The sequence below is a fragment of the Pinus tabuliformis genome, chromosome X, assembly GCF_031772625.1.
Source record: "Pinus tabuliformis cultivar Carrire ecotype Pingquan chromosome X, CPIR1, whole genome shotgun sequence".
Taxonomy (NCBI): Eukaryota; Viridiplantae; Streptophyta; class Pinopsida; order Pinales; family Pinaceae; genus Pinus; species Pinus tabuliformis.
Window position 1 is genome coordinate 404,199,087 of NC_142308.1, and position 72,089 is coordinate 404,271,175.

The 72,089-nt window shown below is 37.9% G+C and overlaps 1 pseudogene; it reads right to left on the reverse strand.

Annotated features, from left to right (window-relative positions):
- Positions 1 to 9,030: 9,030 nt before the first annotated feature.
- LOC149140223 (ubinuclein-1-like) lies at positions 9,031 to 11,535 on the reverse strand (annotated as a pseudogene).
- Positions 11,536 to 72,089: the final 60,554 nt, after the last annotated feature.

A 72,089-nucleotide genomic window follows, 5' to 3' on the forward strand; every position in this document is an offset into this window, starting at 1 on the left:
AGCACACTGGCTTCGAGAAAGTACACTAGGGCCAATCCAGATCCAAACCTTGCCCCAGTAGTGGATAATCCCAACTTGATTTCGAGAAGACTCAAAATACAAGAAAGTTTAATCAGTCCAACACCTTCAATAAAAGAAGATTCCTGCCCTGACGAGTGGTTGTTTTTAGAAGACCTTCCCTTTGATCTGTCGTTTGACCTTTCCCTATTTAGAACTAGGTCTGAAAATGCACTTGAAAACATAGTTCTAGATCTAGAGTTTATTGTAGATCTCGAAGTCCAAAAGGCAAACCAGTCAATTGATGAGTATATTCTAAATTCCCCTCAATCATCCCTTATTACTACTAAGATCCCCAAGCTTTCTGAACCAGTGTCCACTACCCTTAGTTCACCATTATTCCCTTCAACCTCTGAAGTTCATTCCCTACCTTCATTTATACCTTCACTTCCCTATCAACCTATCATTCCTCATCAATCACCTATTACTCCCAGTTCTCCATCAACTATTGCATCATCTCCTAGTACCCCAATCCTTGCTTTAAATCCACCTCCCCCACCTCAAGTTATGGTTGCCTGGTATGCACCCCTTGTTTTACCTCAGAATCTTGGTGCCATGCCTGCTGATTATCAAACCAAAATACCTTTCTTTGATTCCACTCAAACCATTACAACTCAGCAACATGTAGATAAAATGAATGATTTCTTTGACCTCCATGAAGTAGATATTGAAGATGTGACGACGAGATTGTTTGTACAAAGCTTTGGAGGTGAAGTTCGAAAATGGTTCAGAGATTTACCCGCAGCTTCTATCACCACTTTACCAAACATCCATAGGTGGTTCCTAGATCAAAGGGAGGTGAAGAAGAATCCACTTCAAATTTTGTCCGAGTATGAGAACATCAAAATAAATGTTGGTGAGAGTGTGCAAGACTATTGTGTGAGGTTTAATGCAGTATACAATGCTATTCCTGCCAACATTAAACCACCGGAGGGATTGGATTTGCTCAAGTTTCCAGATGGTTTCGATGCTTATATGGCATATCAATTGCGGGAACGTTATCCTACCAAACTAGAAACATGCAAAAGAATGTTGTGTGTAGAAGCAAACTTGTTGGCCAACAAAGCAAGAATGAGATCTGAGAAAAGAGTGACCATGAAAGAAGAAGAATCTACTTCAGATGTAAAGATGGATACATTGGTTCGAACAGTGTAGAGGATGGTTGACCAGTTATCCATCACAGATAAACCTGAACCACCAATTCGGAATCCAAATTTTAGAGGACAGCAGCATCCCCAATTTCGAATCAAGCAGAGAGAACAAAAAGCACTAGAGCAACCAGCACAACAACAGCATATCAAAACCCCCTTATAGTAGAATTATGTTTAAGGAATAAAAGAAGAAGATGAGGAAGATCTAGTAATTGAAACAAATCACTTTTTCACTGCTGATGGTATGCCTATATTTCTAACCGAAGATGAAGAATATGCAGAAGTTCCAGACATTCAAAGGGATGAGGATTACATCTTAGCAAATGATGTGGTTTTGGAGGCTGAATATGATGATTATCAACATGGTTATATGAATGCTTTGACTGCACAACAGAGGTAGTACTCTTTAAGGAGCAGAGATGTACCGGTCAATCCCATTCAGAAAAGAAAGGATGTGCAATCAAAGAATGATTCCTCAAACACTCAAAAGAAAGGGAAAGAGCTTGCTGATCCGAATCCCAACAAGGTACCATCAACAAGTATCATTGCAAATGAGAAGAACAATCAGCAAAAAGATAGTGCAACAAAAGAGCAAGTAGATAAGAAGGACATTGGTGTCAAAGAGGTAAAAAAAATTTCATCCCTTAATTTAGAAACTGAAATTGCTAAATTAAAAGTGTCCATTCATTTGACTGAGCTTGTTAAGAATAGCAATTATAAACACCATGTATCTAGAATATTGCAAATAGATCCTTTGTCAGACATGGTGAATGTCGAGGATGATCATCCTGAACTCATTTTTGGTCCAGCCATAGAAGGTCAGCCTGAAGATAGCGAAGTCCCTCCCTTTTATCTGAGTCTTAGACTACATGAGTATATTCTCCATAATGCTATGTTAGATTTTGGAGCTTCCCACAATTTGATTCCCAAAGCCACTATGGAAAAGTTGGGCTTGGATATCACTTAGAAATATCATGATTTGTACTCCTTTGACTCTGGTAGAGTTTGTTGCATTGGTCTCATCAAAGATTTGGTGGTTTCTTTAGATCAAATCCCAGCCAAAAATGTCTTGATGGATGTGGTAGTTGCTGATATACTGCCTCGATTTGGTATGCTCTTATCTAGATTGTGGGGTGCTAAACTCAAAGGAACTTTACAACTTGACTTATCTTATGCTACCATCCATGTTTTCGGTCAATTGAGGAAGTTGTATCGGGAAAAGAAAATGAAGTATATGATCACTAGTAAAGAGAAGCCTGTGAATCATACAATAAATGTTGTACATATTGATTTAGAGTCCTTTGTTTTGTACTCTGATAGTGGATTGAATGATGTAGATATTCAACTTGTAGAAGTAGATGATGTACCAGAAATTTCCAAGAATTTTAGAGCAGTTCTTAATCAAGAAAAAGAAAAAATAGCAATTTATTCTGAGCAGCCTACACAATAGCAAAAGGTCAGTGAAGAGAAGAAAAATGAAGTAATCAGCAAAGGTAATTTTGAGAAAGAAACAAAATTCCAACATCTAAAAGATGAAGCCAACCTTTGGAGCATGGACTTCGATGGCGCTGTGGGTAAGGACGGTGCTAGTATTGGAATTTGGATTCGAAGCCCTAATTTCTAGCCTGCCAAAGTCCCAAGTAATGTTAGAGTATGTTCCAACAAGTTAGCTTTTGATTGCTCTAATAATGAAGTGGAGTGTGAGGCTTTGATTACACGTCTTAAAATTTTGAAGAAATTGGATGTGAAAAGGATTTCTATTTATGGTGATTTAGAGCTAGTGATTAAACAAATAAAAGGAGAATATCAAGCAAAACATCCACGGATGAGAGCCTACAAAAATGCAGTTTTGGATATTTTGAGGATGTTTCCAGAATATACCTTGATAGTAGTACCCTGGACTCAAAACATCATTGCAGATTCACTGATGTTTCTGGAATATACCTTGATAGCAATACCCTGGACTCAAAACATCATTGCAGATTCACTCGCCACTATAGCCAGCAATTTGAAGATTCCAATGAATTCTAGCAAAAAATTTGAAATTCATGTCAAACATAGGCCTGTTGTTCCTGATAATTTGAGGTATTGGCAAGTTTTTTGGGATGACAATGAAATTAATGCCTTTTTGCAGAATGAAGGAAAGTTTAAGAATGCTTCCATTGATGATGTTTGTGATTCCAATGAACAAGATATTGAGGTAAATCAGATGGAGGTTTTACAGCTGAAGGATAATATTATTCCTAGAGGTCTCATACCTTTAGAGGAGCTTTTTGATCAGGATGATGTGGCAAGAAAACCAACCTTGGTTCCTACGGACAAAGGAGTTGAAGATGTAAATCTTGGAACAACTGACCAGCCCAAGCTTGTAAAGTTATCAAAAACATTGTCTCTTGAAGTGAAAGCTAAGTATGTTAGATTAGTTTCTAAATTTTCTGATGTTTTTGTGTGGGATTATTCAGATTTGAAAGTGTATGACAAGGATATCATTCAGCATACTATTCCTATCAAGCCAGATCAAAAACCTTTTAGACAAAAGTTGAGAAGAATCAATCCAAAGCTGCTGCCATCCATTGAGAAAGAGGTAAATAGATTGTTTAAAGTTGGCATCATTATTCCAATTAGATTTTCTGATTGGATTTCAAATTTGGTCCTGGTACGAAAGAAGACCGGAGAAATAAGGTTGTGCATAGATTTCCAGAACCTCAACAAAGTGTCCTTAAAGGATAATTACCCTCTTCCTAAGATGGACCATATTCTGCAAAGAGTAGTTGGAGCATCACGGATGTCACTACTAGATGGCTACTCAGGCTATAATCAGATCTTGGTGCATGAAAGAGACCAAGACAAAACTGCCTTCACAACACCATGGGGAACTTTTCAGTATGCCAAAATGCCATTTGGGTTGAAGAATGCTGGAGCCACTTTTCAGCGGGCGATGGACATAGCTTTTGCTAATGAGAAGGATGTTTTCTTGGTAGTTTATTTAGATGATCTGATGGTATTTTTTGGTTCTGATGATGAGTATTTACACCGCTTAAGGATTGTCTTTTAGAAATGTAGGAAGATCGTGATTTCTCTAAACCCAAAAAAGAGTCTTTTTGCCATGCACGAGGGTAAACTCCTTGGTCATATAATTTCTAAAGATGGTATTCGCATTGATCCTTCAAGGGTGGAGGAAATCTAGCATATAGACTTTCCGTGCAACAAAAAGGAGATTCAGAATTTCAATGGTAAGATGAATTTCTTACGTAGATTTATACCAAATTTGGCTGAGAATTTACGTGAAATAACTAATATGTTGAAAAAGGACAACAATGTGAAATGGACCGAGGATGCCATGAATCATTAAACTTGGTAAAGTTTTCTTTGACCACAGCCCCAGTCTTGATTATACTCATGATTTTATTATATTTTCATTTTCGTCCGAGCACACCATGGCTGCATTGTTGATGCAAAAGAGGGATCAGGTGGAGCAACCCATTGATTTTTTCAGTAGGACTATTCAAGATGCTGCCTTGCGTTACAATATCATTGAAAAACATGCGCTAGATCTTATAAAAGCATTGAAGGATTTCAGAGTATACATTCTGCATTCACATACTATAGCATATGTTCCTAATGCAATTGTCAAGGATGTTCTCATGAAAACTGATCCGGAGGGGAGAAGAGGTAAGTGGATAGCAGCAATGTTGGAGTATGATCTTGAGATTAAACCTACCAAACTGATCAAAGGACAAGGCTTGGAAAAAATAATGGCTGAATCAAATTTTCATGCTCTAGACATAAATCTCATTGCAGCAATGTCAAATGACAAAGATGGTGGCTCACTCATTCAAGTATCAGAATGTTTCTCAAATCACCTTGGTATTCTGATATAGTTTATGTTCTTTAGCATCTTTCGCCACCTCTTGGAATGTCAAGAAGTAAAGGTAGATCACTAAAACTAAAGTCTGCAAAATTTTGCATTTTAAATAGTGCTCTCTATTGGAAAGATCCGGGAGGAATTCTTCTTAATTGTTTGGTTGAAGATGAAGCTCAGCAGGTAATGAATGATTTTCATAGAGGTGATTGTGGCATCATTTGTTTTGGAAAACAACAGCTAACAAAGTGTTGAGAGCAGGATATTATTGGCCAACTTTGTTTTCAGATTTATATAAGACAGTTATGGGCTACCATGAATGCCAAGTTTTTCAAGGAAAAAGGAAGTTGCTTCCTCTTCCTTTGAAGCTAGTTGAAATAAATGCACCTTTCCAGTAGTGGGGACTTGATTTCATAGGAGAAATCCATCCCACATCATCAACACAACACAGATGGATTTTGACAGCTACCGATTACTTCACCAAGTGGATTGAGGCCATTTCGACAAGGCAAGCCATGGACATGGTAATTATCCAATTTTTAGAATCTAATATCTTGTCTCATTTTGGTTGCCCTCACAAGATTATAATAGATAATGCAGCAACATTTAATTCCAAGAATATGGTTGAGTTTTGCAACAAGTACAATATTACATTGGGTCATTCCATGGCATACTACCCGTAGGGCAATGGATTGGCTGAGTCATCAAATAAATCCTTGGTGAACATTATCAAGAAAATTTTGGAGGCAAACAAGAAGAATTGGCATCGAAATCTTGTTAATGCCTTTCAGACCGACAGAGTGAGCAACAAGAAATCAATAGGTATGTCACCTTTTGAGTTGGTTTATGGTACTGATACAGTATTTCCTACATCACTTGTAGTCCCGGTCATGATATTATTACAGGAAGCTGGCAGCGAAGAGGATGATATTCAACACATAATTAATCAAATGATTCACCTTCAGCAAACAAGGGAAGAGGTTTCCCAAAACACTTTCTGGTTGCAAGAAAAGATAAAGAAAATTTATGATCACAAAACCAAAGCAGAAAAGTTTCAGTTGGAAGATGTAGTGCTGCGGTGGGATGCACAAAATGAGGAAAAGGGAAAGCATGGTGAGTTTGACAATTTATGGAAAGGACCATATAAAATCTCAGCTTATCGAGGATAGAATGCATTTTTGTTAAAGGAAATGGATGGTCAGGAATGTTTAGGAGGGCCAATGAATGGTAGGCTCCTGAAACACTACTACTTTTGAGGTTGTTCCCTGAAATGACTTCACCTTCATTGTATATACCATTTTGCTTTTCCTTGCAAGGTTTCAAGTACACTGTCATCTGAGCTTGCGGCCCGAAGTGAAGGCTATAAAGTTTGAATGATTTGTGTCAAGTTTAGTTGATTTGGTTTATAGTCAAGTTTAGAGTTGGTTGTCACTCAATTTTTAGTGTGTATTGAGTCATTTTTCACTTTTTTTTGTTTGTTTAACTATATTGCCCAATGGATGAGGCACTTGGTCTACAGTGTTCTTGACACCTCCAAGGAGCTGCCATCCCCAATAAGGCCAATGTTAGTGTAAGTAACTACATACTTCCTTCAGGGATCAAATTTTCTCTTTGCATTTTCATTTTAGGGGTCTCATACTGAAAATTCTTACATCATTTCATTAGGTCATGTCAAGCTGATCCACCTGTTAGTGCTCGAATCTGCCTCAGGCTGAAAAATGAAAAACTTGAGGCAAAAATAAAACCAAGCTCAGCCTCGTAGCTAGCCCTACGAGGATAGGAGAGGGCTCTCTCCGGGTCTATCTCAATAAAATGATCAATAGAGTCCGAGATGACTTAAAATGGGAAATGGTTTTAGGCTAGTAAATGAATTTGAATGAGGGATACTTGATTTAATGACTCAGTTACTGGGCTACATGGGACAAGGACAACATGAGCAGAGATTTAACCAAAGGCACAGGATATTTCATAAGGCGAGATAAGCATGAGGTTTTAGCAATCAAATTTAATTTAAATGGGGTGAAAAGACTGTTTAAGAAAGCTGAAAAGGGCATTAATGTATGAATCCTTTCCAGGCAGAAGAAAACACATAAAGACTAAACACTTCCTCAAGGCAAAGCAATGACTAAATTCTACCTTTCTCACTTAAAAGTATTCAGCTGGAAACGATCATGAATGAAATGCAAAACATCACAGGATACATATGAAACAGAGAGAAAAACACACGCCAAAACTCATACCACAAGAATCTTATAAATCAGAGCTGCACCATTTAATTATTTCTCTGTCAATCTGTACAGCCAAACGCTGAGTTATTCCTCCACCGTTTCCCAGAACTCAGAACCCTTTACACATAAATTTTCATACAATAAATAAACTCAATCTATGTGAAAACAAATCGATACAAATGGGGAGCTGTTTAGTCATTAACTGACAGGAGCCAATCATCTTTTCTGAAGATAAGCAGCGTTACATTTTCACTCAAAAGACCAATGGAGAGGTGGAAGCTGTAACTGTCAATCCTTGAAACATAACTGAAGTCGAAAATAGGTAGTCGAATCCTATTCTTTTGCTAAATTTTGAACCTGGAATCGTGTAGTTTGCTGATTTTAGGCCTAAAAATTCTCTTTCTTGAATGCCACTTGGCACATTCCTGCACAACCGCCCTCAAATTTCTGGAGATGCGTTTGCCACTTTACAGAAGGGGAAAGGTCTCCAATATTTTAATGCAAAAATCTGGGTCAAATCCGCCACATATGTTCTTTAGAACGAATGCCAAAGTATGCAATGACTGCCACCTAAGACATAACGCCACTTTCATTCAATTTTGGATCATGAATACGCAGATGGATCATTTCACATTCATCATTCGGAAATTACATCAATGTCATTTGCTAGTATGATGACATATTGCATGTTAAGCCCCATCTCTCATAACTTCGGTGCTTTTCATCGGCAGTTGCAATTTCGTTCAGGGAGCTAGTCAAATCGCCACCATTGTTAGGGACGGTCTTTTGCTTTACCGTTTGCAGCCAATTCTTGAAATCTAGCTCTGCCTGTGATTTTGCTGATGCCATTGCCCCGATGATCATTTGCAGTTTCATCTGAAGACTCCAGGAGATCACTAGCACCATTTTGAAAACCAGTACTGGGCGATGTTGGAAGACCGACGCCATGAACGACGGGATACAGCCATGTCTGCAAATAGCAAGATCGCTCCAGTTCCCATTTTTACTGGACTATCTCCTCAATCTTAAATTATAATGTCTGAGACGAGACGGGGCAACCACTCAAATAAATGTCATGGCGAGTTTGAGAAGTTATTGTATGCGATTCAGCAAAGAGAAGGGGTATCATGCTCCTTCGCCATATATGCCCAAAACAGAGCAGTTGTCATACAATCATATACAATAGCTGTGAACGATATATAGAGAAAACCCAGACATTCTAAATTTCGATCGGTCCAAATTGACTAGTTAATTTTTTGAGATCGCAATCGTGGGGGATCAAGAGTGAGTTCAACAGACATAATAGGCGAGGATACCCACTCCTTGTGAGAAAATTAGAAGCATACCCAGTTGTTATTCGACCAAAGCAGCTCCCAACACTAACGATTCCCACATAAAGGCCCACCTTTTCGTTTCTTGCAGCACTTCCGATCTGAGAAAAGTTATTATGATAGCACCCGCGCTACCTCCACCGTGAACCAAAACACTACGAAGAGTATATAAATTGCGCACACTTCTATCTGCATCTGGAGAGAGATATTTGCCATTGTCTTTGTCTATGTCAAGTGAAGTAGAAATTCATATCGATCATCTATCTTGACCATTGTGTCTTGTATGAAATCATATTCAACGCTTCAACTGAAGTTGTAGTATGGGAGGAAAACCAAGGAAAAGAACACCTTTTCTTGCCTTCTGAAGTCCATACTACTCGGCATGATATTTGTTATCACCATCAAGTTTTTTCAACTTCAAGATACTTATCAAATGAAGCATAGACCTCTCGGTAGCCTTCTTGGTCCGGCTTTTTCGTTTCCTTCTCTTCAAAGGAACACGCTTTCATATGCCCTGTATATGTATTTTCTATACCTAAATCTGTTTTTGGTTTACTTTTTTTTTTCTTTTTCGATGGGATTCCTACACATTTATTCCATTCAATTTCCCAATCTGAACCCTTATTCTCACCTTTTTCAAAATACTTCTGTTTTCGGTCAATAATAGATGAAGACTTTGGATTTGCGATCCTGTATTGCAGTGCATTACCTCTATTTAAAGATTTATTATGAGCTTGCTCCACCATAGTTTTCTTGTCACGAGGAGTTGAATCTTCACAGCTGGGATTAGAAACAGTTCCAGTATTCACATCTCCAATCCATCCGTCGGTACTCAATTTTACTGGAGCCTTCTTTCATTTAGTCGTCTGTCCACCACCATTAGTAATCTTATTCAATTTCTTTTTTTGCTCCTTTGCTCTATAGACTGCATGTTTTATGCCATTGTTGTCCAACCAACCTTCTGGCCAAAGTTCAGCAAGCTCTATGTATAGTTTCTTTATTTGTGGGCCTTTGTGTTCATCCATTCCCTCAACATACTGATCATAGAGATCACAAAGTCGGTCTTCAGTTGCATAATCCCACTTGTATCATCCATTCAATTTTCCTTTTTCTACAGAGGTTGACACTGCTTGTAAATCATCCAATGAACCTTCTTGCCTGCTTTCCTGAGCTTGCAAAGAAGATACTTGCATTTGGACCCTTTCAGTCACCTCCTTTTTTATGTGTTCAAGCCTACCTTCTTTTTCCTGCTTGGCCAAGATTCCTGATGCAATCATTTCCTTCAAGTTTCTCTTCAATGTTTTAAGCCACATTACATGGCCTAAAATGCCCATAAGATGATTAATTACATCATTCGAGATTTTTCCTTGTTTTTCCGCCAACCTAGCTACTTTGCAAAGCTTTTGCTTAACATCACGAGGTATACGCTTTTTCACCACTTGGCATAATTGATCTGATTCTCGAATGTCAGCAGAAGGTGGACACAATTCAACAACTCCCTTTTCCAAATCTTGGAAGGCTTTGTCCAGAATAGTGCATTTAGGCCTTGCAGGACTAGCTTCCTTATGAAGCAGTAGTGAAGGTTTGATTTTGGAGGTCGATATCTGGTATACAACAGGATTCACATCCACTGAATCGTCACCTTCTTCAACTTTCTCAAAGGCTCTACTTTTATTGGAGGTTGACATATCATTTGCACACTTCATCAATTGTCTTGTATGGCATTCAGTTCCAAGAGTTGCATGTTTATCTGAGTGATATTGCATATCACCATCTGAAGGTTCAACTATGATTGCCTTCTTGACAGTGGTTTCTTTAGAGCCTGCAATCGAAATATTTGGAATTGTCCCATCCTTATTAAACACCTCAATGCCTACGACCGTTTGCTCTATTTTACAATGAACTTCTTTGCATCTCTCAGCTTTTAATGAACTGGGCCCAATGTGAACATTTCCTGGTTTTGATTCTTGCTTTTCAATGTTTTTTCATCTGAATATTCACCAACAGAAAGACAAGTGATATCCTGACCAGAGCTTGTGGCATTCATACCCACCAAAGGTCCACTTCTTGCAACTGCCTTTATTCGAAGAGCACCCATCTTTGACAATTTGCTTGGAATTTCTTTATCATTTGGCATCTTCTTGGTATCTTTCCTCCTCCTTTTCTTTGGAGCAAGCATGGGAGAGGCAGCAGGCTCATTCGAGTGTTCTAATTTCCCTCTGTTGATGAAAAAATCCTGTGTGCTTTGTCTTTCCCCCATCAACTGAGAAGTACTCATCCAGTTCTGTATCATCTATAAATGAGTCTTCAGTATCATACTGGTCGTCTTCTGGAATTTTATCTAGCTCTTCTTCATCACTACTTCCAGTTCCCTTGTACAAACATTCGATCCTCTCAATAACTGCACTAAATTGATGTGAAGGGGCTGAAACCAGATCCGTCTGCCCACCAAAATCCCAGTTGTGCCCTCTGGAGCAATCCGAGCCTCCAAAGTAGGGTGAGCTTCGACAGGTGGTTCAACAGGACGAGACTGAACGGCCTTCTGAGAATCTTTAATCAATTTCTTCCATGAAACAAATGTGGTCTCATCCGTCTTCAGTTCTATATGGAACCGCTGTCTAACCAGTGGAACCGAAAAGCCGACTACCCCAGGAGATGATGACGAGGTTTCTTCCACCATTGTTTCTCTGTACTGCCAGAACATATTATTATTATTATTATTCATTAAATCAATCCCCGTTATGGTCTCACCATATAACCAAGCTCCACCAGCTTCCGGATTTCTTTCCGCCGAAGAAGAAGATCAAAACTTTCCCGAAGAATATCAAAACTTTCCTCACTCATAGAATTATTACGACTGTCTTATACTCATTATATTATATCCTTCCTCAATTGGAAGATTACTAAAACAAAATCGGGGATTTAAAATGTATTTCGAATTTAAAAAGCGGAGAAGTTATTGGTGCGACCGGAGCAATTTTGAATTTGAAATTTATAAGCAGTGGCACAATTTCTATGGTGTTCCAGCTTTGTGCGCCACACTGGTCTGGTGCGTCGCGCGCTTGTAAATTTCCACTGGCAATTTTAGCTCAGTGCGCCGCGTGCATCCTATGCGTCGTGCGCTCCTTGTATGCGCCGCGTGCATCCTATGCGCCGCGTTCTCCTTGTATGCACCGCACACACTGTCAACACACTGTCGGCCTCTCCAACACTGAAATTCACTCTTCAACCTCCAAATTCGGCTTTCTCCTTTGGATTTTTGTGAATTTTTGACATGCAGATAGGTTGTCAAAAACAATGGATTTGCTTTACAATTTAATATAGCTCTGCTCTTTTGCAGCTCGACATTTGGCATGAATTTAATGTTGTTTTTGTTTTTTTTTTTTTCTTTTTATTTGATTTTCTTGGCTTGGGCAATGATACTTTGGCTAATTTTTTGCAGGGTAATTGGCACAAGATTTCGACTAGACTTTAGCAAAACCCACTGGTTGAAAATTTTCAGACTGAATTCTGTTCTCGATGGCGTTCGACTCTTGGACTGAAAAAGAAGTTTCTTTGTTGCGTTTTGCAGGAATGTTAGCATGTCTTTGGCAAGGTGACATAGAGCCTGCATTTGAAATCTTCAAGACAGAAAATTACATGGTTATTACAAACAACTAATTTGCCAATTTCTTCTCCAAAACAGGGTTTTGGAGAAGAATCATCCTTGAGCATTACTGATGATGAAACTCTTGAAATAAGAAACTTATTGAACCTCCCTCTGGCCTGCAAGCATCATTTGACATTTCTGGAGACAAAAACCCTGGAGTCAAGAATTAAAATGACTCTTTTTGACCAAAATGGCATTTGATGACTGCAATTGACGAGAAATGATCCTTGGTGAATTTGACTCTGACAGAGGACTGACAAGATTGAGTCTAACACCACTAATGGTTGTCTTCTCTTTATAAAATCTAATTTCTCCCTCATAGAGTATACTTGTTGACCCTTATTCAAGCTTTCTTCAGTTACAGCTTCATGGTCAATTTTCAATCATGCTTTCATTAGGTCATAGGGCATGTTTCACTAGGTCATAGAGTTTCATTTCCAAGGTCAAGAGCATGATTTAAAAGTGTAAATAAAGTGCAGCAAGGGTATGAGGATGATAGATAAGTCAAGTATGATGGCTAGTAATTCATAGCCACTGTATAATTATCTTTTAAACTAATGTCATTTTCACCTCAAAAACATGTTTTTGAGGTGAAAACAGAGTATTTTGAGTTGATTTGTATTTCTGATGTAATTTTAAGTCAATTTATGTAATAAGTGATCCCAACTGCACCAAAGCATCTCTCCTTGCTGCAAGGCAAAGAAACACTGCAAAAATCAGTTCAAGTTGAGCATTATCCACCTGAAAAGAAACAAAGAAGGAAAGACATTAAAAATAGAGTTTTGAAAAAGGTCAAGAAACATTAGAAAGTGGTTTTTTCAAGTGAAAAATCAAAATTTACTCCTATATAAGTTCTCACATTTCATTTTCAAGTTCATTATTCTCATTTGGCAAGTAAGGAGTCAAAAAGAGAGGAAAAGAGGAAAGGTTGAGTGAGTTTTGGGCAAAGGAGAATTAGCGTTGCACTTCTAGAGGTCGGCGCTACACGTTTGGAGCAATGGTGAAGTGGCGCCGCACTTCTATAGTCTGGCGCTACACATTTTAGGTAGGAGAGTTGGCACTACTTGAGAAGTTGGCGTTGCGTGTCTGGGCTCGGTGCTGCGCGTCTGGGGGTTTCCACAATGCAAATTTACACTACGCTGTGCATTGAGAGGTGGCGCTGCGCATTGGGCAAAAAATGCCAAAATACCTTCTACCACCTCAAAAAACTTCAAGATTTCCCTCCTTCCCTTCATACAAGTAATTTTTCCTCCCATACTACATTGTTGGTTTGCAATCAAACTTTTAAGCATAATTCACCATGGTAAATGTGAAACCCTAAATTTTCCCCTAGTTATGCCTAAAACCCTAAACCTAATTATTCCTCCTATCACCTATCACTAAAACTCTAAACTCTTTCCCTATATCATTCCATAATATCCACATCTCTTTATCCCTCTTCCCAAAAAGCAATATCTCAAACAAACCAAGCCCTCCCTCTCATTTTTATGATTCCTACTCCCTCATTCATTTTCTAGCCCATAAGGTAATCTCCCATCCCCTCACTCCTAAAATCACTCTTGATCATTCCATTTATCCCTTTTCTTGGAGTGTACAACCTCAAACCTTGCAAACATGGATAGAGATGACCGAGACTATGAGGAGGAGGAAAACACACGCAGTGACAGTTCAACAGATAGACCTTTGAATCAGAGAAAACCACACAAGGGAGGTAGAATTATCAGGGAAGAGCCATCAAACCTCGGAGAATTGCAGGCCTCTCACTTGGCTGTCACTTGTTTCAAACATCTTGGGTGCTATGATTTCTGTGAGCAGGTAGAGAGAGTTCAACAGCACCCTGAGCTCACCAGACTTTTTGTAGCTCATCTTCAGGACAACAAGGTGACTCTTGATGGGGTGACATTTACAGTTTCACCTTCCATTATTGCGGATGTAACCAGGATTTTGAATTTAGGGGAGAAGTGGTACAAGGAACAAGACCTGGATAAACACTATTATGAGCCTTATATCAAACCAAGGTACAGAAATGAGGCAAAAAGGCTTTTTCCTTTCAGATTCCTTAAGGACAAGTATGCCCCCATGATGAAAATCATCATGAAATATTTCACTTGTGAGGGAAGATTTTCCAGGCTGTACACCTATCACATCAGGCTTCTCATGCATTTTACTAGGGTGAGGATGTTAAACCTCCCTTATTTCTTGTTCAAGAATATTGAGAAGATGGCCCATTTTGTGCAGAAAAAGCCATACCCTCAGCAGATGAGCAGTCTCTATCATTATTCCCTGATCAAGAGGATTGTGCTTTATCATCTTAGCCTCCTCAACATCTCTTGGGAGACATTTATTACTCATGACATCTTCAGGGGTCCTCAAATTCCTCCACCAATGTCTCAAGAATCAAGGGGACCTTCTAGCAGTGCTCAGGTGAAAACAAATGAGGAGGCCAAAGAGACTAGAGCTACTGAGGTGCCCGGGACTTACATGACATATCAGAGGGGCACAAGGAGATTTTTTACAGCTGATAGGCAAGTGTTTGCTCCATGGGATGTGGAAGGGACCTTGCCTTCTTCATCAAGCCATAGGAAAATGCTTGCTCCACAAGATGTGGAAGGGGCTTTTCCGTCTTCATCAACACAGTAGGTACAGGCGCAACAACTACACAAAGGGAAAGAAAAGATGCTGGAGGAAATTTTTGATGATGAGGAGAAATAGATAGACTTTAATTTTACAAAGCATGATGAGCCGGAGTAGCATTATACTCATCATGGCATGGAAATAATTGACTTAGAGGCTCAGGATGAAGAAACAATAAAGGACATCATCATACAAGAAAAGAAGGCTCAAGTCCAAGCTTTGATGGACAATTTGGAGAGGGCCAAGTATGTCATCACATATTTGGAATAAGAGAAGAACAATTTGAGTGACAAGTAGGTCCTCATGGAGTTGGAACTTCTCAAGGTAAAACGACAAGGTGATAAGGAGGCATAGGTCACTTTGACTCCTATTGAGAAGGAAATTGAGGATGATAGAGAGACTTGGCTTGGGAGGGTCAATTTTCACCTAGAGAAGGTGTTGCAGAAGGCCAATAGGGATAATCAGATGATCAGGCACATGGCCTACCATTACAGGACCTAAAACAAACTTTGCAACATGAGGGTCAAAAAGATGAAAGCTAGGCTAAGGCGGGCTCTAAAAGGCAAAAAGGAGGAGGATAGGCTTAGGCTTAGGCTTAGCTCATTAGGATACTTGATGATGGTGCTTATCACCAATTTTGGTCAAGTTTGGAAGAGTTTTTGTCATTTGCAAATTTTGAAATTTTAAACACAGAAAATTAGGCTCAACGCGTAGCGCCATTGCCACTGTGCTTTTCTTAGGGGCACACAATGCATAAATGGCTTGCATTTTTGGATTCAGAGCGATGAGTACATGCACCCTCTGGTTTTTCTAAGTTTTTGGGGTAGAACTAGTACACCAAAAGGTCAAAAAACACCCTAAAAATGACCTTTCTGCCACTTTTTGGACATACAGAAGCATTCTTGGGAGAATCAACTTTTGAGGGGTCAAATGAGCTTCAAATGAATAAATTCTAGGTGTTTTGGAAAGTAGACTTGAGGATATTTCCAATGAGCTGTCATGAGCTCAATTTGGATGCCGGGAAGGCCTCCAAAAGGGACTTGGAAGTGGCGCTGCGCGTAGGCAAATTTTGCACAGGGTGGCTAGTTTTCTATGTTTTGACTGTGTTCGTGGATTTTCTCCCAAGAGGATGTTTTACTAATGTAAATGGTGACTTGGCTTGTAATTATGATATATAATTAGTAGTAGAGGGTAGGTTCATTGCATTAAAATTCAATTTGAGCTCAAATGAATAAGTTTTTCACTTTTAGAGGCAGGTTGTTAAGATGCCTATATTCCTGTTTCTTGTTCAGTGTTGTTTAGATTAGCTCCTCATCTTAGGAATTCAACCCCTGAGGATGGGAGGAGGTTGAAAGAATGCCTATATCTTCTTATTCTTTCTCATTGTAAAGGGTTGGACTCAGCTGGATGCTCAGACCTTGACTGTACATCATTTTGTAGCAGTTTAGTAGGAGATTAATAAGAATTGCAACTATTTTTATGGGATCCATGTGGTATGGAGTTTTAGTACAATTTCTTCTCTTGTGATCATATGTTAGTACGTTTTGTGTATTTCGTTAATCATTTCATTGCTTCTAAGTGAATGCTTTCAAGTTGATAGGCATAATTCATTACATCACTGCTCTGCTTTGGGAAAATATTCACCATTATATGTTTTCTACAATTTGGGAAGGATCAATGATAATTACATGCTCTTCCTAGCCTCTCACCGGTCTTAAACACCTCACCCATCAAGCGCTTGAGTGTTAAAACTTATGCCTACCTTGCCCCATTGAACACCCTACAATTTTGACCTAATTCCCTAGCCCTAAACTGTCCAGCTCTTCTTGATCTAGCAAATTCCCTTCAAAATCCGATCAAAAATTCATGCTACTATACCTAGCCTAAGATCCTTTTCCTGATCCAGTCATCTTGACTGAGATCCTTATGGAGAGAGCCCTCTCCCGACCTAGTAGGGCTAGCTACTTGGCTAAGCGTGGTTTGTGGTTACCCTGGCATTGCCTTCCTTCAGCCTGAGGTTCAATCCAGGTGATAACATCATCTAATAAAATATATTCTTTATATTTGGTTTACATTGGATTATTCGAGTTATTTGCACTTATTTTCTTATTCCATTTTGCTATTTAACTATTTTTGTTGCATATATCGGGACTTTAGCAGATTTTCTTTCTATCATTTGCTCCAGATCCACACTGTTTTACAACTATTTTTACTGTTGAGGTTGTTTGTCGTCCGCAGTCTAAAGTAGTTTCTTTTTGTACACCTTCAAGAACTCTACACAACAAAAATTACGATAAATATTTTTCTATTTCTTAGATAGTTCATTCATATTTATTCTAACCTAATTAGTAAAATATTTTAATACTCATAAGAAAAAAATAATTAGAGGTAAAATAATTTAGTTAGTTCTTAATAAGTTAAAAATGTGTAACTCATTTAATTTTGAATATAAAATATTAATAATAATAAATTATTCAAAAATACAATTTAACAAATGAAAAATTACATTATGTTCAATCTACATATAGAGATATAAAACCCGTACTATAGATCCATCTTAATCATAGATTTATCAATCACTAAAAAAGATTAAATCTTTTGACATGTACATCTTTTTTCAAGTTTTACATTCTAAAAAGAGATTTTCATATAATGAGATTTGATCCCTCTCGGCTCTTGGTAGATCTGTTGTTAAGATGGATCTATATTGGTTTATAAAATTCAATCTATTGTTAAATTTAAAAAAAATAAGTCAATTTTTTTATAATTAATTTAGATTTAATATAACTTAAAAAATCCTATTTTAATAAAATTTAATTTGTCACTAAAGTTATGAGATTTTCAAGCAATTTAAATTTAATATTTATAGCAACTCTTACCAATTTAAATTAGAAATTTCACTCTCTAAAGATAAGGATCAAGAAATGTAAAATAAGGCTTGTGAAGTTACTTGTAGTTGGGGATTTTCTCTATTGGAAGTTGTCCCTTAAAGAGGCAAGTGAATTTTTTTCTAGTAATAAAGATATAAAATTTCGATGTTTTTTTGGTTCCTTGCTATTGTACTGGTTTAAATTTAATTTTTTTATTAACAAATATGAGTCAATTAATACAAAATCATACTATATTAAATATAACCTTTTGATAAATAATATATTTTATTATTTCTTAATGAACAAATCAAGAAATATTATTTTTTCCACATACTTATCACGAGATAGACACTAAAATTCATGTTTTCACATTTCTCCTAGCTAATATAACATCATGTTCACGATGATAAAGACATGTCTACTTTAAATAATTTACTTATAAATAGATAAAAATAGATAATTTGTTTCACATACTCTAAATAGGAAAGAAAAATGCATCACCAAGTCTATTAGAAAGTCAAACAAATGCCTCTTAATCACCATCACATTATTTATCATCTAATTCTTAGCCATAACATATTTATTAATTAAACTTTTATTTATAATTACCATTGAAAAGAAAAGTCAAAACTCTTCCATTATCCATGAAGAAAAAAAATTAAAACCTCTCATGCATCCATGTAAGCCCATTTGTTTCTCTTATGGTCCATAAAAAGATGTAATCAACATTTTATACATGCATAACACCTCCTTTTAGTTTAGATAATGTTGCAAGAAATGGAATTTCTAAAACATAGTAAACATGACTTTATCTACCATGTCAGGAATTTAATCTTACATATTAATACACATTTTTTTCATTGTTGAAGTCCTCATACATTTATCACTACATGATTTATATTGATTTTGAAATAAACCTATAGATAAAACTTGTGAATTGTTTTTTTATCACTTTGTGAGTTATTTAATTAAATTGATACTCACAATATCATTTGAGAAAGGAGATAATATGAATATATTTAGATTGTTATCTTAATAAAATATAGTTATAAATTGATAACTCATGCTTAGAATTACAATATTATAATCCATCCTGATGTCTATCCAAAGCCTATAGAAGAAGTCTACTGTAAATTAGATTTTAAAAAATTAAAAAAATATGTTAAAATTTTATTTTTGAACTTATAAATTACACAATTGGAAATACCTAGTTTTAAGTGTAAAAATGTTTCTACTACAAAAAATGTGAAAAAATGTTTGTGAATCTTACCAATTATATAAAATGTCAAAAAGACGAATAAAAAACAATATAATTAGCGAAATAAAGAAAACAAAAACCATACAACAATAGTATAAATGATGAAATAACACAAGTACATATCACTCTTCGTTGTCATCACCTTGATTATCTTCCTCGCTTGGCATGATAACACAATTATTTTCAAAAATATGTTTCGATCTAAGGTCATGTCTTAATATGAACCACCAATCCCTATCCAACACATCTAGGGAAAAAACACCTGGTTGCAGTGTTTGGGGAAAAAATAAAGCTCCCTAGCTTCATGCCACATCTTTCTAGAGTTGATAGATATCCAACTACTATCACGATCTTCCTTTACATTATTCCGATCAAAGGTGTCCCACCACTTGCACCTAAAAATAACACATTGGAATGAAGAGAATTCCACTTGAATGATCTCTTGTATCTTTCCGACGTAACCTAACATCCCATGTATTAGGTTTTGATCATGGTGGCTAACATGACTAGATTGGTCAAACTCAAATTCCAACTCCATATTCTTATGTCATGCAACCATCATCGAAATCCTTCATGTTAAAATGATGTCCATATGCCTACATAGATGGGAACAAATGCACATATAAAAAAGTGAAGAAATCACAGTGTCATTAGTCTAGTAACCCGAACATAATTAAAAATATAAAATATAGATGTTACAATTCAAAGGTGTATTATGAATTTACAAATGTACAAAAAGAGATTATTATTGATTTGCTGCACCCAATCCCTATGTTTAGTGCATCCTCTTCAGCACGTGGGTAACAACCAGATGCACCGTATTTCTCTCTGACTTGATCAACAACCCAACTATCAAAGCATGTCATTGGCATATTTTATTTTAAATGATCAGGATAAGGCATGCTTCTACCATTCAACTGTTTGAATTATTTCCTGTCACTATCCCATTTTCTCATCTTCTGCTCACACAATGTGACCCACGATTGTGTCGCTTCCATATTGTAAAGAATGATTTTTTTATGGCTAGAATTTCTGAATTTGCTGATGAAATCAAACCGAAATATATAGTACGTATGAGATCAAAATATGCATTAATATGGATTTCAATGTGAATAGTTACTGTGTAGAAATTTGACAAATGATAAGTCACTTTTTATCATGTCCCTCTTTCCATTCGTTTGGAGAAGCTCCCCTTCTCTTTTGTCTTAATCCCTTTTATCGTCCCAAATCACCGCACTTGGTGTGTTTTCGATCTGCTTGATGTACTCACTAGAATAATAGAAATGCTCATGAGATATATGTTAGAAAGTGTAGCAAGAAAGGCTCAATTTGACTTTAGCCTTAATCAAATTGAGGAAATCAAATTTCCACATCAGTAGGACAATTTGGAAGCAATTAACTAGTGTGACATGGCTCTTATCACTCAGTTAACTCAGTAATTTTGAGTTATAGGTTTGGAGTTGAATCATGCATGTGTTGATTGCTAAATTTTAGTAATCTAGTTCAATTATTTTTACTTGTACTCAATTAACTGACCTCTAGCAATTAATAAAGTCCGTTGAAGGTCAGTTGTGTAGTGAGACAATAATAGAACTCAAAGATATGTTAGTTAACTAATCAATCAACCCAAAATAGCTCATGCATGCATGGAATTCGAATTCCTCAGCTAGAGTGGAGGAATTATGGATAATGTAGAATTATTTGTATACTAGTGGAGTCTACAAAACTTAGGTATGCAGACAATTGATCAATTCCTTGGGAATTACGTGAGGAAATAGGAACTTCCCTATTGTTCAGGAGCTCAAATTTTCTCAAGATTGTGTAAGGAAATAAGAGGTTGTAGGAGGAAAAATTAGCTAAGTGTTGGCTAGAGGTTCTCATTTAGCAGAGAGAAAAATTATTCTTTTGTAGGTTGTGCTTAGAGCTAAAGCAAGCAATTGTAATAGTTTCTCTATTCAACTTATTAATGCAAAGAGGCTTGAGGGGTTTTTCCTAATTGGGTTCCCCTATAAATCACTATGTACTTGTGGTTTTTCTTGTTGCATATCTATGCATGTTGTTCTAAATTGTCATTTCCATTTTGCAGATTAGTAGAGTAGAATTTGCATCTCTTGTTTTCAGTTCGAAATATTGAGCTGTTGAAATTTATATCAAATTTATACATCGTATTAGAGCTCTGAAATCACATTAGAACCAATATTTCGAATTTGTCCCTCAGGAATTTCGAATTTGTAACTATAGTGTAGCATCATTTCTTTAGATTCGGGAGAATGTCTTTCAACAGACTGAGATTGGAGTATGCCCAGGAGGGTATATCAAATTTCATAACTTGGAAGGACTGGATGGAAGTAGTGATTGATTATAATGATGTGTTAGAATATGTTAAAATTGATATTGTGAAACCCCAACAATCGGATGTGAAACGGTTAACCAAGTGGAAGAAGGATGTTTCTAGATCCCGAAGAATAATTGTGTGAGAGACTACATAGTCTCAAAATTACATGGCAAGGAGACCCCCTTTTCTATGTGGAAGACCCTCACTAAGTTATTCGAAAATAACAGTGATGTCAAAAAACTTGGTCTGATGAAAAAATTGAGGATTGAAGACAAAGGGTATGAGGTAGTCTTCAACAATGGGAAGGCCTACCTCAATATTTTTTCTTGAGGTTAGATCAATCAAATTGGTGTCAGGATCGAGAGCCCCTACACATTAGAGGAAGATGCATGTGCAACCTTGAGGAGGAAGGAAGAGATTAGATATGTGATGGTTGAGGGGGAGCAGGATAGAGATGTCAAGATGGAGCCTCAACCAGTTGACAGTCGGGATGAATAATAGAATGATGAGGATGAGTACCATTCAAAGACCTCTAGTAGAAGGAGAGTTTAAGCTAAGTGAGCAGAGGAAACAATTTCAGCTATATGTCTAGGAGTGAGGTGGGTCGATGTAGAGCCTTAGTCCTAGAGTTGCAGAGATTTGGATAGGATCCATTGAGGTGTCCTCCTCATAGATCATTACCTTGCTACAGGGGCCCACAATATTTAGTAGTAGAAGGATCAATGTGAGTTGGTGTAGTCAGATGCTGAGGAGCACAAAGCAGTGTTGATAGTAGTGTAGGAGGAACCATGAAGAATCAACATCAGTGTAGTTTCTCTAGTAGACAGTTGCAGAGACACATTTTATTCAGTGTTTTCTTAGATGCTTCTTAGTTGCAGTAGCAACAAAAATAGTTAGAGGTAGTGCTATAGTCTTCCATAGGTGTTGGATAGGTTTGGTGAAAAATCCCTTCCTTGCTAAGAGGAAGTGTTAGAAAGTGTAGCAAGAAAGGCTCAATTTAACTTTAGCCTTAGTCAATTTGAGGAAATCGAATTTTCACATCAGCAGGAAAATTTAGAGGTAGTTAACTAGTGCGACACGGCTCTTTTAAATCAGTTAACTCAGTAAATTTGAGTTATATTTTTGGAGTTTAGTCATGCATGTGTTGACTGCTAAATTTTAGCAATCTAGTTCAGTTATTTTTATTTGTACCGAAATAAATGACCACTGACAATTAATAGAGTTAATTGAAGGTCAGTTGTGGAGTGAGACAAAAGTATAACTCAAATATCTGTCATTTAACTGATTAATCATCCCAAAATAGCTCATGCATGCATGGAATTCGAATTCCTTATTTGGAGTGGAGGAATTAATGATAATGTAGAATTATTTGTATACTAGTGGAGTGTACATAATTCAGGCATGCAGGTAGTTGATCGATTCCTTGGGAATTGTGCAAGGAAATAGGAAATTCCCTATTAGGAGCTCAAATTTGCTCAGGATTGCGCAAGGAAATAAGAGGTTGGAGGAGGCAGAAATTGGCTAAGTGTTGGCCAGAGGTTCTCATTCAATAAAGAGGATAATTATTCTTTTGCAGGCTGTGCTTAGAGATGGATCAAGCACTTGTAATAGTTTCATCTGAACTCAAACAGGAATTCAAAAACTTACAGATATAATCATAAACACAGAAATGCAATAGAAAAACACTTCATTTAATTAATAGAAAAATATTGAACTATGCTTATAAACAAAATGGAAATAAGATAGCTCGGGTGATGGTAGCTTATTTCTGAGAAGCGATGTGGTGGATACATGCCTTTGAACTGAGTTACAATGAGGCTTGAGGGCCTTTTATTATTGAACAATAAGGGAAAACCCTAAACAACCAAAACCATAACTCGAGGAGATGTAACAACAAGAGTTTATGGGCTCCATTGGGGTTAGTTGGGCAGCCAACTTCCTGGGGTCGTAACTTGGTCATATTATCTCCGTTTGACGCATATGATACCCCGTTGGAAAGATATCTCTAAGGACTATAGTTGCTAATGTGATTGCAATAGCATTGACAAGAGGAATTTTGCCAAAAAAACGTCTTTTAGGGCCTCAAAACGGCTCCGGAAGTTCAGGACCTGAAAAAAATGCCAAAAATAGTAAATTATGCTACAATTAAGGAAACAAATGAAACTGATTGGGGGGTCTAGGTGGAGTAGGCGGGTGGCCACCAATATCCACCTATATCATAGTTTTTCTATTTAATTGATTAATGCAAAGAGGCTTGAGGGGTTTTTCCTAGTTGGTTTCCCTTAGAAATCACTATGTACTTGTGGTTTTTCTTGTTGCATGTCTATGCATGTTGTTCTAAATTGTGATTTCCATTCTTCAGGTTAGTAGAGTAGAATTTGTGTCTTTTGTTTTCAATTTGAAATCTTGAGTGGTTGTAATTTCTATCAAATTTATACAATATATATCCCTTTGACATGGACCCCCTGGGTTTTTCCCTTTGTCAAATAAAACCTTTCAATTTCTTCATGTACCTCTCTAAGAAGAACATCCAATGACAAGAAACCACCCCAACTAAGTCAACCTCATCTACTAGGTGAATTACAAGATGAACATACAAGTCCATGAAACTTGTCTGTAGTTCCTTCTCAAACATACAAACAATCTCAGTTATCTTTTGATGTCACCATGGAATTATATGCATATGAATATCCTTTAATGTTATCCAACGTAAAAATGCATATAATTTAGATATGGCACGTCATAGCTCTTGGGGGAATTCATGGTTCACACACCCACATACGAGTAGTGGATAATGACACTGCAAAGTAAATATTACATTAGTCAAAAATCAATAATAAAACATCCCATTGCATATAAATAATAAAATCATGGTTTTGACATATGTACTCTTAGAAGGTTCAAATGGTCATGCAATTTCAACCCTGGAAAATAGTCATCCACAGTGAATCATATTCATAGTGAAGACCCATATAAAGAAGGCACCCTCACACCCATTATAACATCCTTTACCGAAGAAAGATCATATTTATTTAAAATCCATGGGACATCACCTTCTTTGAAATGCCAAGAGGGACCAATCTCTCCTCTAGTTTCTTGTCTTGGCCAATGTTTCCTTTTAGTTTTCGAAGAAATAAGATCTCTCCTAATAGCCAATGTGTCACTTTCTTTTGATGATATGTGCCTCCATAAATAAAATGAAACATTTTTAAATATATGCATGAGATCTAGTAAGTGGACAATCTTAATATGCTCCCAATATGGGAGCTCATAAAAGATAGATTCCCTTTTCATCTTGTTGACACCTAATCATAGGTATTGGGTGAACAACTGTAATTAATGTAAATAAATAATAGAAAAGATGGAGAGTCACCGGGAGATGAACTGAACAGTCACTCCCTCTTGTATATAATAATGAACAACCTGAATGAATACCATGATTTGATTTGAGGAGTTACCTCCTGGTCTGACATGGTATCAGATCCAACACCATTTTTGGCTTCCCTCTTTAATTTGTAACTCCTATTCTACCTATTCTGCCTATTTTCTGAATCCTATGCAGACTGATGTCTCTCTCACTATTATTTTGCTGATTCTGGCTAACCTGGAAACTCTGACGCTCCCACTAGTCTGACAGTTCATCAACAGAACATTCCCATCCAAGAACACACAGTCGTGGTATAACGCTTCCAGTGTTGCGATATTATGGTGGTATTATATATAATGTTTGTTTTTATATAATGTTGTTTGGCATTCTGTTTGGCAATCCTGTGGTATCATTGTGGTATATCTCTCTGCTCCAACCATGGTATATCGCTGTGGTATCATTGTGGTGAACGCTGCTCCCATACCCCGCAGCTTCATTATACTCATTATCAACCATTCAAAGCTTCCAACCGTGGTATATCGTTGTGGTATCACTGTGGTGAACACCGCTCCCATACTAGAATCTTTTGATGAACATCCTTCAGTTACCATTCAGTCAAATTTTGATGGTCTTGAATATATGCAAGTTAAAGTTGTATATATGTGACCCAAATTGATAGCCCATCCGATAGCACAAGCCCACAGATTACATGTGTGAACAGCAAAAGCAAAAGGTAGCATACGCACTGTATGCACCAAAATTAAAATGATTCTTTGTCGATTCTATGTGCCTTCAAAATGAAATGCCTATAGCCCATATGCTATACTCATTATACTCGTGGCCTTTATTGTTGAGTTCTTAGCCCCCATCCACAACACCCTTGGCCCTCCATATGTATACCACTTCCCTCGGCCATACCCCATGTCATATCACTTCATACGATGCCTTCTACATTCATTTACCCACCGGGCTACCAATACATAGTCCATATGTGAATGTTCCCATTCTTTTTATTTATGCGCTCTCCCATTACGTTGGCCATACCTCTGATATATACATATCAGAATTATATTTTACTACAACACAATTTTTTTTACACACCAAGTGCAAATTGTTTTACCCGTAGAAGAGCGATTTTTTTTTTCCACAGCACACAGATTTTACAATGCATTCAATCATATCTATTGTGGGAGTAGTTCTCATTGGCAAGGAGAACTATCCTAAGTGGTCTCGGAAGAGAAAACACACACTCATTTTCAATGAGTTGTGGAAAGGAGTGTGTGTTGGAGACGGAGACAAAGAGCCAAAACAACCTACCTCAGACAAGGAATTCGCCATTTGGGAAAATAAGAACAGCAAGGCTTATGCATTGATTGCAGCATCAGTAAATGAAGAGGTGAGTTGCCATATTTCGCCATTTTCAAATGCTTTCAAAGCCTTAAAAATACTTAAGGAACTCTATGACTCACACTCTGCACTTGAAGTTGTTCAACTCATGATTAAACTCTTCACCCTTGAATTACAAAATAATGATCCTCTTGCTCTTGCATCAGAAGTAAAATCTATAATGCATGATATCAAAGTCACTAATGTTGAACTGGATATTCCTCTGATAGCTTTTCTCAAGGCACTTTATCCCACTTACTCAAACTATCTTGAGTCTTTGCAAGCAAATGGAAATCTCAAAGATATTACCTTTGACTCCCTTGTGAAAAAATTTGTTGAAAGAGAGAAAGCTTTTGGGAAGAAGACAACTCCTAAGTCTTCTGAAGAGGCTGTGTGCCTTTCTCATAGAGAAAAGAATCTTGATCAAGATTCTTCTAGAGGAAGAGGTGGTCGAAGAGGAAGAGGAAGAAATTTTAGAGGCAGGGGGGGATAGACACTATCAAGGAGAAAAGTCAGATTTGCACTGCATACGCTGCAAAAGATATGGATCACATGATGCATCCACATGCAAGTTGCCTTGGGATAGAATTCAGCAGGAAAGAAACCAACCCAAAGGTAAAACTAATGACAAAGACAAAGGTAAAGCACTTGAATTCGCTCACTATGTTGTGGCACACTATAATATTGGAGTAAATGAAGACTTATTTAATGCTTCACTTGCTTCTTGGAAAAATGATTGGCTGCTTGATTCAGGAGAAAATTGCCACATGACTTTTAGAAATGATTTTTTTGAAGAATTTACTGACAATGTTGATGGATCAGTATACTTTGCAGACAAATCAAAACTCAAGCCATCAGGGCTTGGCACAATCAGGCTTAAATTGCCTGGTCTTCTAGACTTTCTTTCGCATCATGTTCTATATCTCCCACAGCAAAGGAGAAACTTGTTGTCCTTGGTCCACATCTGCCAGCAAGGACACTACATTCATATGTTTGATGGCAAGCTTGAGGTGAGAAAAGAATCAGACCACTCACTTGTCATGATAGGGATAGAAGAAGAAAGGCTTCTCAAGCTGCAGGGTACCTTTGCTCGTGCAAAAAATTTCTCATACAATTCTCATTATGAAGAAGGTACATTTCCATCAAGTTTATTATGGCATGCTAGATTTGGACACTTGAACTATGAAAGCCTCCGCTTGTTGAAGAAAAATAGTGTTACTGGGTTGCCTACAATTCCTAGGAAACTTAAGCAATGTGATGCTTGCATTCTAGGAAAGCATAGCAAACAATCTTTTCATGATTCACATTCAAGAGCACATAGAAAACTTGAACTCATTCATTCAGATTTATGTGGTCCAATTCCTGTTCCTTCTGCAAATGGAAATAAATATATGATGACATTTATTGATGACTACACCAGAATGTGTTGGGTTTATTTATTGAAGAACAAATCTGATGCTTTTCAAACATTCAAGAACTTTCATTTATGGATTGAAAATGATGCACAATCTCATATTGGCTCTATTCGCACTGATAATGGAAAAGAATACACTTCAAATTAATTTGAAAACTATCTTTGCCAACATGGGATCAAACATCAAACAACTGTGCCTTATAATCCCCAACAGAACAGAGTAGCTGAAAGAATGAATAGGACAATCTTAAATATGGTACGCTCCATGATGTTTTTCAAAAATGTAAAATTGATGTTTTGGGCTGATGCAATTCTATGTGTTGTATATGTAAAGAATAGATTTCCATCTAATTCTATTAGAGACAAGACTCCTTATGAAATGTGGTATGGGCAAATTCCTTCAGTAAAGCATCTCAGGGTCTTTGGTTCCACATGTTATGCCTTGATACCAAAGGTACATAGAAACAAACTTGGTGCAAGAAGTCGTAAGTGTATCTTCCTGGGGTATTCAAACACCTTCAAAGCATACCGTCTCTATGATGAACTCAATAAAAATTTTGTTGTATCTAGAGATGTAATCTTTCTTGAATCATCCAAAACTGACAATGTTGTTGAGCGGCAACTTGATCGCTTGGATAGATTCACAAATGAAAAATAATTTCAAGAATTTGATAATCAGATTCCACATCTTGAAGGGGGGATTCCTATACTAGATCAACCTGTGGAATCTTCTTCTGAAGCACTCTCTCCCTCGCATGAAACTCCAACAATGGATGGTACTTTGAGTGATGTGATTGATAGAATTGGGAGACTCAATGTTGATTCAGTCCTAACTCAATCAACAAAGCAGCTTGGACCATCTGAGAAAGGTCCCCCAAAGTGGCTAACAAAGACACCTGAAAGTGTTCATCCTCATGAGGTTGGAAAGACAGGAACTAGAAATTCAAACCGGCAAAATGGAGGTGATGTAGATGACTCTGATTCACCTATTGATATGGATGTTTCTTATGATTGTGAATTGAATTTGTCTACAGATTTTGAACCAACTTCCTTCAAAGAAGTTGCTTCTCATGATGAATGGAAAGAAGCGATGCAAAAGGAGTATGATGCCCTGATAAAGAATGGCACTTGGAAGCTGGTTGATCCTCCATTGGGAACCAAACCAATTGGCTACAAGTGGGTCTACAAGAAAAAGTATAAAGTTGATGGCTCACTTGACAAGCACAAAGCTAGGCTTGTGGAAAAATGTTTTTCATAGAAGGAAGGGGTTGATTATGAGGAGGATTTTGCCCCCACAGCAAAATGGGCTACCATCCGGACACTCTTTGCCCTAGCAGCTCAGAATGGTTGAGAAGTCCATCAAATGGATGTAAAAACTTCTTTCTTGAATGGAGATCTAAAAGAGAATGTTTTATGTCTTAGCCTGAAGGATTTGCTGTGAAAGGACATGAACATAAAGTATGCAAACTTGTGAAATCCTTGTATGGCCTCAAACAAGCACCGCAAGCCTGATATGAAAAACTAACTGAGCATCTTCTGAAACTCAATTTCAAACATTATGATCTTGATGATGCAACTTTGTTTGTCAAGAAGGTTGGAAAAACAGTTGTATATCTTGTGGTATATGTAGATGATCTTTTGATGACAGGGAACAATGAAAGCTACATTGCATCCATAAAGAAGGAATTGAGGAAAGGTTTTGAAATGAATGATTTGGGCTATGTTCATTACTATCTTGGTATTGAAGTAACTCAACATCTGAAGTCCATATTCCTTTCTCAAAAGAAGTACATTGGAGATATGTTGAATAGGTTTTGCATGACTAAATGCAATCCTCTGACTACTCCAATGGAACAAAACTTAAAGCTCACATCCATTGCAGGAAAAGAATTTGAGGATGCAACAAAGTATAGATAGCTTGTAGGAAGTTTGCTGTTGGAATCCTCTGCAGGTTTATGCAAAAGCCTTGTGAGGGACATTGGTTTGCTACAAAAAGAGTTCTAAAGTACTTGAAGGGAACTCAAGACTTTGGAATCAAATATACATAGGTGGGTGACTTCAGCTTGATTGGATACTCTGATTCAGACTTCGATGGAGACAAAGAAACTGGGGTATCTACTTCAGGTTATGCTATGAGTCTTGGATCAGGAGCTGTCTCCTAGAGATCACGCAAAAAATTAGTTCCAGCAAATTCTACAATAGAGGAAGAATATGTGGCAACAACTGAGGAAACAAAAGAAATTGTGTGGATCAGGAAAATTCTTGAAGATTTGAAGGTAAACAAGTACAATTGACTCCACTCATGATTGACAATACCTCGGCAATAAAGTTGGCCAAGAACCAAAAGTTCCATGATCTAACGAAGCACATTAGTACTAAATATCATCTGATTCGACATCATGTTGAGGCCAAAACAATCCATCTCCACCATTGTTCCACTCTGCACTTGAAGTTGTTCAACTCATGATTAAATGTAAAATTGATGTTTTGGGCTGATGCAGTCCTATGTGCTGTATATGTAAAGAATAAATGTCCATCTAATGCTATTAGAAACAAGACACCTTATGAAATGTGGTATGGGAACATTCCTTCGGTAAAGCATCTCAGGGTCTTTGGTTCCACATGTTATGCCTTGATACCAAAGGTACATAAAAACAAACTTGGTGCAAGAAGTCGTAAGTGTATCTTCCTGGGGTATTCAAACATAGGTGTCAAATAATTATGGATCATCACACATATTCTCCCCATTTGAATCAAACATTTATGCAAACCCCTTCTCCTTCTCTCTCTCATATGCTCTAAGCCATTCAACTAGTATCATTATTGCACACATTTGGGTTCTCTCTAGTTTACCATTGAAAATGGATGTTGCTCTTCTGTAAGGGTGTTCTTCTGGGAGGAATACCCTGGCGTAGTCATACACTACCTTTCATAGGTGTTTAGACCACCTAGCCTTCAAAGAAGGTCCACAACATTTACATACATGCTACCCTTTTGTTACAAGACCTGCAAAATTATTATATACAAGGCACGTTAGTGATCATGAAGATCAGAACAATTGCAACGAACTAAATTAATATGCAAAACAATATTGTTACACATATAAAAAAGCAATAAAAATTTAATTTACCAGAGTAAACTCCTAATCCTCGATAATCATGTATGGTGTACACACATATTCCATACAACCGAATGCTCCTCTTTGTTGTGATGGGTCTTGATACATTGTACACATGTATCCCTTCCCATAATTACTTCAGTTTATCTACCAATGTGTTGGCGATGCTGGACCCCCAACACTCAGGGGATCTCCCTGATGTGAATTCCCAATTAGACCTCACACCATTTGGTGTAAAGGCCCAGTTGTTGAATTCTTAAAGATTTTCCTTGGCTCTAATTGTAAGCAAGAGAGAGGGACGCAATGGTGTCTTTGAAAAGCAAGGGGGTGTGTCAGGTGGGTGTTCAGTTGCAATTGTGTCGAGGTTCTTCTACTATGGAGAGGGGAAAAAGTGATCCTCTAAGTGAGAGGTGATAGTACCACCTAGGAAGAGACACACATGAACTAGAAGGGCCCATCTACAATCTAGCAGAATAGTCCACAATGGATGTGACAGTCATTATAGACAATCAATGAAGAAATATCTATCTAATATAAGGCGGAAGAGTCCACAGGGATGGGACAACAATAATAAGCATTACAACAAATTCTCAATATTATAAGCACTAAAATAACCGAAATAGTTCAACTATCTTCGCACATGTGAAATAAAACATGAAATACAAACGTTCGCAGAATAGCCTTATAAAAATTCATAATCCATGCATGAAGAACGTGCTAGCCTCAAAGCCTTCTCTTATTAATTAAAATGTCCAAGACACATGTTTGCAATGTAAATCACTATCCTCAATAGTGGAGAATTGGAGCCACTCATTGCTCCTTAAAGAACTAGTTGATCTCTCTAATGCCTTGTGGGAGGAGCCAAGGTGAAAAAGTCCTTTGCTCATAAAATGAGGGAGTATATATAACCAAGGGTGACTCTTTGACTACCCTCATGACTGTTTGACTTCCTATGACTTCTCAACTTACATGACTCTTTATATTCCATGTGTGTCCTTTGGACTTCCACTTTAAAATACATTTGAATACAATATACATGATCCAAAATAGTGATGTGGAATATGACTACTCATGACATGACACTACTGACATGGACTTCTTGATGATGTGGCAACGTCAACTCACTTTTGCTACTAGGTGTTGGATGTCTTCTTGAAGATGCTTTCACTTCACCTCTGCATGGCTTGGTGATGTAGAATCTTCAATGATCTTCAGTATTTGATAGCAGTCACAAACTTGTGTCCCTTCGCTTTGTCTCGATTAATTAACTAGCGAGTTTAGCTACAAGAGATTATTTAGCCATGATTCCCTCCTTCTTATTCTTCTGCATCATCTTGCGATGACATGATAGGGTACCTGTTCCAGCAATTCACTCATGGCGCGATGACATCAACTTGAAAACCCCCTTGTCTAAGATGATGCATTCTGATCCACCAACTAAGCCTGAGACAAGTGATAGGCAGGGAAGAGGGACACCTAGAATTCACAGTGTGTAATTCCAGCCCTCATGGGGAATAGCTTGACCTATTAGAATGTGCAGTGTGCAACTTAGGGAGGCCTAAAGGACAAGACTGTGCAGTTTTTGGAGCTAGTGGGGTCAGGTTGAGGGAATTGACACTAGGAGAGCCAATTGCGCAATTTTGGGAGTTAAGGGAGGTTGGGCTTCTATGCATATGCACATTTCAAGCTCTTAGGGGATGAGTTTGAGGCTTGAATAGGCGAATTGTGTAGTTCAAGCCAGGTCGGAGGACATAACTGCGCAATTCTAGGGGTCAAGATCGGGACTTGGCATAAGAACTATGCAGTACAGTAGCCCTGGGAGATATGGACTGCACATTGTGTAGTATCAAGTAACAAGGTCACAACTTAGAGGGTTGAGACTATGCAGTGCATAGTTCAGTTGGGGCCTGGTGAAGCTAAGTTTCTTGGTCGGGAAGGTTTTTCGAAAATGGCTAAGTTTGGGATGGGTGATGAACTGTGATGAACCTTAAATGTGATCACACACTTAGCATTATTTGATGACATGAAAACATAGATAATCCAAACACATGAACAAAGCATTTCCCTCCATGTGACTGCCTTATAACAAGATACAACAAGATACAACAAGTGTGACACTTAAGATAGACTTTGGGACGACTGTCACGACACTTGTGCAACAATGCTCAAGACTTTGTGTATGGGTGAGATAGATGTTTACATAGTTAGAAAAACTCATATACACAAAGATAGACCCTCGAAATCACCATAATAGGCTTGCAAACATTACACAACAATCAAGCATGCCAAAATACGCCAGTTAACCAAACATGCAAAAGGGAACAAAGCATTATAAGGAAGATAATGAGATAAGCTTCAATGTTCATGAAACAATGTAAAAGACCAAGGAAGGCTTTGAAATGAGTGTAAGCCAAAATTTTGGAGGGTGTTGCAGTAGCTACAACACTTAGTGATACACTAGTTGAACTTCAGCTTCTCTATCTCGGTTAACTTCTTTTGTTCAAGTCCTCGGTTCTTCGGGGAGTGCTGATTCATCCTGCATATTACTTTGGCCTTCCCACTTACCCCAGGAATAGGCATGGTCTCCCCTTATACCTTCTCAGTTGAACACAACATAAGATTCAACAATATCACAATGTTTCGAGTTGGGAAGGGTAGCGTATCTCACGAGCTTAAGATTTTTAGACTATAATTTTTCATCTTTGGTGTTGCTCCGCTGCCAGTAGGCCTGGACAGTACCCCGATGGAGAAACACAGTAACACAAACATTTCTCCACTTCCAGTGGTCCTGGAAAGTAACCCGATGAAGTTGCTTGATTCACCTCTTTGCACAGGAAGCCTTTATCTTCTTTTTCCTTTATTTATTTATTTAAAGAGGATTGTACATCAACACTTATTTATTTTGGGGAGGGATCCTGACTTATTGAGAGCAGAAGAGGTTTCCCCTTCAGAGAAGTATATAGAGACCTTTGATTTAGGTTTGTTCATTTAGATTTTCCCATTCTCTGCTTCTACCAGTTGGATAGGCATGAGGACATCGAAACATAAAGACCAAGTTTAGGCACTGAGGTTTCCATGCTACACATGGGTTCATGGTTGGACCAAAAATATCCTTACAAACGGATTGTATTTTCCGTCAGAAATTCATCAACCAAAAGATGTAATCAACACAAGGAGGATGGACATAAGGCTAGCCAATTACTTAAGTGTCACAACTCTCTTTATAGTTCAGCCACACACATACTTAGAAGCCACAACATGTTCATGCACAAGACTTAATCACATAACAAAAACCAAAACAGAACTCAAACAACAAACAAACAACAAAAGAAAAGACTATGCACACAGTGTAGGGAACAACCCCAGATCTTCATTGAAAATACTTTTTTAAGTCTTGGACATTGAGAGGGAGAGATTCAATCTTCACGTTAAGTGATTAAATATGATAAGTGTGTCAGCCAAGATTTTCGTGCACAGTGAATGGCCCAATCCACAGGGACTGAAATTTAGTGTGTTTGCCTTTGTCCTCATGGGATTTATCCCAATTTAAGACTAATTTACCCACACTAAAGTTGCTTTTCCCTGTGAACTTCTTGTAAAACCACCTCTTGATACAATTTTGGTGAAGTGAAATTTTTTCTTTTGCTTTCAACCATTCTTCCTGATAGCTTATGAAGGGAATCAATCCTACAATGTACTAACAGACATGGCTTGGCTTGGGATTCTTGTGAGAGTTGGAGAGAAGGCAAGTAGATGTTGGCAGGAGGATGGATTATTTTTTGTATAGAAGGGAGTAAGGGGAAGTGTTCATGGAAGGTTTAAGCATGACTTGGTCAACCAATAAGGCATCTACCAAAGTGGAGTGCCAATTTCGCTGCTCGGAGAATATGGTCTTTTTGATACTTCAGATTAGGTTCTTATTCATGGATTCAACAAGACCATTCCCTTGTGGATAATAATTAGTTGAATGTTTCAATATAATGCCATTTTCCAATGCAAAATCATATATTCTTAGTGATGAAAAGTATGTTGCATTGTCGAAAACAAGTGAAGTAGGAATGTCAAACTTGGAAATGATGTTCTGCTACAGAAATCTTATGAATTACTAATCATTCACCTATTTGAGCGAAACTGCTTCTGTCTACTGCGTGAAGTAATATGTGGTGGCAAGTATGTAGTAGTGTTTCTTTCATGAATGTAGGAAAATTTCCCCAATGATGTCCAAGCCCCACTATTGAAAGGGTTCTTCCACTGTAATGGGCTGCAATGGGGTGAATGACTTATTGTTTCTGCCAGCAAACCTTTGATAGGTTGGACACTTGCGGGCATAAGAATAAGAATCTCTGAATAATGTAGACTAGTAAAATTGGGCCCGCATAACCTTATGCACTATTGTGTTTCTTGCGAAGTGTCCCCTGACTGATCCATTGTGGAGATCATGCAATACCTTTTCTGAATATTGTGCTTCTAAACACCTAAGAAGTACTCTGTTGTGGTGCTTTTTGAACAACACCCCATGCACAAAATGATAGGATAATACTTTAAGTCTGAGTAACCTCTTCTTCCATGCAGAAAAGTGGGAGGGAACTGTGTTGCAATTAAGGTATTTGTGCACGTCCGTGTACCAAGCGTTTGTGCTAGTAGTGGGGGAGGCTCGCTCAACATTGTACATATCAATCTCTAGCTCGCATCCTGAAATATATTCTTCCTCTTGATTCATGTTTGCTTCTTGTGCCAAAATTCCAAAATGACCATGGCCCTTGCCTATGTGAACTAGCTTGATTTCTAGATCATATTTTTGGAACTCGATCATCTAGTTCACTCTCCTTTCACCCAGCTCTTGTTGAACAAGAAGTGATCTGACTAGTGGGTGTGAGACAAAGATAACACAATGATTTTACAATAGATATGACCAAAAATTATTTACCGCCTTATATATCGCATAAGCTTGTTTATCCATGGTTGGGTAGTTAAGATCTGGTCTTTGCAGACTTGCACTCATGAAGGAGATAGGCCACTCATTGTTTAGTTCATCCTTCTGAGTGAGTACAACGGCGAGAGAAGTGTTAGAAGAAAACGTGTAGAGCAAGAAATCTTTATTGGAGTCTTGGTTGTACATTGTGGGTGCTTCTTCTATAGCCCGATTAATACGGGAAAACACAACCTTTTCCATTTTATATCATTTATAAACAACATCCTTCTTCACCATCTCCTATATTGGCTTGACAATATGAGCGTAGTCAGAGATGAACTTGCATAGGAAATTGATTTTCCCCAAGAAGGACTGCATAGCCTTTTTATTCATTGGGAAGGGAATATGCATGATTGTTTGAGCTTTTCTGGGTCTACCTTAATCCCACCCTTAGAAATAATGTGGCCCAAGAGATTACTCTCAGAGACTGTGAAGATACTTTTCTTGGGATCTGAGGATATCCCATACTTTCCACATCACTTAAAAATCTTCTTTAAGTGGTATATGTGGTCTGACCTCTACTTGGAGAAAATTGTTACATCGTCAACATATACCACTATGCTCCACGCAATTAGTACGCGGAAAGCGATGTCCATATCATCTTGAAATGTTACACCAACATTAGTTAGACCAAATGGAATTCATTTGAACGCAAACGTGGACCACTTCATTCGGAACATCGTTTTATGATCAGGTGATCAGTATTTAGCTTAAAAATCCATGTGCTCAGAATCACTCAAAACCTAAATGATCACTTCTTCTCGATGATACGATCCCAACGCAACTCATTTCACTCAAAACAGAGCATGTATGAGAGAGATATCACGTTCTGTCTGCTTTGCCAAATAGAGGAATTTTGAAAAAAAGGTACAATCACTGCACAGCCAGTAGTCCGTACTACTGACGTGGCAGGTGACTATGCAAGTCAAAGGATGGTCAATGGCCAATGAGATCTTTCCAAGTGGTTCATTGTGATTAGTCTACAGTTTGGTACGTTGGCTTGATTTTATTGGTTCGAGGAAGGACCAATGAGGAGGAGATATGCGGAAAGCCTAGAGGCCACCACGTGTCCCTCCCCAATGGACTATCCATCAGCGCACAATGACAAAATGTATTATGGCAGGCCAGGGAGTCAAACCCGTGACCTGCACTGCACAAGTCCAATGCATTAACACTACCCCACACCGTTAGTTCTTAACATACAATGGTCGCAGTTTGTATTTGTTATGATATACGTGGCGGTTTGGAGGTAAACCATTAGCGGTAACCTCTTTGCATGTGACCACACCATGAAAACCAATGGCCAACACAAACCATAACCGCGTAATTAGCGCTAACTATGGGTTAACAACTAATTAATCCAAGTTTATCTTTTAATTAAGCGTAGTCTAGTTGGCAAAAAATTTGGCGAAGCCCTTAAATTCGGCGCTAACTCCAAAATTGGCAGAGTTAACTAGATTTCCTCTAGTTTTAGTGGATATTTCCTAGGAAAAGCTGCTTTGGCCATAAATTTTACAATGTTTGACCAATTTGGGCTCATAAAAAGCCATTCCTAGATGATTTTGATGTTCTTAGCACAGTGAAGCAGGTTTCAAGAGTAGTAGAGCATTGTAAACATCACTTTTTGCCATTTTGAGCTAATACAGAGGCCCAAGCCATGGAGGATGGACCAAGGAGATGTAGCCTAGGAGGGGTGAACTCATTCATCAAAAAACTGTGCTAAGTGTTCATTTGGATGGTTTGTTGTTGTTCAACACTTCACTTACATGTTATTTTGCTCATGAATTTGACATAAAACTTGACAAATTTACTTGTTACATTCACAAACAGCATAAAGGAAACCTATGCACATAAAGCAAATGATGAGCAATTATTTTTAATTGTGAATTTGAAATTAGCACAACAAAACTAACATTCAACAACATACCAAATTGGTATCAGAGCAAAGGTTATTTGCTTGATTGCTTGAGTTTTGTGCAAGTAGGGTTTTAATGGTTGCAAATTTGTGATGCTTACAAGGTTAAAGTTGTATAGAGGAGAAGGGAAACTATTGGTTGAAAATATTGAGGTAATTTCCAGAAGAAGGAGAGCCATAAGGCCACAATCTCCACCCAAAGTTTCAATACCAGCTGCACTTGAAGCACCTCAAGTTTTACCTTCAATTGAGATTGAGGAGGTACAAGCAGTACCAGAAGTTGAGCTTGAATCCAAAGCCATCATGTCTAGAGTAGGAGAGAATGAAGGTCTTTCATAAGAGGAAGAAGACAAGAAATATTTCTATGACTTAACTGCCATGGTTAGAGTCCTATTTGAAGAGAGGAATACTATAATGGTTGGAGAGGGTTCTAAGTCCCCACATGGAGAGGGAAGCTCAGAAGATAAAAAGGATGAAAAGAAGGATTCAAATGGTAATGGAGGAAATCCTCCTCCATCTCCACCATATTCATAATCTTCATCATCCTCATCATCACAAACAACATCATCTTCCACTTCCACCACAAAAACTGTTCATACTTATTCAAAAACCCCAAAAGAAAAAACTCCCTTACTAAAATTGGACATTAATTTTGAACTTCCCATGTACAATGGTGAGGTAAATGCAGAAAAGTTAGACAATTGGATTTTACAATTGGAGGTTTATTGCAGAATTTAGAACCTTCAATAAGAAGACATAAAGATCCAGTTGGCATCATTGAGGCTAGAAGGAGAAACAATAGTTTGATGGGAAGCAAAGACTCAAGAGGTAATGTGAATTCATGGTGAGATATCCATTTCTTGGGTTGAATTTGTTTCTTCAATTAAAAGATAGTTTTACCCTTTAGCCTATATGCAAACAACCATTATGAGTTGGCAAAATTTTAGGCAACTCAAGGGCCAAACAACTCAAGACTATACCCAAGAGTTTAGGAAAAGGGTTTTGTTGTTAGTAGTAAACTTAATTCCCAAGATACTCTCTTGAATATATATTGGGGTTTTACATTCCTACTTAAAAACACTATCCTTATGTTCAACCCAAGAAATTTAGATGAAGTATGTGTGTAAGCCACACACTTTGAAGCAAGAGGAAATAAAATTCAGGAAGAGGGTAGTAAGAAGAAGCCATTCAAGGGTAAGGAGAAAGAGAAGGGTGGAAAATGGAAAGGAAAGAAGAATGCAAGTGTAAAGAAAGAAGGGGAGAAAACTATATGAGAACATTGTTCCAAAGTGGGGCATGATGACACCCACTGTTGGAAACTACATCACAAACTAAGGCCTAAGAAACCAAACAATAAGGGGAAACAAAAGATGACCACTACCACACAACATGATCTTGGATCCGATTCTGGTGATGAGACCAAGATTTTAGGCATGGTCACAAAGGGAAAATAAGCTATATCAAGCACTAGTTCCTCACATAGTCACAACATCACTCCAAATGAAAAATCAAGGATAGAGTTGTTCCATGTAAGGGTAATTTCAAACCATACAAATATTGATGCATTATTTGCTAGTGGGTCAAATTGAACTTAATTTCAGAATACTTGGTCAAAAAGCTTAACCTTGAAACTGTACCTCATCACAAGCCATACCCTTTGGGTTGGATAGTCAATAATACAAATTTACAGGTTACAAGGAAATGCTTATTCAGGTTTGCCATTATTGAAAAATTCATTGATGAAGTTGAGTTAGATGTAGTTCCACTTGACATCTCAAGAATCATTCTCGAGAGCCCATATTTGTATGATACGAAAGCAGTATTTCATCACCATGAGAACAAATATCTATTGCTCAAGGATGGAGTGGAGTACATTGTGAGAGCCCATCGCAAAAAGTTAAACATTTCTTTAGTTAATGTAGGGCAGATGAAGAGACTAGTAAATGCAAGTAAAAATTTTGTGCTTCTCATGATCAAGAAAAAAAATGATATAGATTATGAATCTTTTTAAGGTTGTGATGATAAGTTAAAATCTGATTTGTTTGATGTGGTAAGAAAGCATGGTGAGATGTTTCAAGAATCAAAGGGGTTACCTTCCAAGAGGGGAATTCAGCATGAGATACATCTACAGCAGGATGTTCCACTTCCAAACATTAGAATGTATCACATGTTGATCATGGAGAGCATGGAAATCAAGAAGCAAATTCAAGAATTACTGAACAAAGGTATCATACACCCATCTACTTCACCATGTGGTTCACCCATTGTTTTCGTGCCAAAAAAGGACGAGACTTGGTGCATGTGTGTGGATTTTCGTGCACTAAATAAAATAACGGTAAAAAATCATTATCCACTCCCAAGAATTGATGATTTGCTTGATCAATTGAGGTATGCAAAGTATTTCACTAAGATAGACTTACAAAGTGTTTATCATCAAGTTAGAATAGCTAAAGAGGACATTTGGAAAACCACATTTAAAACTAAATAAGGATTGTTTGAGTGGCTTGTTATGCCTTTTAGTCTTACAAATGCTCCAACTACTTTCATGAGAGCTATGAATGATGTATTGAGACCATTTCTAGCTGATTGTGTCATTGTTTACTTATATGATATGCTCATATTCATCAAATCCAGAGATGAACATGTAATGCATGTGAACAAAGTACTTGATGTCTTGAGCAAAGAACAGTTGTTTTTAAAGATGTCAAAGTGTGAATTTGGCAAGACTTCTTTAGTGTATTTGGGACATGTTATTGGAGGAGGTGAGCTGAAGATAGACCTCTCTAAGGTTGAGGTCATTGTGAATTGGCCCAAGCCCAATACAGTTACATAGGTAAGAAACTTTCTAGGGGAAACACAATATTGGAGGAAATTTATTGCTAATTTTTCTTCCATTGCAGCTCCACTAAATGCATTGACTAGTATCAAAAAAGTCTTCCATTGGAGATGTACAACAAAAAACATTTTATGATTTAAAAAAAAAGATAAGTTCAGCACCGATATTGTCTCTTCCGGATCTTAGACATCCATTTGAGATTCAAACGGATGCTAGTGATTACGCCATGGGAGTAGTTCTTATGCAACATGGTAAGCCCATTTCATTTCATTCCGAAATTTTTAATGGTGCTGTGACTAACTATCCCACTTATGACAAAGAAATTTATACATTGGTACAAAGTGTTAAAAAATGGAAACATTACTTGATAGGGGAAGAGACCATTATCCATACCGACCATAAACCATTGAAGTACTTAGAGTCACAGTCAGAGTTGCAGCAATCACGACACTTTAGATGGATGGGTTTCCTACAACAATTTCATTTGGTTATCAAATACAAAAAGGGAATCTACAATAATGTAGTTGATATGCTTTCTAGGCCTATTGTACATTCATCTATTATACTCAAGCAAAATTTTGTTTTACATGAAAGTTACATTGAGAAATATGCATATGATAATGACTTTCAAGATGTGTATGCAAGCTTGAGGCAAGGAAACCAAATTGAAGAGTTAGATTACCATGTACATAACATTTTTTTGTATCACTTGGGAAAGTTATGTATTCCACTGGGAGAAAGAAACAATATCATAAGGGAGGTGAACACTTCATTGATTGTTGGACATTTTGGTGTAGGCAAGATAGTAGCAAATCTCCAAAGGTATTATTATTGGCCACACATGTTTGATAATGTATCTCATTTCATTAAAGGATGTTCTCTATGTGCAACAATTAAGCCTAGCAATAGGAAACTAGGATTGTACACTCCACTTATGGTACCTTCACGTCCATGGGAGAGTATCTCAATGGATTTTGTAGGAGGTCTTCCGTTGTCAAGGAAAGGTCATGATTACTTGTATGTAGTTGTAGATAGGTTCAACAATATGTGTATTCTAACACCGTGTAAAAAGAAAATTACAGCTGAACAAACAACTCATCTTTTCTTTCAAAATATTTGGGTTCATTTTGGTCTTCCTACTTCCATTGTAAGTGATCGAAATTCTCGTTTTGTTGGGAATTTTTGGTCAAATTTGTGGGACATGATGGACACCAAGTTGAAGAAGAGTACAACCTTTCATCCACAAACAGAGGTGGTCAACAAGACAATCATTCATCTTCTTAGAGGATATTGCAGCAAACATCCCAAGTTGTGGGATGAATTGTTGCATTACATACATCATGCATACAACGGGGTAAATCATTATTCCACAAACACATCGCAATTTCAGGGATGTTTTGGTTACTTGCCAAGATCGCCATTGGAATTCATCTTTGAGAAAGATGTCACCATCGATGGTCATAATGACATCAATAAGGAAAGGAATTTAATTGAGAAAATTCAATTGATACATCACACAGTGCAATAACAACTTGAAAACAGTCAAAGAAGCTACAAGGCAAGGCATGAAAAACACCGTGTCGATCGTAAATTTCAAATTGGAGACGAAGTTTGGTTATATATTAGCAAAGAGAAACTTCAAGGGGAAGGTAAAAATCTGAAGCCAATCCACTATGGTCCTTTTGAAATTCTAGAAAAGATTGGTAACAATGCATTTAAGCTAGATTTTCCTCCTTATATGCAAATATACTTTGTTGTTAATGTTGAGAATTTGAGATTGTTTGAGCCTCCTTTGATTGATGATCAAGGAGAGCATGTTCAACTACCATCAATAGATGATTTATCACCAAAATATCTTGATGAACTTTAGCAAGATCTCATACTTGATAGAAGAACCAGAACTTCAAAGAGAGGGAATGTCGAATACCTTTGAGTGGGATTGAAGGGACAAAATCCTTCTAAGGCCAAATGGATGCAAATTGAGAGGGTGAGGGATTTGTACCCTCACCTACTAAACAATTGATAGTATCTTTTAGGGTCTAAAAGGCTTCCAGTGGGGAGGAATGATAAGGTGATCGGTATTTAGCTCAAACATCAAAGTGCGCAGAATCACTCAAAACATGAATGACCGCATCCATCTCGATGATACGATCCGAACACAACTAGTTTCACTCAAAACGGAGCTCGTATGAGAGAGATATCATGTTGTGTTCGCTTTTCCAAAGAGAAGATTTTGAAAAAAAAGGTACAGTCACAGCACAGTCAGCAGTCCGTATTGCCAATGGCCAACCAGGTCTCGCCAAGTGATGCATTGCGATTGGTCTACAATTTGGTAAGTTGGTTTGATTTTATTGGTTGGAGGAAGGACCAATGAGGAGGAGACATGTGGCAAGCCTAGAGGCTGCCATGTGTCCTCCCCAATGGACCATCCATCAGCGCACAGTGACAAAATGTATTATGGCAGGCTAGGGAGTCGAAGCCATGACCTTCACTACACAAGTCCAACACATTACCACTACGTCACGCCATTAGCTCTTAACATACAATGGTTGCAGTTTGTATTTGTTATGATACAAGTGGAAGTTTGGAGGTAAACTGTTAGCAGTAACCTCTCTGCATGTGACCACACCATGAAAACCAGCGGCCAATGCAAACCATAACCATGCAATTAGCACTAACTGCAGGTTAACAACTAATTAATCCAAGTTTATACGTTAATTAAGTGTAGTTAAGTTGGCGGAAAATTTGGCGGAGCCCCTTAATCAGGCGCTAACTCCAAAATTGGCCGAGTTAACTGGAGTTCCTCCAATTTTAGTGGAGATTTCTGAGGAAAAACTATTTTGGCCATACCTTTTGCAATTTTTGACTAATTTGGGCTCATAAAAAGTCATTCCTATATGATTTTGATGTTCTAAGCACATTGAAGTAGGTTTTAGGAGTAGTAGAGCATTGTAAACAACACTTTTTTCCATTTTTATCTAATACAGAGGCCCAAGCCATGGAAGCTGGACCGAGGAGATGTAGCAAAGGAGGGGTGAACGCCTTCATCAAAACATTATGTTAAGTGTTCATTTTGATGGTTTGTTGTATATTTGTTTTTTGCTATTCAACACTTCATTTACATGCTATTTTGCTCATGAATTTGACATAAAACTTGACAAATTTTCCTGTTACATTCACAAACACCATAAAGGAAACCTATGCACATAAAGCAAATGATGAGCAATTGTTTTTAATTCTGAAGTTGAAATTAGCACAACAAAACTAACAATCAACAACAAGTCACTTTAAGTTTGTTAGGCTCTGCGACCAGAACCTGGTTGTATCTAGAATAACCATCTAACAAAGAAAACATTTCAAACCCTGATACTGTTTGCAATATTTGTTCCATGTATGACACAAGCTAGTTGTCCTTATCTGAGGCACGATTGAGATTTTGGAAATCTACACATAGGTGGATTTCCCCAGACATCTTCCTCACCGGGACTAAATTTGACACCCACGTTGAGTATCGCACTCTGTAGATGATCCGGGTATCCAATAATTTTCTCAACTCTTTTAAAATAAGAGGCTCAAGTGTTGGATGTACTTTCCTTATCTTCTATTGTAATGGCTTGGCCCCTTCCTTTATCGGTATCAAATGCTGGATGATTCGCTTGTCATACATTTTAAGCTCATTGTAAGACTATGTGAACACATCTCAGTACTACTTGAATAAGCGGATAAGGGCTTGTCACTCTTGTGGTGTACAAAAAGTACCGAGATTGACATACTTTAGATCCTTTTCTGTTCCCAAGTTAATCTTCTCGTGCAACTAGGTGGAACTATGGGTCTTAGCATTGACACGTCCCCAGAAGTGATTTTGTAGGTCATACAACTTCCCTAATGATACCAAACCCTTGGGGATGAGGTTTCCTTTGCTTGCACTAGCTGCATCCTGCAATGCCTTTTTTTTCTTATCCTCATCGATCATTGCGTCTTTGAACACATCAACATTCATCATGAAGCACAATATCTGCTGGTCATCATCAAAAACACATAAATTAGTGATATTGTCGGGGATGGAGGGCTTATAAATAATTTCAATAGAAAAACCATCCCTCAATGGTGACAACCTAACAACAACATTTTCTAATGCATTCGAAATTGCATTACACATTCTTGGAACATTAATAATATTGAAATCTTGGAAATGTGGAATCAAATTCCATACCTCTTGTTGATAACTTATAAGATGAGGTGACACATAATGTATGGTATTGTATACCTATAGCACCAAATTTTTGAGTCACCTACTGCTTTCAGGATGGAAACGTTGAGGTCAATGACTCTTTGTAAGCCCAAGATGAATGCTTTATACTCTGCAATGTTGTTCGTGAACTCAAATTCCAAGTGGCGAGAGATCAAACACTTTCTCTACAATAGGTCTATTAAAATGCAACCAACTCCAAATCCATCCTGTGTTTTGGAACCATCGAAGTACAAATTCCACATATCATATGTACAAGTACGAGGAACTACAATAGTATTGCTACAACTACTGCTAACTATACAAAGGTCATTATCACCAGTTGGACTAGGAAGGAGCTCCAGCTGTGTATCTGGTGGAACTGGAGATGGCTACACAAGATAACACCCCAGTTGGGTTTCCAAGAAGCAATCTCCGAAAAATAGTTCTGCAAAAGCCATCAATTCATTCTGTTCTTCCAAAGGAGTGATAGTGTGTTTCATATATCTTTCTCAATCCACCCATATATGATTATTTCTACCCTTCTACAAAAGCCATAGATGTGACCAGTTCATGGAAAAGTACCCTTGTAGCTTGCTAGACCAGTGTCTGCTCAACAACACTTTGTATGCTTCTGGAATCTCCACAATCACTATGTTGATACATTGGTGAACTTGTCTGTTGGATGATAAACAAATGATGACATATCTGAGTTCACAAATCACATGGACATGAGTTTTGTCCAGCTGAATAATCTATGCATCTGTTTTGTCCCATTTTGCATTGATTTTCTTGGCAACAGATAATGGAATTACGTTCACCGATGCACCAGAATCAACCAAGAAATTGTGTACATTGAAATTAAATATTTTGAAAGTTAACAAGAAAGGTGGGCAAAGAATATTTGTATCCATTGATAAAGCATTAAGTAAATATTCGAGAGAACCAAAATACTTACCAGATCCCTTGTTTGAAGTGGTTACCTGTGGAGGTTTGCACAAGTGTCTATAAGAGGATGTCCTACTGTTTCGTGATCTTTGTTAACTCAAACATTGAAATGTTTGCACAAACCTTCTTCATTTCATCAACTATGTTTTAGTCCACAGTGGGAAGAATGAACGAAGTGTCTAGGAATGTAACTTTGTTTGTGGCTTTCAAAATGATGGTTCTATCTTTACTGCTCGTGGAAGCCTTTTTTGTTGAGAATTCTTTCCCAGAATTGCTCTGAGTGTCCTTCCTGAGTTGACCGGTGGGTTGATTTTTCTTAACAAATTTTCTTTAAATTTATTCAGAAACTCAACTGTAGTGGCTATCCCTTGGATTCTTAGGTTGTACCAGTTGGTTTGCTTTTGGGTTGGACTGTCACTCGGAGGCTACGTATCGGCATTACTCTTTTGGGCTGAGTATACAGTTGAACATGTTTACTACATGTCTGACACTTGGAGTTTTATTTGTTGTAGAAACTTCTTCCTTTTGTTCTGTAGGCTTAGTCCACTCTTCAGCCATTACTGCATCAAAAAGATGCGTAGCAAACATGCTCATGGCTTGATTCCACTGTGGGCACTTTTTCTCTCAATGACGTTCTTGATGATACAAACAATATTGATCTGTGCCCACATGTTCAATGTTGGATATAACATTGGATTTCTATGCAGACTTTGTCAGTTTGTTGTTGCTATTTCCAAAAGTTGCAGTCCTTCTAAACAGGTTGAATCTGGGAGGCTTGCTGCTCATGATGGTCTCACTTGACCTATGCTTGAGCTCTTCCATATCATTAGATAGAGACTTGACAAGATGGGTCAAGCTTTCAAGATCAGATGGTTCTTTATTTTTGGACTTGTTCATAAAGTCTTGAGACCTCTTACCCAAGTCTTTGGAGTCTTTTGTTGGTTAATTATCTGAGATGACTCTGATTGCGTGCAAGTTCTTCTCAACAACAATAGCCTCTTCATAATTTGTTGTTAGTGTTTGTTTTACAGTTCGCTTCACAAACTATGCAATGCTTGTTAGCAAGGAAGAAGTGTAGTAATCTATTGTGATGGAGTCATGAGGTTTCGTGTTTTCCGAAAATTTGTTCAAGATGCGATTGAACTTCTGATTGAAATATTTCACTTTTTCCTTTTGCTCCATCTTAAGATTACCCAACTCTTTCAATAACATGGCGGGGGTCTTATCATCAACAATTTTTTTAAGGAAGATCTTCTTAAACCCCCTCTAATTCTGGATGGATTTCAGAGGAAGGTTGTGATACCATACAACTGCTCTACCATCCAAGGTACATGGAAAAATTATACATGCAACATCATCATAACATACCTAAAGTAATTGCAGATGTAGGTAAAATTTGTCCAAATTGTCTTCAACCTTCATTGTTTTATGAGGGTCATACTTCATTAAGAGCTTTTCCGAATGCTTTGGCATCTTGTGTAGAACACCTGAAAGTCCAAGTGGACCCTGAGTCATCCAATCTAGATTTTGGTCTATCATGTCTTCTTCTTCACTATCCTCCTCCTCATTGTCAGAATCTGATGGCTCTTCTTCCTCTTCCTCTTCTCCGCCTGACCCACATAAAGTTGTGTCCAAGAGTAGAATGTTATCTTTGTCACCACCGTGAAAGAGTGGATACTCTTCTTATCTTTCCACAAAATCTGCTAATTCTTCAAGAGTGGCAAGAACCATGTCTTCAAGAGTAGAAACTACTATCTCTGTGGGGGTGGTCTTGTTCTTCTTCTGAGAATATGGAAGACTGATTACTCTTAGGATCAATCCAACAACTTTTTAAAATTGATGGGTTATAGGGAAGATGGCCCAAATCTAATCATATGGGATTTCAAATTCATGATTGGGCCGAGAAGAGTCACCAAATTTAGAAGCATGAGTAGTGGAGGTGCAATGAATGTTGTTGCCTTGACCAGAAGATGGGATGATGGAGTAGGTGGGGTTAGCAACCATAAAACAATGGCTTCCCTCCTTCTGGTGCTAGATATGTTGATGGTGCTAGACCTGCCAACATTCAAGGGATGTCTCCAATGTGAAGTCCCAATTATACCTCACACCATTTGGTGTAGGATACCCATCTGATGTAAAGGCCTGATTGTAGAATTATTAAATATTTGCCTTGGCTCTAACTATCAGTAAGAGAGAGGGATGCAATGGTGTCTTTGAAAAGAAAGGGGGTGTGCTTAGTGAGTGTTCAGTTGCAACTTTGTCGAGGTTCTTCTACTATGGAGAGGGGAGAAAAGTGAGCCTCTAAGTGAGAGGAAATAGTACCACCCAGGAAGAGACACACATGAAACAGAAGGGTCCGTCTAACATCTAGCAGAATAGTCCACAGTGGATGTGATAGTCATTACAACCAATAAATGAAGAAATATCTGTTTAATATCATGTAGAATAGTCCACAAGGATGGGACAACAATAAAAACCATTACAACACATTCTCAATAAGATAGGCACTAAAACAATTGAAATAGTTCAACTATCTTAGCACATGTGAAAGAAAACATGAAATACAAACATTCAAAGAATACTCTTAGAAATATTCATAATCCATGCATGAAGAACGTGTTGGCCTCAAATGCTTATATTATTAAGTAAAATTTCCAAGACACATGTTTAAAATGTACATCACTAGCCCCAATAATGGAGAATTGGAGCCTCTCCTTACTCATCAAAGAACTAGCAGATCTCTCTAATGCCTTGCGGGAGGAGCCAAGGTGAAAATTCCTTTGCTCATACAATGAGGGAATATATATAACCAAGGGTGACTGTTTGACTACCCTCATGACTATTTGACTTCCTATGAATTTTCAACTTACATGAATCTTTACATTCATGTGTGTCCTTTGTAATTCCACTTTATAATACATTTGAATACAATATACATGATCCACAATAGTGATGTGGCATATGACCACTCATGACATGACACTGCTAACATGGACTGCTTGATGATGTGGCAATGTCAAGTCACTATTGCTTCTATGTGTTGGATGTCTTCTTGAAGATGCTTTCTCTTCACCTCCGCATGTCTTCAATGATCTCCAATCTTGGATAGCGGTCACAAACTTGTGTCCCTTTGCTTTCTCTCGATTTATCAACTTGTGAGTTCAGCTATAAGAGATTATTTAGGCATTCTTCCATCCTTCTTCTCCTTCTCCATCATATTTCCATGACATGATAGGGTACATGTTCCTATAATTCACTCATGACGAGATGACATCAATCTGAAAACCCCCTAGTCTAAGATGATGCATTTTGATCCATCAACTGAGCCCAAGACAAGTGACAGGTTGGGAAGAGGGACTCAATGACTACACAGTGTGTAGTTCCAACTGAGGGGGAAGAGCTTAAGCTTTGAGACTACGCAGTGTGTAGCTCAAGGAGGCCTGAAGGATAAGACTGTGTACTTTCTGGAGCCAGTGGGGTCAGGTTGAGGGAATGGACACTAGGATAGCCAACTGTGCAATTTTGGGAGACAAGGGAGGTTGGGCTTCTACATAGCTACACAATTAAAACACTTAGGGGATGATCTTGAGGCTTGAAGATGCAAAGTGTGGTGTTCAAGCTAGGCTGGAGGGCATAAATGAGAAATTATGGGGGTCAAGGTCGAGACTTGGGTACAAGAACTGCACAATGCAACAGCCTGGGGAGACAGGGATTGAACATTGTGCAGTATCAAGAAACAAGGTCACAAATTAGAGGGTTGATACTGTGCAATGCACAGTTCATTTGGAGCTCGATGAAGCTAAGTTTCTCGGTCGGGAAGGTTTTCCAAAAATGGATAAGTGTGGGCTGGGTGATGAACCTTAATTATGATCACACACTTAGCATACTTTGAAGACACGACAACATAGATCATTTGAACACATGAACAAAGAATTTCCATTTGTGTGACCGCCTTACAACTAGATACGACAATTGTGACACTTAAGATAGGTTTTGGGATGACCGTGACGACACTTGTGCGACAGTGCTCAAGACTTTTTGTATGGGTGGGACAAATGTTTACATAGTTAGAAAAACTCATATACACAAAGGTAGACCCTTGAAATCATCAAAATAAGCTTGCAAACATTACACGACAATCAAACATGCCAAAATATGACAATTTAACTAACATGAAAAAGGGAACAAAGTACTACAAGAAAGCTCATGAGAGAAGCTTCAATGTTCACGACAATAATGTAAAAGACCAAGGAAGGCTACGAAATTGAGAGTAAGCTAAAATTTTGGAGGGTGTTGTAGAAACTACAACACAATGGTTGTAAGTAGACATCCATATTCTTCACTTGTCTTCTACTAGGGACTATGAGAACCAACATACGATGTTCATTCTTCATAGATAATGATGGGGGGATATTTTTATTTATCACTACTACATGCCAAACATAATTGTTAGTGTTTTGGAGGCGATATGGGTTGACACCATCCATGGCTATGCTAAGTCATAAACTTTGTACTTCATCATTGAATTTTTTAGGCCATGTATCCTCTATATGCTTCATGGTTATTGAATCTGTTGGGATTCACATAACTCCCGACTCACTTCTATGTGAGGAATGTCATTCCTGCAACATAGCTAATTATTTTTAATCAAATATAATTTGAATCCTTGGGATTATAGGCATATGCCTCAATATCTTATAAGGACCATGTGATTCGCCCCTTTTTTTATACTTAAGGCACCTTTCATGCCCACATTTTGAACATCTCTCTTTGTTTGCATGTTCTCCTCTATAGAGGTTACACTCATTTGAAAATGCATGATATGATATGTACTCAACACCCAACATTTTCATCAACTACTTTTCCTCTTCACATATACCCAACAACACATTACCATTCAGAAGAACCTTATCTTTGAATAACCTACAGTTGGCAAGGAATATAATTGTACAATGTCAATATTTAACGTTCATAAAATAAACCAATTTTAATGTTGATTGTGTGACAAAATATAAGGAACTTTATCAATCATGCAGGTCAATTACCTCAATATTGCTAAGAAAGATGCATTCGACATTCCAATATTTGCTTTCAAGTTGTACAATAACATCATTGTCCCTAACTGAGTATACTTTGACTTGACGCCAAGTCCAAAGAGAGGGGTTGTGGAAGCATATTTCAGGGTTTCGAATAAGGTATCAATGATATGAGCATCATCCCCTAGATCATCATTCTAGAATGCATCTATGATCCAAAATGGATCTTGGATACATTCTCTAAGTCTTCATGGACTCTCTATAAAATCATGCCAAAGATTTAAAATCTTGTGGAGATCAAGCTTATCAGAGGAATCCTCATGACAGTTGCAATTGGTGATCAACGTGGATTAGCGAGGACCTTCGATCAAGCGTGCAAACCATCAGCCCATGGTAATGCGCGCTATTGCAAGTTTGCAAATTCAGAGACAATTTCAGTCACCAGGGGTCGATTCTGATATGTGATTAGCGACAAGTCGCTAAAGTCACTAATCGCATCTCGTAAGGAAAACCTTTCAAAGAAGAAAAGACCGCAAGCTCCTAGACCCAAAATATTATCATAAGCAATGGATATTGTTCCGATTCCATCAGAAGTGGGATTCCACAAAACCAATAGGACATCGGAAGGGCTTCGAGCGGTAAGCGGTTTCAACCGAGTCTCGCCTGATGCCACACAACGATTGCCACGCGTCCATTGGAAGAGAGAGAAAATCGCTCACATTGGATAGGTAAACATCGAGCCACTTAACCGCTCGATATGAACGATGATTGTAGGATCTAGGGCCTCCAGATCAACGATGGAGATGCAATCCGATGGACAACTGGATTTGATGAGGTTATAAGGCAGATTGTGCAAGATTTGAAGTCCGAGATGGACAATGTGCTGGCGGAAAGTCGTGTTTCGGGCATTCTTGGAGTAACAGACAAAAAAAACGACCGTTCCAGTGAACCTGACACACTCATCCATTACAGAATAGGTGGCCACCTCCCTATGAAGTGTTATGCAATGACTATAAACGAGAAGACATGGCCGGAGGTTGCAGAGCCCAAAAGGGAAAACCAACAGGCAACGTGATTCGGATTTTAAGCCATGAATGTCAAAGACACAGGGCTACTTGGTTGTTAAACGGTGGCCAAGCTATTGTTTGCTGCAAAAAAATAGTAGCATCAGAGAGTCGAGAAAGTAGACCAATAGAGAGCCAAAGAGCTACTATGCAGGGCTGCTAAACTATTGATGGTGGCCGAGTTGCTGAAGCGTAGAAGCCAAGGAGGCAGCATTGAGACAACGCAGAAGAAAAAGAGCAACTGAGGGAGCCTTTGGGGTCACTTGAAGTTCAAGTGAAAAGCCAGGGAGCTGAAGGTTGCAGAGGGCCAAGTGCCAAAGCCAAAGAGCCAAGAGCCAGAACCAGAGTCAAAGAGCTAGAGTCAAAGCCAAGAGCCAGAACCAAGAGGCAAGAGCTAGAGCCAAGAGCCAAAGCTTCAAGAGCCAGAAGGGATTAAATGGTGTTTGAACCCACTATTCTTGTGTAGAACAGCAAGAGTTGGGCCAAGAGCTTGTAAAAAAAAAAGGAATTACACCATAATCCCAGAGAGCCTAGTTGAATTAACTAGATCTCAAGGAGATGTAGCCCAAGAGTGTGGGTGAACTCCTAATTAATTTGTTGTCTTATGTGTTTGTTTTTACTGCTGATTTATCTACTATTATATGCCTTTATATATCAGTTTAAGCACATTCACATATCAACACAAACAACAGATTTTAAAATAAATAATCAGCTGAAAACAAATACAAGTATACACCCATATTTTCAAGCATTGCTTATTTCCGCATTGGTTAATCAAATAGACTTGGGAGAATTCAAGCTTTGGAAGTGGGAGAGGTTCTTGTAAGCTAGACAAGAAGCCTTTAGAGCCCCATTTTCAGATCAATCTAACAACATTTCCTCCATGGTAGTCGTATCCCATAAGTAATCATCCATACCAACCTCTATTTGATTTCCTCCACTGCCAGCTTGTGATGAAGAACTACTATTTCTATAGTCATTCCTAATTAGTGAATATGGACGTAGTGGGAATTAAATAGGTGGTTGATTCAACCATTATTTGTATGCTTCCTCTTTGAGTCATGCTCTTAATGCAACCTTCTCTTGATATGACATTGTAGTGGGGTGCACAAGAATATGGTAGGTGGGTTTCTCGTCATCATTATAATCCTAATTTCAAAAACTATTGAACATTAGTACATCAATGATATTAGTAAGAACGTCAATGTAATTGGTTTGTTGAAATTACATTATACCAAAATTTTTTTACCATCGTTTGTCCATGATTGTGGCTGGAAGATGCCATGTTCCAATTGGAAGGGTGAAGTGGTTGTCCATTTTCATCTACCAACTACTTGCGATATGTTGCTCCTGATAAGAGCTTTCAACATTTTTAAAATGGAGGAATATTTTTTGCATCTGAACTTGATTTTGAATCGAGATCCTGCAAATTTGGATACATTTTTATTCAAATTGACATGGAGTAAAAAATAATATTTAGGTAATTGAAATATAAATAAAATCTGAACTTATTGGAGATGGAAAGGGAGAACTCCATGAAGGACTTTGATCAACAATATGGAATGAGCTGGAATTTGAAGAATTGGCCATTTGATATTATGATATTTTCTCCCTGCATTTGAGAAAAATCAGAAATAAAATTTTGTGTATATATCTAAAATTAATTTTGAGAACTATATAACCAGAATATGATTTCAATATAGTTTACAAACCATTTTTCAAGATTAAGGTGACTTTAAGAAAATGTATATTATGAACTACTTTAACTCATGTGGATGCGTCCTAAAGGATAATTTGAGATGAATATGCCATTTTATGTGAAAATAAAATTTCATATAACTTTTAAACCCTGGCGGTGCTCTTATCAAGACTAACAACACCGATGTGTTTTAGAAATGACCGCACCAGGGAGTTAAAATAATAATTGCATTGGGGCATTCAAATAATAACCGCACTATTTTTTGACATTTCAAAAAGTAAAAAAATATTCTATATATCGGTACTCTTGTAAAAAACAACACCGATGCATTTAAATAAAAACAACAATGATCCACCCCTGTTTTCGAGATTTCGAAAATAAAAATGAATTCTACCATGTTAGTGTTCTTATAACCATTTAGAACATTGATGCATTTATATACAAATCGCACCATTGCATTAAAATATTAATCACACCATTTCAGGATTTCGAAAAATAAAAAATAAAAAAATTCTATCATGTCAGTGTGTTTAGAAAATGTGACCCCTAAAAAATTTTGGTGTGTTTTCCATGTAAATGCACAGGTGTTCTTTACTATAGAATGCATTGATTTTGAATTAAGTGAAAAAAAAAGCATGAGTTTTTTTTTAATAGAAAAAAGAGTGGCAATTGATTTTTCAAAATCTAATTTCATAAATTTTTTAAATAGTAAAAAGTTATTCACTATTTCATTATCTTTCCCAAAATTTCAAAGGAGTGATTTGCAAGAGAGACATACTAGGAGCACTGTGCAACAAAAAAATACTTTGGAGTAGTAGAACTAGTCAGAAGATCAAAAGCTGAAAGGTTTAGTGATTCACTCAAAACCCTGCATAGTAAAAATTTTAACTTTTATTGTTGATTTCACTGATAAAAAAATTTACAATTTTCGTTAGGGTTTAATTAAAAGAGAGATCATTTGCAAGAGACACATACTAGGATCACTATGGAGTAGCATAACATTTTGGAACTATAGAAAAATCAAAATTTGAAAGGTATGGTGATTCACTCAAAACCCCGCATAGCAAAAAATTAAATTTTATTGTTCAGATTTTTACAATTTCTATTAGATTTATTCAAAATTCAGGAAAAAAATTAAAATCCTACAAAAAAAAAAAATTACTATTGATTTTACTAGTAAAAAGTTTTACCATCTTTGCTCTTATTTAGATTTAATTAAAATTTAGAAAAAAAAAAAAAAAAAAATTCAATACTTACCTTAAACTGTTGCTTCTTCTTGCTTGTGTGACTGCAAAATTTCACCTTAGGGTTTAACTCCCTCTACCACTTAACAATTAGGGTTTTTAATTTTAGGCATTTTAGATTTAACGGGTTTGTGTACTTACTATATATAGTGTGTTTGACATGTAAAATATGGGGATCACATATTGAAATTGATCCAAACCCTGTTGGCCCTGTCCATTTTTTTAAAAAACGACGTTTTTTTTGCAGTGCACTCTATATAATATAACACACCAGTGCTGGCAATGCTTCTATCATTACATATTGCACTGAATCCTGTCAGCCTTGTGTAGTCTATTTATCGGTGCACCCAATGTAATATACCGTACCGGAACGCCTATTTCAAATAGCACCTTCATAATTTAAAATTATTTTATAAAATTAATTTTCATTGTTGATGTTGAACAATGAAATGGCCAGTGGGTTTAGTATAATAAACACACTAGGGCGTTTATTCAAATAACCACACTGGTTATCAGAGCTCTTTTTAGCTAACAATTATTTTATTTATGTATAAAATATATTTAATGGTTTATGCATTGAATGGTACCGGTTGTATATTGATAAACAATGTTTGAGAAGTTGTCAAGTAACAAAAATACTAATCAACACAATGATAGCACATCCAAAAAAGTAGAGAAGGTGAGTTCTTTGTAAATTCTTTACAAAATTAATATGTTTGAACTATATGTAAGTTTAACTAATATGTATTTGTTAGTGTGTGTCACTCAAAGCCACAAAATGAAGAAGGTCGATAAGATTATTTATAATATAAGTGTACAAAAGCGTAAAAGCCTGATAGAAAAATTATAGAAGGTCGACGAATAAGGTGAATGAAAAATACTATTCAATATGAGTTTTTTTTTTGAATTTTCATTAATAATATACTTAAGATTCTTAGATAACATGTTTCATACAATTTATTAATTCATATATGTTTAATGTTCTACAAGGAGCAACAACGAAGGAAAAGATCAATGTTATTCTAAGAAAAACAAATTATAAAACATGTAAATGATGATGAATTGGTCCTTAGCTCATCTGGAGTGGTGTTGGAGGTTAACAAAAGGGGGGGATTTTTTTTACAAAAATATGAGGGGTGTAGTGGAATGAGCGTATAAACATGCATTCCACTTACAATGCAAAAATCAATCTAATGATTCCAAGAACCAAATTATATCTAAACTACAGGAAGTGTTTCCAGAGCAATGGTTAATAAGACCTGTCAAACTTGAAATAGAAAAAACATACAACAACAAAAAAAATCATTCAAAGGGTATTTTTTGGGTGCCAGAATCACAATTCGATTCCTCAACACTTAATTGTCAAACTAGGGCTACGTAAGCTTTGAGGCATAGCACAGGAAATGCCAAAGGTTCTGGATTTAACCCTGCAAACCCTACTTCTTTTCCTACAACTAAATCATGCAAATATGAAAGAATAAATTACAAGAAAACCTTTCAATCCTTACTTGTGTTAGCAAACAAAATGATACCACTCCTCTCTAGAAACTGGATTCACTTAGAAACAATAATCAAATACTTTTTTGTAAGAAATGAAGCATGCCACTCAAATAAAACTCGAAAGAATTCAAAAAGCGAATTTGTTCCTGTATCTAAGTTCTAGTACTGAGAAGGCAAAGTAAGTATGTGTTCTATGTTTTATTAATTATTCTTCTTGTACCAGAGAGACCCTATTCCTGTACTGAAATGATCACATACCCATACCCATAACAAGTCTGTTCTTACAATGGAATAATCCTATTCTCATACTCAAAACAAATATGTTCCTGCACCGGAACGATCCTATTCTCGTACTCAGAATAAGTATGTTCCTATACTGGTATGACTCTGTTCTTGTACCAGAATAGATCTACACTTCACAAACTTGCATCCCTTTATCTATACATCAAAATTCTATGTTATCAAGCAAAAAATTGATAAGTGTAGAAAGGAAAACTTCAACTCATGCAATAACAAAAGAAATCCCAAATCAAATGCAAATTACAATTCAAGAGTATTAATTGAGAAACTCAAAGGGAAATTTTGTTAATCCTAGTGCAAATAGTAAATTCTTTCATTTGAATAAAAGATCACCACTAAAAATATTCTTTACTCATCCTCTCGGAACATTTATCACTGTGTTGAATATGTCCTGTTGTTATAGACATATTTGGGCACTGCAACCCAAATCACATATGTCCATAAACCAAGGGCTTCTAAACCCCTAAAAGTGTTGTTTCATACCCTAAAGGAAAGGTCAACTGATTACATCATTTCCTAGAAGTTCTCCCTGAAAAACTGGTCAAAACTGGACCATACAAACTGCTCCATGCTGAGGGTGCAATGCATCTCACCTGCTACACACAAAGGGTGCGATGCATACTGAAAAGCCCTTTTGTAGGGAGTGATGAGTGAGAGCAGATAAATGGCTGAGGCAGTTTGCTAGGTGGAAACTCGGAGAATCTTCTAGAAACTGCTCATATGACACTTGCATCTCTGAATTCGCCCAAGGATGAGTAAGAGATCATGAAATATCCAAGTGGAACCAAGAACTATCACTGAAATGACACTAATCAAAATCCCATAAGCTGACTCACCCCCTGCAAATATCTATATATGGATCCCTCATCCTAGAGATCCAGAGGCTGTAATTTTGTAATTTGTAAGGAAGTGTTGTTGGTTTTCTCTTTGAGACATTGTATTGTTGGGTGATCTAGCCTTTCATGAGGTGAAGTGGGCTTTCATGCTGGGAGGATGATGCTGGATCAGACAGCTGGGTTGTAATCCTCTCTTCTACTACTTCTATCAATAAAGCAATTTGAGTTTTCCTCCATGTACTTGTATATTTCTGAATCTTGTATTTGTGTATGCATTTGTATGGTTAATGTACATCTGATTCTAAATTGTTTATGGTTATAGATCTCTATGTTTTGATGGTATTTTGCTGCTTTGACTCTATAGGTGTTCTTTGAAGCGGGATAAGTGAGAAAGGAGTGGCGAAGCTCTATCAAAGGAGAGAGGAAACAAGCAAGGAGCCAAGCAAAAGACTGAGGTTGGTACTCTCTGCTTCTATCTTATCTATCTCTCATAAAGGAAAACACAAGTTACTTTGAATTGTTTGTTTCTAAAATAGATACCAATGTTAGTGGGACTAGCAGCTCTGAATGGACACTAGTTTTCTCGGAAACAAAATGGTGACTCCGCTGGGAAGCGAATAATTTTTTTGTTTGTTACTGTTGTTTGCTTTATAAACTACAGGCAGAGCCTGAAGTTAAGCCAGCTAGCCTTCGAACTGCTTTTTCTATGCAACTGCAAAGTAGATCAACGCTGCTTCAGTCAATCTCCAGGTTGGTTTATGAACTGAACATCTGACTTCCAAACATCTTAAGTGCCCTGGTGGTAGCTCAATAACCTCATTAGATTAGCCCCTATACTTTGTGTTTATTGTATATCATAAGCTTGGCCTAAATCCCTGAACTTAGCTGCAAACTGTGGGTGAAAACCAAGCTTAGTCTCATCCCTGGACCATCGCACTATCTCTCATTGACAGTCTGTATGCATCACACCTCCCGTGTGTTGAAGGTGAGATGCATCCCTGTTTTCCTTAAGGACAGGTGTGATGATTGAATGAGACTATTTCTGCCTCCAGATTTTGGTTTTTTCTTCATTGTTTTCAGCTCTATTCAGTAGTTTCACTGTCTATGATCAGTATATCACTGTTGAAACCTTCTTCCTTTACATTATTTAGCTTCCATTGATAAGGAATTGTGAATGTTTTTTATGTATTTTTCATCATTTACAGTCCTCCTTTGCAAACAGTAGCTTAATCGAACTGTCGTCTTTTGATTTGAAAGTGTCACAACTGTCGTTTTGAGTCAAGAAAAAGAGTGTCATAAAGTCTTCCTCTTTTAGATAGTTGATTACACTTTTGCCATAGTATTTTATTTGAATTATCCTTTGAAGTGTCGAAAACAATTTTCCATTTGATAGAGAAAATGTCGTCTTAGTCTTCCTTTCGTTTTTTGAAAAGAAATTGTTAAAGTGTCGCTTTGAAGAAAAGTAGTTCAGATTTGTACTTAGTTTTCTTTTTGTCATTCTCACATTAAGGGAATTGAAAAAACAAATACATGCATGTGCATTTGCATTTAGATTGCATGCGGAAATTGATTTAGGAAAAGTGCATTTAGTGTCTGCTCTCTTCTCTATGTTGAAAGAATCATATTTTCCTTTCCTTAGTAGCTAGGATTTTCATTGCTAAAAGAAATAAACAACTGTTTATCATTTTAGATTGCATATTTAGGATTTGTACATCTACATCACGTAGTGAACCTTGAAAGGCAAACTTCTTAAGAAAGATCAACTATAAAATAAACCTCAATGAACATTAAAACTCTTTGGAACCTAAAGCACAACATCTAGAAGTCTAGGCTAGAGACATATTCCGGCTTCGTAAAGCCTAGTAACTATCATTTCCATCGTAGGTTGGGTGATTCCTCCTCTTTGATACGACAAGTGCCAGTACGTACTTGTGCTCCCACATACCATTGAGTATATATTGGGAGACCACAATAGACTGATATCCTTTATCCTTAGGAAGCCGTGTCTGCCGCCCTATCGATCGCAATGCACTGAACACAACATTCGGGAAGATTGACTGTCGTACACAAAGTCCTCGGTAATTTCTCTATAATTTACCACTGAGGTGTATATTGCAGTTTTGCGATTGGTTTGGTAATCCCTCTGTCTAGATTTCTAGAGTAGTCACTTTCGTTCCTTTTCAGACTCATTAAAAGAAAAGGTTCATCTGAGCACTTGTCACTTCAAGCTCATTAAAAATCGAAGGCAACTAGAGTCATCTTTAGCTTTTTCTCGACTCTTAAAAATTGAAAAAGCAAGTTTTGTCAAAGCGTCATAAAATTCATTTAATTCGGAATAACATTTTCCCCTTTCTATTTTGAGTTGATCGAGTAATCCGCAATCGTGGAAGAAAGTCAATCAAAACCCTATCGTTCGTGTAGACTAACGAGTCAAATGTCTTTGACTCCGGAAACGAAACCATTCTGGGCCAAGCGATCTCGTTTAATTGGGTTGAAGTCTCCTGGTTTATTTGAAACTTGTGTTTCATCATCCTTAGAGACTCCAGTTACTCCAATTATTTCTGGTACCCCTGCCTCTACAGAAGAAGTTCCGCAGTTACAAGAGGACATTAGAACTGATCCTAGTGTAACGGTAAACACTTCTATTCCTAAACCACCTCCATCTAGGGCCGATTCGAAATGTGTCACCCCTCCAACATCTGTCGTTGCAGAGCCTATACCTTCTTCGACAACAGAAATATTTTACAGACCTGATGGTCTACCTCTTCCACCTGGATTTATTGCTATAGAAGAGATAGTGGAAGATCTTCCACCTAGTACTCCAATGCATTTTGGAATTGGTATCCACTTACATTCTTCTACTACAGAAGTTAGTTCTTTTTCATCGCAAGTTCCTGTTGAATTGCTAGGAAATATTTTGGATAGACTCAATATGTCTGAACAACCATCGACATCTAGGACTGTGTCCTCTGATACAGCAGCAGTAGAACTTCCTGTTGCTACTCCGACAATGTTCGCTGGTATACCATCTATCCCAACTAGTTCTCAACCACTAGATGGAGCCCACCCAGGGACTGTTTCGACAGCATGGACTGTTCCTATTTGTTCATTCGGAATCTTATCTGGAGTTTCTTATGTTGAGACTCAGCAAATTGATCCTTCACATTAGTATCAATTTGGGCAGTCCAGTTTCCAAAGACCAATTTACCCTTTGAACACTGGACTGCCGCCATATGGGGGGCAGTATGCTTTTTCATTGTTCCCTCTAGGGGAGCAACCATATGAGAGTTTACAACAAAGTTTGGGTCAAGCTGGAATTACATCCAGTGGTTGGGTGCCAATACTGCCTCAACAATGAAGAGTTGTATATTCAATACAACAAAATCAACCTGTGTTGAACATTCCCACTACACCGACTATTGTGACGGTGTCGCGAGTACAAGCACTGCCTGTTGTATGTCAACCTCAAGTCTCTCAGGTCATAATACAATAGCCTCTTGTCCCTGTGACTCAATCAAAACCGCCGATTAGTGGCTCCTTAACTGAAGCAACCCAGGCTCAAATGGATACTATCCCCACTCATCTTGGTCAAATATCCAGTATTGGACAACAGCAAATGGTCTCACAACCATGGTTGGTGTAATATCAACAACCACAATTCTAGCAAGCTTACCGAGGACCTAAGCAACAAAGCTTTGCAGGTAATGGTTAACCATATATACAAAACAGTTACCAACAATCATATTATAACTGTTATTCCCATCAACCTTATCAAAGTTATCAGCATCAAATACATTATGCTAGTATGAAAAGACCCATTGCTCAGGCGATCCCATCTTATCCTGGGTATGCTTCGCCAAACTTGAATCAACAGTTTCCCTTCATAACAACTTTAGAATTACCAGATCTGAATCAGCTAACAAATGATCCAATTACTTACACCCCTTGGTGGCCAATGATTCCTCATAAACTTCCGTCGGATATTCCTAAATTCAATGGAAATCTGGGTGAAGATCCATCGAATCATGTGATGACATTTCATCTGTGGTGTTCGTCCAACACCCTCAATGATGATTTGATTAGGATTCACCTCTTTCAATGAACACTAACTGGTCCAGCAGCGAAATGGTACATCCAATTTCCTATAGCTTCATTTGATAACTTGAGCGCCCTTGCCACCACCTTTTAAACCCATTTTTAGTTACCCATAAGGTATGAAATAGGGAGAGAACTCCTTACCAACTTTAAACAGACGACAATGACTCACATATCTGATCATATTCATGAGTGGCGACGTCGTGGAAGAATGGTAAAGACATATGTTCCTGATCAGCTTTTAGCTGAATGGTTTATAAAGTCATTATTACCTTCTATTACAGAGGATGTGGCTAAGGGAGGATTTGTCACTGAAGAGTAATTCATTGCTCGTGCACAATATTTAGACTTGTTCTATACTCAGTCTGGCATGTTCTATGAAAAAATTCCTGATGCTCCTAGACCAGAATTTTCCGTTCCTCCTCCTAAATCGAACAGGGACTCTCATGCCGGCGACGGCGTGATTGGCACCTCAAGTACGCAAACCGCAAAGGCTCCATCTGGTAAAGCCCTTGCAGTATCCAGTAAAAAGGCAAATGAAAAACTTCCTACCTTAGAGGTTAATGCCGTGTCGACCGACAATTGCAAAGAACCAAAGAAACCAGGGGGCAAGAAGAAAGGGAAAAACAAAAAGAAGAAACAGGATGATTCGACTCCTGAAAAATCTTCTGGAAACCCTTCTAGGCAAAAGAAACCTAGTCAGCCATGTCACATATGCGATGAAGACCACTGGATGAGAGATTGTCTGCATAAAGCTGAGATTAAGAAGTTCTTTAAGAGTTCAAATACCTCAGCAGTGTTGACTGATCCATTTCCAAACCCAGAAACCAATCTGGTTGCTAGCGACAATGCTTCCCCATCCCAAGTGCTTATGTTTTCCATTTCGAAACAACAAAATGATGCTTTGATATCGACAAGGAATAAAGATTATGGGAATCCACAGATGTCGAACAACAAGGCTACAGATCAACCTAGTAGTTCAACAACAACTTCGACAGAAGTTGTGCCACCCATCATTCCTGAGCTAACAATAAAGCCGCCAAAGGGAGTAGTACACAAATCGACATTTAATCCTCATGCTTGAGCAACACAAAATTATAATATAGTAGAGGATCTGGCCCAATCGCCATCTGCTATGTCAACGCTTGAAGTACTGCAAAATTTCCCCTCCCAAAAGCAAGCTCTATTATCAGCAATAGGTGGGATTGACCCAGCGGATTCCAATCTTGTGGCATTTAATAATAAAGGATATGAACCTCTGTTACCAGCTCAACTCGCTTTCCTCATACAAGTGAAAGCCCTCAACAAAATTGTTCATCGAACAATTATTGATGAGGGGGCATCTACCTGCATTATGTCGATGAGTTGTTGGAAAATGTTAGGTCACCACCCTTGTCAAGATCATCAACGACATTAAAAGCATTCGATGGATGAACATACACCCTGTACGGGATTTTAAGTAACTTTCAAGTTGAAATGGGGGGAAAAATAGTAGAAATTGACATCGAAGTTATCGATGGAAACATCAATTACAATATCCTACTGGGAAGGCCCTGGATTTATGCTATGGTTGCTGTTGTGTCAACATACTTTAGAAAGATTGCATCTCCCTTTCAAGGAGGAATTACAATCATTGATCAACAAACATTCCTCCCCAACAGTTCACAAGTTACAGGAAGCATTCCAATGATCCATGGAAGCTCTCATTCGCTTCAAAATGTTGGAGTAGGCCTCCTAAAAGACCCTGCCTTAATGGGTACTTTTGCCCTACTGCTTCCGAGTAATCTGGTGGAAGTGGCCAAGGTGGAAACCTACAATATGATATCTTCCATATCTACACAGATTCAGAAGATTTCCAAACATTTTGTTGTCATGGATCACCAACAGGTGTTGCCTACAAGCTTAATAGAAATTTTGTAGCAATCAATTTTCTTGGCCTGGGCGGCAAACCCAAATCAACTCTCATCGAGTGTTTGGATAGATAGGTCTAAGGAATATGGCACCTCTTCAAATCCTTGGTCGTATGTACATTCTACAGACGAAGGAATAATTCAGTCGATGATGATAGGAGAGGTACCATGGGAAGATTACCACCATCGTTCCCATCTTCCAGATTACAACGAAGATTATTCCGGTGACCTTAATCATCCTTCAGTTTTTGATTTTCTATCAAATACTATAAATAAGGTGGATTCCAAGCGAAATCTATCCAATATTGAAGAAACTATTGCCATAAATATCTCGACCAAACCTAATGTTGTAGAGAATATTCATGTCGGAAAATCTTATTCTTCTGCAGAACTTGAAATATATTGTGCTCTCTTTTGCGAATTCAGAGATGTCTTTGCATGGTCATATGAAGAAATGCCAGGCATAGACTTGAGTATAGTTGAACACGAAATCAAGATGTATCCAGATGTCAAACCAGTATGACAATGACTTCGGCAGGTACACAAGAAGAAAGCCACTGCCATCAAGGCAGAAGTTGAAAAACTTTTACATGTTGGTTTCATTTACCCATTTCCTCTAATTGATTGGGTATCGAATATTGTTCCTGTCATGAAAAAGCAAGGAACAATTAGAGTGTGTGTCGATTATAGGGATGTAAATCAAGCTTGTCCAAAGGACAACTACCCTACACCCTTCATCGACCAGATAATTGATGAATGCACCAGATGCGAAATCTTTTCATTTATGGATGGATTTTTTGGGTATAATCAAATAAATATCCACCCACAGGACCAGTCAAAGACTGCATTTATATGTCCGTGGGGCACATTCACATACCGCAAACTACCTTTCAGTTTAAAGAATGTAGGGGAAAATTTTTAGAGGGCTATGAACTACGCCTTCCATGACATCAAGAACATCGTTCAACCATATCTCAATGATCTACCAGCTCATTCGCGAAAGCGGACTGACCATCCACAGCATTTGAGAGCTATATTTCTACGTTGCCGACACTACAAGATATGACTCAACCGACACAAGTGTGTGTTTTGTGTCGGTTTTGGTCATTTACTTGGTTTCGTGGTTTCTAAGGATGGGATTCGAATCGACCCATGTAAGGTTCAGGCAATCATCGACATGCCTCCACCTTCAAATTTGATCCAGATTCAAAAACTCCAAGGGAAAGCAAACTTTCTGGGGAGGTTCATTCCAAATTACGTTGAACTTGGTAAAGGTTATATGCGTCTTTTGAAAAAGGAAGTGCCCTTTAACTAGGATCAGGTTGCGCAAGCTTCCTTTGATGCTCTAAAGGAATCCCTAATAAAAGCATCATTAATGTATGATCCTGACTATCAAAAAGATTTTAACTTGTATCTAGCTGTAACAGATACGACCATTGCAATGGTTTTAGTTCAAGAAGACAATGGAATTGAACATCCTGTCTATTATTTAAATCGAAACTTAAATGATACAGAAAGCAAGTACTCCTACGTTGAAAAGCTGGCTCTTGCAGCTATTCAAGCAGTACAGAGATTTCGACACTATATCCTCTTTCGCAAAACAACCATTTTTTCAGATTGCAACCCTATGACTTACATTCTGTCGCATCAAATACTTGGGGGAAAATATTCGAAATGGATAGCCATTTCGCAAGAGTTTTATCTAGAATTCATAAAATCCAAATCAAAGAAGTCTCTAGTATTTGTGGAGTTACTATGTGACTTTCCATCGTCGTCCAACGATTCAACATCCAAAGCATCAATCGTGGATGAATCTTTGTTTCTAATATCATCAAGCGATCCGTGGTATGGAGATATATTGATCTATCTCTAAACCCAAACATTTAGGCCTAATACCACTCGCTCCAAACAACGACGTACTCGATACCAGGCAAAAGACTACATGATCGTCGGTGATACACTTTACCGTCATGGTATTGATGCAGTTCTGCGAAGGTGCCTCACCCATGAGGAGGCCAAAAAAGTCCTGAATGATTGCCATTTAGGCGCGTGTGGAGGCCATAAATCTGGTTACACTATGGCACAAAATATCTTACGAGCAGGTTACTTCTGGCCTACTATGTTCAAAGATTGCATAATCACAGTCAGAATTTGCCATGCTTATCAAATCTTCGACCACAAAACCAGAATGCCACCTGCACCTCTGCATCCAGTAGTTGCTGTTGGGCCATTCGCCAAATGGGGCATAAATTTCATGACATGTAACCCCACCTCGGCGAGGGGGCATAGGTATATCTTAGTCGCTATTTTACAAAATGGGCTGAGGCGATGCCTACATTAAACAACAACGGCGAAACGACTGCTCTTTTCTTTTTCAATCATGTAGTCTCTAGGTTCGATGTTCCACAGGCTATAGTCACAGATCATGGATCGCATTTTCGTAATCACATGATGGTTGAATTGACTGCCAAATTAGGATTGTCCCATGATAGTTCTACTCCATATTATCTGCAGGCTAATGGACAAGTTGAAGCGATCAACAAAGTCCTCAAGCGCATGTTGCAGAGAATGATTGGAGCCCATAAACAGGATTGGCATTTAATCCTGTACTCAGCTCTATGGGCATACAGAACCTCGATAAGAAATGCGACTGGGTTTACACCCTTTCAGTTGGTGTACGGCCTGGAAGCTGTCTTACCGATTCAGTGTGAGATTTCATCTCTCAAGCTAGCAGTCGATCTTCTCCCCAGAACTTTAGAAGAAGAGGCTCATTTATTGGAACTAATCCAACTGGATGAAACCCGTCGTGACATCGCCTTGGCTAACGAAGCTCATAAGAAATGAGTCAAGGCGCAATTTGACAAAAATGTTAAACCCCGTGTCTTCTCAGAAGGTGACCTGGTCTTACTTTATGATCAAGAATCTGATAAATTGGGAGCAGGTAAGTTCCAATCATTGTGGATGGGTCCCTACATTGTTAAGCGAGTATTAGCAAAATGAGCCTATGAGCTAGTAGATTACGATGGGATTCCACTGTCACAACCCCAAAACGGGTTGTACCTTAAGCATTACTATGCTTGACTAAGTGTAGTAATCTCTTTATATGCTTTTGTTACATTTTTATTTTCATCAAGAGTGATCGTTTTGGTTAGGTAATCCACTTTTTCATTGTTGCAGATGTCTAACCTATTGGAATCATTTGTTGGATATGCCGACAGAGTTAGTCGTAGTACACAGAACTTATCTTCTACAGCCTGGGCCATTTTTGATCTAAGCGGCGAGTTAGTGATTTTTAGAGGGGTATGTATTGGTCGGTCAATGAACAACATCGCTAAATACAGTGCGTTGATAGAGATTCTCTATGATGCCATCGCACATGGAATACATCGACTTGTTGTCAGGCTAGACTCACAACTCGTCATCCTACAACTTACTGGCATCTATTCCATTCGGGATCCAGCTATCTATCGTATGTTCCTAAGGGTCAGGATTTTGGAAAGGCAGTTTGATTCTATTCAATATCAACACATTTCCAAAAACTTAAACACTTTAACTGATTCATTAGAAAATTATGTGTTAGATAGACATTTGCAGCATTTATAAAAGAAAAAGCATGTCAATCAACATTTGCATCAGGATCATATAACTTAACCAAAATAAAACTCCGAAAATCAAAAATATATATAATTGTTTATAGTTTTTTACAAAATGTTCTGTGTCCAGGACAAGGTTGGTCATACGACCCAAAAACTCAAAAATGTAGGGAAGCACCCTAGACTAATGGTGCTGGTGATAACAAGTCACCACCTGTGCGATCATATGTAAGAGCCTAGTCCATCAACTCAGCACACCAGTGGTATGGCACTATAATCTTAGAGGTAACTCGTCGGTCCTCACATCCTGAATACCAAGGGTGAGACCCTCGATCTAATCCTACAATACTGCAAGGGTCTCGGCTACATCCAGATCGCGAAGGACAACCCTCCCTACAACCTTTCCTGCTGGAACAACAACTGCTACCCTCGGGCGCGCTGCTGGTCGCACTGGTCCAATATCTGCACAAACATATGAGTTTTATTAGTCTTGATAACATTTAAAAAACACAAGAACATTATAAAAGAAATAAACAGAGATATGGTTAGATCTTTTTACCTATAACACCCCACTGCTCGCCAGCCGGCAACACCAAATTTGGGTCACCCCGGAAATCCATCCCAACATATGGGTACTTGGGAAAGACCATCTCCTAATGGTCGAACTGCTCAAAGAAGGCATCAGAGAATGAAATCTACAACTGACCAGCGTGTCTGGACATGAGATCGACCCATCTCTACATCCATGGTTCCGTCGGTGCTGGCAGTCTAAGTGAAATGTACTGTGGTTGCATCAGTGGGATCCTCTCCAAAGCGAAAGCGGTTAGAATAGAACCATAGCCAAAGTTCTTGGATCTTCCGTTCTTCACCTTGGTGAGTTGTTCTTTTATAACCGGAAGTACTGCATCACACTAGTTGAATACCTTTGGTTCAAGGCATTCCAGAGCATATTGCATATAGGACCTGTTGGCCAAATGAAGAGCTGCACTACCAGCCAATCTATCGAAGGTGAATAAGATAGTCCTCAAGGGCTGGTCAGTGACATCTCGAATACTGATCTTGTCGTCCCTGCTTGGCTGAGATCCATCTCTACAGAACTAGCGAATATAATCCCTCACGGATTCAACTCCACGGGCAGATCCTGATAGTGAGAGAGGGGCACCATGCCTCGATAAACCAGTCAAGAAGTAGATATCCTCAACTGTCAAAGGGATGGATTTACCTCGAATCTAGAACACTTGGTTGGTAGGATCCCATGCATTAAGAAAATATTGCAACAAATTGATTTGTTGCCTCATGCTGGATATGCGGAAGAATTTGAGCAAGCCACAGTTCCACAATGCAGTCACTGTACCCGGATCATGTAAGGTAATCATATCCTCTTCTTCATTCTGGAATTCATGCCATGTAACGACCCTCTTGATCTGATGAATCTCTGAAAAACAAACAAGAGAAGAATTAGGATCCTGATTTGGGAAAAAACAGGCAAAATTTCCATGAAAAAACAGTGCATAAACTTTCCTCTTTGCGCCCATCGCACCCCAACTGTGTACTGGGTGGGATGCATACTAATTGGCCAATGGCCAGCTCAGTATGCATTGCACTTTTTGATGTATACTAGGTGCGATGGGGAGAGAATGAATTGTTCAAACCCCTGAGGCCTAGAAAAATAGGAAAATATGCTCAGAATCAGAAAAGGAAAGAATGCAATTGAAGAGCTCAGGGTTAGCTCCTACCTAGTCCAGACGATGCCGAAAATAGTCAACCGAATCTCCCGGAATCAACTGATGAAAATCGAGGGGGAAAACACCTCCAGAGCTCCAAAAATCCCAAATTTGAATGAAATGGTAAAAATGAGAGGTAAAAACTACTTTTATGTTACTATTCACATAATTCAAGTAAGATGTTAGTGTTTAGATCATTTTTCAAGAATGTATTTAAATTTCTAATCAATTTGATGGAGCAATTGAATAGGCAGTACAACTGTCAAGAGAACATAGTGTTAATGGTGAATTGAACATCTCTCACTATTATAATGAGCAGGTTTACGTGAAGTTCAAGCTCGTTAAAAAATAAACCTAGCAATGAGCATATGTTTCCCCAGAGTTCAAGCTCATTAAAAAATAAACCCACCTTTGGTAAATAAACTTTGTGAATGCATAGCTATCAGCTTTTGAGCCTTGGTCGTGTTCTTACCATCACCTCCACTCTTTTTTAGCCGATCATACGCCTCCACTTGATTGTTTACCCTTCTGAGGAACAGCTGCGATGAGTGATTCTATTAGCCACCTTCTTTACACTACCATGATTGAAAAGTTCCAAACCTTACCTGGAACCAGTTGCTATTCGAAAACATCACTCGCTCCTCAAAAAACGAGTCTCCTTTAAGCTCTTTTTAGACGCATAAAATATGAAAAGATTGCTGAGCAATTGGCCTCTCTAGCTCATTAAAGTGATTGGAAGTGCCATCCCTCCTCTAGATTTTAATCTTTTTGGACTTGAGGGATTATTACACAAAAAGATCGAGTGCTTGTCTTTTTTGGCTCGCTAAAGTGATCGGAAAAGTCATCCCTTTCGTATTATTTTATACTTTTTCGGACTTAATGGATTATACTATGAAAAAGGACTATTGGATTTTCCTTTTCGTCTCTTTTCAGACTCTCTAAAACTGAAAAGGACCAAGTTATCTTTGTCGTTAAACTCATTAAAACAATAGCGACAAACTTGTCCATACGGACAAGAAAGAGTTTCACTATCGCTAGGCTCGCTAAAACATAGCGACAGGTTTTCCTGAAGGGCAAATTATAGAACAAGCATATGTTATCCTCCTCAAGTTTGACAAAAATAAAGAGGTACTGGTCAGCAATGACTGGGGAAAAAGGGAAGAAAACTTGAAGAACTTCATTGGTAGCAGGTCGCTCTTGAACATGACACTTTCACTCCATCACCATGATTGAGTCGGGTTGGGTTATTTCGTTCACCTGTCATATCACCATTGGTCCTCCGTACCATCCATTTTGGGGTTAATTCTACCAATCCATTCCAGTGTTGCCGATATGTTCAAGAGAAGTCACTCAGAGAATTCACCAACCCAGCTAACATCTCATCTGCTGCAATACCTTCACGCTCCATCTTTTCATGACCGCCCCCCTGAACCTTGTATCATCAGATCATTTTCACCTCCACAAAATCATTTGGTCCATTCCGTGTTGTAGATGTGGGATTCATTAAGGCCCTCTTACGAAGGGTCACTTCTTGTCTACATCAGCTCATTATCCAAGAAGTTGACTTAGGAACAACCCTTTCAGTACTTTGAAGCTTGCATGCCTCAATGGCAAGTTTCTCACTTCCGGCGACAGGTTTACATCAATGGCCTTCGACTGAAATATTTTACGTGGTGTTCGACATCGACTCATGTATTCACACCACGTGAATTGTACTGCAGTAGCTTGAGGGTCACTATCATTATCGGTGATTCCTCTCGCGCCTGTTAATGAATTACATCATTGGCTGGTAATCAGGTGATGTCCTTCCATGTTCGACATCAGAACATCTTTTCACATGGATCAACTTGTACTTCGGGCAAAGATTGAATGAGTTTGAAGACCCCAGATCTAGTTTCATCCATCCAGGCCGCGATATATTCAGGAAAATAAAAACATCAAATGTACACCATAGCTGCACAGATAATCATCCAAGCTAAAGGATAATGGCTCTACCAGAATCATCAGTTTGCCACACAAACGATTGTCTGTCCTATGTACATAAAAATGAATTTATAAAGCTAAGCATGGGAATGCCCACCTTAGCTAGATCATGAAAATATTATGAAGATAATGTATTGTATTATATCTTATTACAGGTCACCTTCCAGTTCGAAAAACCTCGGATCCTCATGATAAAGCATTTCACCTGACATCAGAAGATTTACGACCTCATGCTTTAGGGGGCAACTGTTATAGACATATTTGGGCATTGCAACCCCAATCAGATATGTCCATAAACCAAGGGCTTCTAAACCACTAAATGTTTCATACCCTAAAGGATCAAGGTCAACTGATTACATCATTTCCCAGAAGTTCTACTTGAAAAATTGCTCAGAACTGGACCATACAAACTGATCCATGCTGAGGGTGCGATGCATCTCACCTGCTACACACAAAGGGTGCGATGCATACTGAAAAGGCCTTCTTTAGGGTGCAATGAGCAAGAGCAGACAAATGGTAGAGGCAGTTTGCTAGGTGGAAACTCAGAGAATCTTCTAGAAACTGCTCATATGCCACTTGCCTCTCCAAATTCACCCAAGGCTGAGTAAGAGATCATGAAATATCCAAGTGGAACCAAGAACTATCAGTTAAATGACACTAATCAAAATCCTAGAAGCTGACTCACCCCCCTGCAAATATCTATATATGGATCCCTCATCTTAGAGATCCAGAGGCTGGAATTTTGTAATTTGTAAGAAGTGCTGTTGGTTTTCTCTTTGAGACATTGTATTGTTGGGTGATCTACCTTTTCATGAGGTGAAGAGGGATTTCATGTTGGGAGGATGATGCTGGATCAGACAACTGGGTTGTAATCCTCTCTTCTACTACTTCTATCAATAAAGCTATTTGAGTTTTCCTCCATGTACTTGTATATTTCTGAATCTTGTATTTGTGTATGCATTTGTATGGTTAATGTACATCTGATTCTACATTGTTTATGGTTATAGATCTCTATGCTTTGATGGTATTTTGCTGCTTTGACTCTACAGGTGTTCTTTGAAGCGGGACAAGTGAGAAAGGAGTGACGAATCTCTATGAAAGGAGAGAGGAAACAAACAAGGAGCCAAGCGAAAGATTGAGGTTGGTACTCTCTGCTTCTCTCTTATCTATCTCTCATAAAGGAAAACACAAGTTACTTTGAATTGTTTGTTTCTAAGATAGATACCAGTCTTAGTGGGACTAGAAGCTCTGAATGGACACTAGTTTTCCTGGAAAGACCTGTGTATAAACAAATTCAATCATTAAATAAAAGATCTATCTTATAGTCTTGAATCCAAAAATGATAGGCAACGATTCCTGTACTTAAACTTGAGCTTACAAATATTTATTGAAGAAATGAATACGATTTAAACTTAATGATTTATATAGGAGGATTAATACCACTACACAGTTATATTATGTATGCTTTGATTAGAGTATGCTTGTCATAAATAAATAAATCTTTAAATAAAACTTAAATAATCAAACCCTACAACCCTAACCATTA